The sequence below is a fragment of the Setaria italica genome, chromosome IV, assembly GCF_000263155.2.
Source record: "Setaria italica strain Yugu1 chromosome IV, Setaria_italica_v2.0, whole genome shotgun sequence".
Taxonomy (NCBI): Eukaryota; Viridiplantae; Streptophyta; class Magnoliopsida; order Poales; family Poaceae; genus Setaria; species Setaria italica.
The window spans coordinates 18,333,380-18,405,038 of NC_028453.1; the positions used below are offsets into that span (position 1 = coordinate 18,333,380).

At 45.1% G+C, this 71,659-nt stretch overlaps 3 protein-coding genes across 3 annotated transcripts; 2 read left to right on the top strand and 1 right to left on the bottom strand.

The window, feature by feature from the left end:
- Positions 1-34,759: 34,759 nt before the first annotated feature.
- Positions 34,760-38,732, bottom strand: LOC101767583 (formate dehydrogenase 1, mitochondrial). Its single transcript, XM_004965326.4, has 6 exons — positions 38,566-38,732; positions 38,013-38,184; positions 36,500-37,040; positions 36,294-36,418; positions 35,787-35,899; positions 34,760-35,160 (listed from the first exon to the last, which is right to left on the bottom strand). Exons 1-6 carry the CDS (start codon positions 38,629-38,631, stop codon positions 35,047-35,049), a joined length of 1,131 nt encoding a protein of 376 aa, XP_004965383.1. The 5' UTR covers positions 38,632-38,732; the 3' UTR covers positions 34,760-35,046.
- A 2,998-nt stretch (positions 38,733-41,730) lies between these two features.
- Positions 41,731-53,673, top strand: LOC101767987 (serine/threonine-protein kinase BLUS1). The gene is made up of 21 exons (XM_004965327.4): positions 41,731-42,133; positions 42,800-43,260; positions 44,481-44,735; positions 47,139-47,263; positions 47,379-47,423; positions 47,530-47,611; positions 47,693-47,761; positions 47,841-48,011; positions 48,095-48,160; positions 48,642-48,710; positions 48,823-48,960; positions 49,059-49,135; positions 49,927-50,187; positions 51,123-51,214; positions 51,436-51,518; positions 52,155-52,280; positions 52,363-52,405; positions 52,493-52,527; positions 52,694-52,755; positions 52,825-52,876; positions 53,191-53,673. The coding sequence occupies exons 2-21, from the start codon at positions 43,090-43,092 to the stop codon at positions 53,257-53,259; spliced, it is 2,091 nt and encodes a 696-aa protein (XP_004965384.1). The 5' UTR covers positions 41,731-42,133; positions 42,800-43,089; the 3' UTR covers positions 53,260-53,673.
- A 960-nt stretch (positions 53,674-54,633) lies between these two features.
- On the top strand, positions 54,634-59,722 carry LOC101774601 (proline-rich receptor-like protein kinase PERK12). Its single transcript, XM_014805032.2, has 8 exons — positions 54,634-55,731; positions 55,854-56,327; positions 58,055-58,141; positions 58,260-58,330; positions 58,424-58,500; positions 58,625-58,772; positions 58,871-59,032; positions 59,148-59,722. Exons 1-8 carry the CDS (start codon positions 54,762-54,764, stop codon positions 59,364-59,366), a joined length of 2,208 nt encoding a protein of 735 aa, XP_014660518.1. The 5' UTR covers positions 54,634-54,761; the 3' UTR covers positions 59,367-59,722.
- The last annotated feature ends 11,937 nt before the right edge of the window (positions 59,723-71,659 follow it).

Genomic DNA, 71,659 nt, shown 5'->3' on the forward strand with positions numbered 1-71,659 from the left:
TCCGGGAGTATCGTAGTATTGGCGGTGACGGAAGCGCCGTCTTGCCGTCCTCGGCAGCATCACGGTATCGCCCTTGCTGCCGGAGGATGATCTCATCGTACCGTCTCATCTTTCTCAAAATGTCGTTCAAACCCTAACAGCCTGCGGCATTGTCGTTGTCTTGGTGTCGTTCTCGTATTCCGACAGCCTCATGACGCTGTCGTTATCAAATACATTTGCGCACACCTTCTGCATACACTTCCTTTATTCTGTTTATCTCTTCTTCTATAGGATTTTATCGACCAAAATCCAGTATCAACACAGCCCCTTAGTTCGGAGTATGAACGATCATGCTTCGAACTTTGTAAGTCCAACGTCTCAATATTTTGACCGATACAATCTGTTTGATCGCTCTTTCATAACTGATGTTTCCCTTCAAGCTTCCTCTCAATTTTCAAGCCGATGTGCTTTGGGCAAAAACGAATCATCACTACAATCATGCCCCTCCTTCTTCAGATCCCTTAATTGCTCAAATAGCTTGGGTTTTTGAAGAATTTTTAAATCAAAACATAACATTGCTCCTCAAATGATTCTCTCATATCACTCAATATGCATGGTTCCGTACCAAGGAATTGGGTCGCCTCTTTTCTCCCTATTTCTAATAAGGCTTTTTTTTGAAGTTCAGTGTAAGGGATGAAAAAGGAAGCCTACTTTGTTGCATATTTTGCAATGTTAAAAATCGGATCCAAGGAAAAAACAAGTCATACAATCAGATCAAGATGTGCATATGTGTGTGGAATTTCTGGATGGAATTTATTTGAACTCCTTTTTTGCATAACTCTATCTTTTATTTCTTTTTTCGAATATGGGGTACCTTCCTTCCTTTTTTTATGCTTTTGCGCATGGATTTTTTTTTTGCCATAGCCCCGTGACCTTTGCATAATAAATATAAAGAATCATGTTAAAGGGATGTAATATTTTGCGTGGATGGAAGACTTATTTTTGAGTAACTTCCATTGTAGAAGTCAGCATGAGTATATGAGGAGTGTACGTGATCTTAATCATGAAAGCATGAAATGAACCTCACAAGGGTCATAAACAGTTTGACAAAGCTCAATGCAAAAACAAGTAGCATGTGTATAAGATTTTTCAAAAATATCAACATGTGGCTTTGGTAGGAATTTATCATATCATTGAGGAGCTAAGCTATTTTTATTTTTGCAAGATAATATTTCCAAGTATTTTGCGGTAAGAAGTAAGGTTTCTTTCATCATACCATATCTCCTGATAGATCAGCTGACGCCATGTACTATCCATCAAACCTCATCTGACGAACCATCTATCTCTTTGCCTTTATCGGCTTGCTTGATGCGCCACTTCTAGTTTTGCTCCTAATAAGCGCAAATGCTGAACTCTCCTCTTCTGAGTCTTAGTTAAGTCTGGCATCGTTCCATCATTCCAGCAACCTTACGGCGGCATCGGCAGCAGTAGCGCTGCCTTGTGATCCTAAATCCTTGCTGCTCAATAATAACCATCGGTTGCACCGTAACTGGACCATTGGCTGATCATCGGCTGCACCTAATAGAACCATCGGCTTCTTGTATTCCCATAAGCCGACGCCTGAACCTGGACCTTTTTCCTTTTCTAACTCAGATGCACAACCGACAATCGAACTTGCAGCTACCACCATCTGTTCATTTGTATCCATCATACGTGTTTGTCTTCTCGAGTGGTCCCCATCGATCTTAGTCACGTACAATATGATGGTCAATCGACCGGGCGACAGTTGTTGCACTACGGGACACAGGAAAATTGCCGAGTGCTAGGGACACTCGGCGAAGGGTAAAAAACACTCGGCGAACTGCTTGCCGAGTGTAACACTTGGCAAACGGCACACGGCAAAAATTCACTCGGCAAACACTGATTTGCCGAGTGTGTTGTGTCGGGCACTCGGCAAAGTCTTTGACGAGTGCCCAGAAAACACTCGGCATCCAATTTTTGAAAAAAAAAATATCCTGCTCCGCCGCCGCCACCACCACCGCCAGCACCACCTCCCATGCCGCCACCACCACCGACCACCACCAGCACACCCCCACAGCGCCACGCCGCCGCCGTGGATCTGGAGAGGGCCCCGACACCGCCAGATCCGGTGAGGGGAGGGCCGGCACCGTCGGATCCGCCGGAGAGGGGGAGAGGGGCACGGGTGCACCGCCGCCAGGCCCCCTCCCCTCGATCCGTGGCCGTCGCCCAGATCTGGCCGCCTCCGGAGCCCCCTCCCCTCGAGCTGCTTGGATCTGGCTAGCGGCAGAGGGAGGGAGGGAGGAGGCCACCCCGGCCGCCAGATCTCACCGGTGGGGAGCGGGCCGGGAGGGGGCGCCGCTCGCCGGAGAGGGAGGGGAAGGGGGCGCCGCCCGCTGGAGAGGGAGGGGAGGGGGTGCCGCCCGCCGGAGAGGAAGGGGAAGGGGCGCCGCCCGTTGAGAGAGAGAGGGGAAGGGGCGCCACGTGGGTGCGGGCGGGGTACGGCGCGTGGGTGCGGGTGGGGTGGGGGGTGCCGGGGGTGTTATGGCCGGGCGGGCTGTGTGCGTGAGTTAGGGTGTGGAATTTGCCGAGTGTAAAAAGGAAAACACTCGGCAAACTACTTCTTTGCCGAGTGTCCTAGATTTGGGAACTCGGCAAAGATTTTTTTCAATTTTTTTTCATTTTTCCTTCTTTTTCATAACAATTTCTAATGATATTATTTGATTATATTATGCGAGATAGGTCAAATTCACTCAACAATATATATTTGATTATTCTACTCATATTATTCTATTATTTGATGCGGTTATAATTCAAATCAAATTTATATCCATTAAAATTCTATAATTGCACTTAATGCATTAAAATTATCTAACGGTTCCAAAAAAATTACAAAAATTTCACATGAAACAATATATGTTCTCTATTGCCTATACAAAAAGTTGGTAGTCAAAACAAAACTCGACCGTCACTCTAACTCTAATTCTTATCGAATCTTTCTCAACGCTACTATTCTTCTTCTGAGATGTTTCAGTTTGTAAACATCTTACGTGATGACATGTGCGAAATCTTCTCAATTTTTTACCGCAGCCTCCACGTATGATATCATCACATCATGACAAATCTCATAATTTTCAGACTTCGTATGCTTTTTTTACAATTAAAAAAATTATTTGACCATACATTCATGGTCGTGTTTCCTGAACAAAATGTTCAGAATTTCTTTTAATTTCACGGGTAAGGCCTCAAACTTGGCTAAATAACATGAATATCATTTTTCTACTTTTATTCTATAGTTTGAATCACTTGCATTTCAAATTTGACATATACAAAAATTTTCCTTGAAATTCAATTAATTAATTAAATATAGCAAACAAATCCAAAAATGTACCATATTTTAGCATGGAGTACCACATATTGTATGTGGGGAGTAGAAAAATTTTCAAGGTGAAAAGAGAAATTTTTTTTATTGATTTGCCGAGTGTCAAAAAAACACTAGGCAAACCCCCCTCTTTGCCGAGTGTTTTTTTTTCACACTTGGCAAAGCTCCTTTTTGCCGAGTGTTTTTTTTGACACTCGGCAAAGCCCTTGTTTGCCAAGTGTTTTTTTTCCGAGTGTTTTTAGCTCGGCACTCGACAAAGAGCTTGTTTACCGAGTGTTCGAAAAAAACATTCGGCAAAGAAAAACACTCGGTAAATTTGAGATTTCCGTAGTGTTGGTCTAGCATGTGATCCCATCGGCTTGCCCCGGTCGGTCGGCCAAAGTAAGCAACCAGCCATAACGCCTTAGGTAGTAGTACTACGTGGCTTGCTTGCATTGGGCTCCGCTCTTGTAACTGTGCCAGTGAACGCTTTTGGCAATCAGTATGATAAGGGCGTGCATCATCGTTGCGCCGCCTCGTCGTCATCGCAAGCGTCATCTTGTCGGCCACGCGGCCTCGTCGTCATCTCGGCGCCAGTTTGTCGGCTCCGTTGGCCACGCGGTCTCGTCGTCGTCTTGGCGCCGGTCTTCCGTGCTTGGCAGCCTTAGGATCTCGTCGTCGTCGTCAGCAGCGCCATTTTATCCTTCAGCTCCGGTAGCTCCGCGTCATCACCGTCTTGGTCGTCCTGGTGCCGCTCCTTCGTCATCACGGCAGTACCTCCGGCATCAGTAGCGACGTCGATGATACCCGGGACCTCCGGTAGTCTCGCGTCGGCGGCAGCCAGGCCGTGATGGGCTGATGGCGCAGCTACTCCACGGTCGACGTGGATGAAGTGATCTGCAGAGTTGCGGAGGGGCCACGTCCTTCAGGGCTCCTTGCTAGCCTCCTGGTCATCTCTAATTAGTCCACATGCACGTACGTGCATGGCCTCTTGAGACTTCTCTCGTGAGACTTCTCTCGTGAGACTTCTTGCTTGTATGCATGCTGGAGTTTCTCGGTCTTCTTGCCTGCGTGTTGAGCGCTTCTGGTCGTCGGCGTGTGTGGGTCGCACGACGGCATGGCACCATCGCAGCTGCATCAAGTCGCCTCCGGCCGGTCAGCATGGCATATCGTCATCGTCTTCGGTAATTACCCGCGGTGTAGATCTCATGGGCGCCATCTCCAGAGTGTCCAGTGGTTTCGTGTGGCATCATGATTCGGCTCCTCCGGGACTTGCCGATGTGGATCGTCGAGGGCAGAGCTTGCCGATGTAGATCGCTGAGGGCACCGCCGGGCTGAACGGGAGCCACTGCCCGAGGTGGAGCTGGACCCACCACCTGCCTTTGAGCTGCATCTGCATGAGGCCGCCGCTTACCGTGGTGTCCTCCATACGTCGGCGTCCCCCGGCCTTGGTGGCGTCGGGTAGTAGTTGTCGATGTAGAGGCATTAGATGTGCGGTCGGTGTAGCTGGACCGGTAGGCGACATCCCAACAGCTTGGTCGTCGAGGTTGAGGTGGTCGTCGAGTCGTTGCCGTCCTAGATGCGGGAAGGGCTTCACGGTCTACACCTTGTAGTAGCGACGCGTCTGTACATAGATGCAAGCCTCCATAATCCCGGTGGCTTGTTACGTACTGTATGCATGGTTATTCTTGCAAAAATATCACTAGTAGAGAATTGGCTTTCCATCCGACCCCTTTTATCCCGATTTAAAGTTGGCCCGGGACAAAAGGGGGTGCGCCGGGGTGGGAAAAATTGGAGGGGAGCATTACTCCCGGTTGGTAATTGCAACCGAGACTAAAGGCCCCCCTTTAGTCCCGGTTGCAACGGCTAGCTGGGGGCGTCGGTGGCGGGACCCTTTTATCCCGGCTGGATCCTCCAACCGGGATAAAAGGTGAACCCTTTTATCCCGGTTGGAGGCACCAACCGGGATAAAAAGGTTAGTCCCACCCTTTTATCCCGGTTGGAGGATCCAACCGGGACTAAACTTCCAACCGGGACAAAAGGTGTTTCCTTTTGTCTCGGTTGGAGTTTTTAACCGGGATAAAAACTCATCCCCCACTATATCCCGAGACAGAGACTTTCTTCTTCCTCCAGCCCGAGCCAGTCCAGCATATTGATAGAGAGCTGAGCTTCACCTACTCTCCGGTGGTGCCAAAGCAAGGGAGGTGCTGCCCGAAGTTTTTTCCCTCATTTTCGTGGGAATTTGACTCAGCCAACACAAGTGTTGCGAAGGTTTGCTACTTCATCCTCGTGTTATGCTTTGATTTATGCTTTGGAGATGGAAAGATTATTTGCTACAATGTGATGATGAAGTAGAAAAATGGAGAGGTATTTTGAGCTAGAATGTGAGGGAGATTGATGTGTCATATATAGTATGCATTATTTCAGTGGTTTAAAAATGATGCTACCTTGTCTAGACGGTTTATCTTATCAAATTCAATATGGTTTTTTAAATCCATATACTTGTTGAACTTGCATACCGTGTTCATTTCGGCGAGAATGTTCTCCGCCGAGCAGCAACGTATGTCAAGAAGGAGGTTCGATTCTACGAGAAAGAGTGGATACGGACATCGTGACCATGTCCCCTTTTCCGTAGCATCTAACCTCTTTCATGATGAAGTGCGGTGCCGCCCAGCTGAGGACATCCTCGCGAAATGAACACAGTCTTCAAGTTCAACAACTTCTGTAGTGGTAAGGAAAGAATTTTTGTACATAGATGACTTCTGCTACTTGTTGAACTTGCATACCGTGTTCATCTCGCCGAGGATGTTCTCCGCCGAGCAGCAACGTATGTCAAGAAGGAGGTTCGATTCTACGAGAAAGAGTGGATACGGACATCGTGACTGTGTCCCCTTTTCCGTAGCATCTAACCTCTTTCATGATGAAGTGCGGTGCCGCCCAGTTGAGGACATCCTCGCGAGATGATCACGGTCTTCAAGTTGAACAACTTATGCAATGTTAAGATAATAATTTTTGTACATAGATGGCTTCTGCTACTGGAGGAAGTGGCGATGGTGGGGGCGATCGTGGTTCCTATTATGGCAAGGTTCCAATCATAGTTGGCCCTCAGCATAAGCCGAAGAAAAAGAGCGCGCTGGAAAAAGCAATGCTTCGTTATTTGCAGCAACGTCATGAAGAAGCTGTTGCCGCGGGTCAGGAACCTCCTTTTGGTGGTCGTTATGCTCCACCCTCAGTCCCGGGTGTTTCACGTCCACTTAGTACTACCATTTCAGGCGGCACAAATAAACCTAAGGATGAGGTTGGGTCAGCGGAACCTTCGTCTTCACCGTCCAAGGATGCTTAAAGTCCTCCGTGATAATAACCAGTGGATGGCTTGTTGTATTGTATCATGTTGTTTGGGACTTTAATTTAAATATGTGTATTTGGATCTTCATGTTGTTGTATTGTACCATGTTGTTTGGATCTTTAATCGATTTTCACGCGTAATCCATTGTCAAGTGTAATCCATTTTCATGCGTAATACGATACAGATGGACCGGCAATGGATGTATAATGCAGACAGGCGGAGCAAGGCGTTTATTGATGGCTTGCATTATTTTCTCGAAGTGGCAAAAGCGAACAAGCCAGAGAATGGGTTCGTATGTTGTCCATGCTTCCAATGCAATAACAGGAAGGAGTATTCAAAGGATTCCTAGGGGACTATTCACAGCCACTTGTTTAAATACGGTTTCATGCCTAACTATTTGGTTTGGACCAAGCACGGTGAACTAGGGGTTGTAATGGAAGATGGCGAGGAGGAGGAGGAAGATGACACCATTCCGGACTGGGTTGCAGGCCAAGCTTTTGCAGGTACTACAATGGGCGAGGCTGATGAAGATGAGTTTGCAGAAAATGACCCTACTGATGACCTTGGTCAGGTGATACGAGATGCATACAGAGATTGCGAAACTGAGAAGGAAGCAACAAAGTTGCAGCGCATGATAGATGATCACCAAAAATTGTTGTACCCAGGTTGCCAGCAGGGCCATAAAAAACTAGGTACGACACTAGAATTTGTGCAATGGAAGGCAAAAAATGGTGTGTCCGATAAGGCATTTCAGGGGATGTTGAACATTGTCAAGAAGATTCTCCCCGAGAATAATGAATTACCGTCCACAACATATGAAGCTAAACAGATTATTTGCCCTCTCGGATTGGATGTTCAGAAGATACACGCATGCCCTAATGACTGTATCCTCTATCGTGGTGATGAATACGAGAAATTGGATGCTTGTCCCGTCTGCAAAGCCCTGCGGTATAAGATCAGGCGAGATGATCCTGGTGATGTCGAGGGGTAGTCTCCCAAGAAGAGAGTTCCCGCGAAGGTGATGTGGTATTTCCCTATAATACCACGCTTGAAGCGCTTGTTCAGGAACAAGGCAAATGCTAAGTTGATGCGATGGCACAAAGAAGACCGTAAGGAAGATGAGATGCTGAGACACCCCGCAGATGGGGCACAGTGGAGATCAATTGATAGAACATTCCCAGACTTTGAAAGTGAAGCAAGGAACATAAGGTTTGGTTTAAGCACTGATGGATTCAATCCATTCGGTGAGTTGAGTAGTGGTCATAGTACTTGGTCTGTGACCCTTTGTATGTTCAACCTTCCTCCTTGGCTGTGCATGAAGCGGAAGTTCATTATGATGCCGGCGCTTATCCAAGGCCCAAAACAACCCGGCAACGACATTGACGTGTACCTAAGGCCGTTGGTTGATGACCTTTTACAGCTCTGGAAGGAAGAAGGTGTACGTGTGTGGGATGAGGATAGACAAGAGATCTTTAATCTACGAGCACTGTTGTTCGTAACCATCAACGATTGGCCTGCATTGAGTAACCTTTCAGGACAGACAAATAAGGGATATCGGGCATGCACCCACTGTTTAGACGACACAGACAGCATGTACTTGAAGCACTGTAAGAAGGTCGTCTATATGGGTCATCGTCGATTTCTCCCTGCTCACCACCAGCTGAGAAATAGCGGGATGCATTTCAAAGGGACGCCAGACCATCGTAAAAAACCTGCACACCGTAATGGAAAGCGTGTGTTCGAGATGATGAAGGATGTATATGTAGTCTTCGGAAAGGGACTTGGTAGCCAACCTGTTCCGAACGACGATAACGGACATGCACCCATGTGGAAGAAAAAGTCAATATTTTGGGAGCTACCTTATTGGGAAATCCTAGAGGTTCGCAACGCAATAGACGTGATGCACCTGACGAAGAATCTTTGCGTGAACGTGCTAGGCTTCATGGGTGTTTATGGAACCTCAAAAGATACATTGGAAGCACGACAGGACCTGAAAGCCATGGGGCAACGAGATGACCTACATCCGGAAAAGAGAGATAATGGACAGCACTACTTACGTCCTGCCAGTTACACTCTCAGCAAGGAAGAGAAGGATAGCATGTTTGAATGCTTGAATAGTATGAAGGTCCCGTCTGGGTACTCCTCGAATATAAAGGGAATAATAAATATGAAACAAAAGAAGTTTACAAATCTCAAGGCTCATGACTGCCACATGTTGATGACCCAGTTGCTTTCGGTTGCACTAAGGGGTGTTCTACCAGAAAATGTCCGGTTGCCGCTCGTAAAGCTATGCGCGTTTCTCAATGCGATTTCGCAGAAGGCAATCGATCCATCCAAGCTATCAAAGCTACAGAACGATGTGGTGCAATGTCTTGTCAGTTTTGAGTTGTTATTTCCACCATCCTTCTTCAATATTATGACGCACTTACTGGTTCACCTAGTAAAAGAGATTGGTATTCTCGGACCTGTATACCTGCACAATATGTAGCCTTTCGAGAGGTTCATGGCAGTCCTAAAAAACTATGTTCTTAATCGTGTCCGTCCAGAAGGAAGCATCGCCAAGGGATAGGGAACAGAGGAGGTGATCGAGTTTTGTGTTGATTTTATTGATTCAATTGACTCGATTGGGGTTCCAACTTCACGCCATGAGGGGAGGTTCCGAGGAATGGGCACCCTTGGAAGGAAATCAAGTTTGAGCAATGATACTGATTTGTTCGACAAGGCACACTACACTGTTCTACAACAGTCATCCTTTGTGTCTCTGTATATCGAGCAGCACAGGCAGATGGTAGCTTCCAAAACCCGACCAAATCCGATGCTTGGCTTACCCGTCATCACATGGAAACTTTTCCCTCCTGGTTGCGCCAACAACTTATGGGTAACTCTGAGATTCACCCACAGCTTGCCTGGTTAGCCAGGGGACCTGCTACCACAATCGTCAAATTCCAAGGCTATGAGATAAATGATTACACATTTTACACGAGAGCCCAGGACCAGAAAAGCACGAACCAGAATAGTGGTGTCCGCATAAATGCCATGGACAGAAATAATAGCAAGGAGTCATATTATGGTTTCATACAGGAGATATGGGAACTCGAATACGGACCGCTGTACATCCCTATATTTCTTTGCAATTGGGTGAAGCTAACTGCCATAACCAAAGATCAGTAAGGAATGACAATAGTAGATCTGAGCAAGATTGGATACAGTGATGAACCATTCGTACTTGCCAATGATGTGCATCAGGTGTTCTATGTGAAGGACATGTGTAGCAAATCCAAGAGAAATTTAGAAGAGACATGGGAGCCAAAGTGCCACATAGTTCTTCCAGGTAAAAGAAAAATCGTGAGAGTCGAGGATAAAACAGACCAATCAGATGATTATGATCAGTTTGATGGCATGCCTCCATTCGCCGTTGAAGTTGATCCAAGCATCCTACTATCCAAAGAAGAGGCTCCGTACTTACGCCGCGATCATGATCAAGGAACTTTCGTGAAGAAGAAATTTTACAACGTTGTATTGTAATGCGTTAAATGTACATGACATTTGTGTATTAATTGATACAATTTGTAATTTACCCTATGTATGATTTCATGTGTTATTAAATTTGTTAGGTGAAGATTTTTTTTATATAAACATGAACATTGTTAACCACATACTAACATGGATTTTTCTGCGCATTCAAATAATTTAATTGAATAATTTCTTGATCACAGCAATGCAGTAAAATAAATATTTTACAGGCTAAATGAGTTGGTATAGAATTAATGATTAATTCATACTTATTGTCAATTTACTCGTTAATTAAATATATTTTTGCATGTACAAAATCTGTGAAGGTTTTGTTTTTCATCCTGAAATGCAGTGAAAAGGTAAAATAAAATCCATTTCCAAAAAACAGGCGGGAGAAGAAAAATAGGAAAAAAGACCTTTTGTCTCGGGTGCTAACAGCAACCGGGACAAAAGGCCCCCCTTTTATCCTGGTTGCAAACGGCAACCGGGATAAAAGGGCACGCTTCGTCTCCCGCCCGAACGTACCCTTTTGTCCCGGGTCCCGTCACTAACCGGGATAAAAGCCCCCCCTTTTATCCCGGTTGGTGACGGGACCCGGGATAAAAGGGTGCGCTCCTAGCCCCACCTGGCGGGGCACCCTTTTATCCCGGGTCCCGTAACCAACCGTGATCGCCGCCGTGATCTTCGCCAAGTCCCGCCGCCCATCACAACCTAGTAGGCACCGCCCGTGGTTCCGGTGAACCGTCCCCGCCTCCGCCGTACCGCCGCCCTGACCGCCGCCGTCCCGCCTCCGCCGCCCTGATCGCCGCCGTCACAACCTAGGCACCGCACGTGGATATTGTTACAAATTCGTAGAAATTCGTCAAAATTTGTAGAAATTCGTCAAAATTCGTAGAAATTCGTAGAAATTCGTAGAAATTTGTAGAAATTCATAGAAATTCGTAGAAATTCATACAAATTCGTAGCAATTTGTAGAAATTCAAAGAAATTCATACAAATTCGTAGAAATTCATACAAATTCGTAGAAATTCGTCAAAATTCGTAGACATTCGTAGAAATTTGTAGAAATTCATAGAAATTTGTAGAAATTTGTAGAAATTCATGGAAATTCGTAGAAATTCATACAAATTCGTAGAAATTCGTAGAAATTCGTAGAAATTCATAGAAATTCGTAGAAATTCATAGAAATTTGTAGAAATTCGTCAAAATTCATAGAAATTTGTATAAATATTCCGGACTTTGTACGATTCATGTTATTTTATGATTTCATTATATACATGTATGATTCCGGACTTTGTAGGACTTTGTACAAATTTGTAGTAAGACGATTTCTATGACAGTCATGTATGATTCCATGTATGTTTCCATCAATAGTTGAAATGGCAGACGATGAGACCGCAAGGTATATCATGGAGCAGATAATCGCTGGTGATGGTAGTGGCGACAACGTTCCACTATCATACACGGATGAAGAGGGCACCCAGGCGGACATGTTCCTCAACATGTCCACCGATGGGAATGAAGAGCAACAGCCGCAGCAACAACTTGCCGTGGCGGAAGGTTCCGGCGAGGTATATACAACCATTCTTGTATTGTTTCACACCACCGCTACTACTACGTACTAATTAACGAATCTTGAACTGTTAGCCCTCCGGATCGACACAAGGGCAGAAGACCCGAGGTCGTACAAAGGTGATGGAAGGGAGGCTTGTCATCACCGAAGTTACAGAAGAGGGCAGGTCGGTTGCTCCCGAGAAAGTAGCAAAGAAGTACGTGAGTCAAATCGGGGCAATCGTCCGGGACAACGTGCCTATCAGCATCAGAGAATGGAAGGGCAGAAGCGATAATCCGTACGCCCTTCCAGAGACAGAAAAGAATATGCTGTGGGAAGACGTGAAGAGGCATTTCACATTCCCCGAAGATTATAGCGAGAAGGATGTCAAAGCGTGGACACTTAAGAAGATGGCTACTCAATTCCAGACATTCAAGAAGATGCTGGACACCCACTACATCAAGAAGGGCAAAACTCCAGACTTCAACGCGTGGCCAAAGTTGAGGGACCACTGGGATGCATTTGTTGAATACAAGAGGAGTGAAGAAGGTGTGAAAAAGATCACGACCAACACAGCAAATGCTAGTCAGAAGGGCTACCACCATCATTTGGGGCGAGGTGGGTATGGCTCAGCAATTCCCAAGTGGAGGAAGATGGAACAAGATCTGATCGAACGGGGAATCGTACCTGCAACTATTGAATGGCCCGAACGATCAAAGAACTGGTACTACGCTCATGGAGGCTCCCTAAGCCAAGAGGATGGGACGTTGATTTTCAATGACACAATACGTGAGAAGGCCGAACATCTCATGAAGAACATTGAAGATTCCAAGGCTGCGAGGTTGAGGGTGGACCGAGAAAATGATGAGCTCACATTGGCCCTCGGTAATCCAGAGCACCCAGGACGTTGCTGGGGGTTCGGGGTGGTTCCGTGGAAGTTCGCTTTCCGAGGCGACAGCGCCTCTTACAGAAGCCGGAAGCGAAGAAAGGAACAGATCGAGGAGAGCTGGCGGCAGATGCTAGAACAAAGAATGATGGATGAAATCAATCGGCGGGTGGCCGACACAGTTGCGGAGTTGGCCCAATCTAGAGCAATGCCGAATCCTAACACCGCCAGCCCTTCTCAACGCCTCGGGAGCAGTTGTGCTTCTACAGGGGTCCCCGATGCGCAGACGCCCAGGTTACCCGTGGAGGAGCAACGGTTCCCCGTGGATGCCATCACGCAACGGACCTCATGTGAGCTGCATGCACCGGTCGGCAACCTCACTATTAAGGTATACTTATACATAATATTTATGCAATCTTGTCAATTGATCCAGGCCTCGAGATCGGAGTTCAACTTGTTTACTTCTGCTATATGTACAGGTAGCGTACGGGAGTGCGTTAGCAACCCTGGCAGGGCAGAGCAGTCATGGCATGGACATTCCAACAGGCTACGCCAGCGTCTGCGTCGAGCAAATAGTTGACCCCCAGTATGAAGGTCTAGAGCTCGACTTCCCGGGAGGCGACGGGGAAAAGACATTGGCAGATGCGCTTCATGGGATCATTCTATGGAAGAAACGCTACATCATTATTCCCGGCACGGAGCCATCTCCTCAGACCTCAAGACCGCTCCCCGTAGATCCCCAGCAGCGACCTTCTCCTCATAACTCGAGACCGGCATCTCCTGCTCCAGGACCGTCCCTTCATCTATATCAAGGTCTCCATCTCCACCACATCCTGGTGCTGGGAGCGACGACGACAATAACAACACCCCTCCCCGATCACCGTCGCCGGCACCAAGAGCGGCCCCCTTGAAGGAACATGCAGCACCACTAAAGAAGTCACGAGCACCGCCTCCCAAGCAAAGACAGAGAAAGAAGAAAACAAAGGACCCTGAAGTGGCTCGTAAGGAATGCTGGGAGGCAATGTCTCATGAAGAACAGTGGGCAGAAATCCAACGAGAGGCCAGTGAGTGGTTCAAGAAACAAGCCGAATTAAAAAAGGCAAGGGAGATGGAGCCACCGCCAGTAAGTCGGCGAGATTTAAACTTTTTTATCAGGATGGAAGAAGGAGCCAAGAAAAGGATACCAGTCTTGTCAAACTATGAACGGGCTCTAGTAAAGGCTGATGAAAAGGATAAAAGGAAAGGAAAATCATCCTCCAGCGGTCCAGTCCCCGACCTCAGCCATTTATCAAAAAAAGATGCTCAACGGGTAAAAGCAATGCCCTTGGATCAACAAGCAAATGTATTGAAGTTCATGGAAGAAACAGGTCTGGGACTTGATGAATGCATAGGGCAAGTTGAGACGCCAACTGCACCGCCCCCTGAGCCGAAGTGGACTTATGAGCTAGGCAAACCTCTAGTAAAGCCTTCAATGGTACGGAAGCTATCAACAAAGATGTACGAATTCCATCAATGGTACATGATGGCATCCGCCAACTCGAGGGAGATGATCAGCATGAAGGTAAAACCGATAGATTTTCACGGTGAAGGGGAGAAAGTGCTGTGGCTAGACTTCAAGGATATATACGAAGTGTACCATCATGATGCCCTGGACGTCTCTCTGATCAGCGCTTGGATTCTGTAAGTGTCCGTTTATTATCTCTACATGTAAATTTTGGCGTGCGTCACCGTACTAACTTCATCTTCCATTTCATGTAGGATACTAATTCAGACATGCCGCCGAGAGGCGTACCTACATGTAGGCTTCATGGATCCATCTGTAGTTAACCAACAACAGATACAATTAGCGCCGGAAAAAACCTTTGCGGAAATATACAATTTCCTACACAAACAAACATTCAAGGATTTCATACTACTTCCATACAACTTCAAGTAAGTGTGTGTATACCGTCTACTTTCGATGTCTTTTTCCTTATCTCTACATGTTAGTTAGCTCTAATATGCATGAATATTTTACGCACGCAGCTTCCACTGGATCCTTATTATAATTGAGCCTGAAAGAAGCCACGTCACTGTCTTTGATTCGTTAAGGAAAGATCCGGTGGACTACCAAGAATTGCAAGACATGCTAGGCTTGTAATAATTCTGGACCTTTATCTCTATGCAAAAATTTATTTCCTAAATTTTATCCCTGTTACACTATGTCATTCATTATTCTAATCCGCAGCGCATGGAAACAATTCATAAGGACACACAAAGGTCCATTCAAAGAAAATCTTACATGGAACACAGACTTCCCGGTACGTATGCAGTCTGCACATTTATTACATTGTATAACACGAATATTTCATAACTTATTTTTTTCCGCACTGAAGTGCTTAAGACAGGAACCCGGGAATAATCTATGTGGCTACTACATCTGTGAGCACATGCACAGTTTTTTGGGACCCAAGGGACCGAAGATGACGCTGCACAACTTTAAAGTACGTAAAATAAATATATTACTAGTTAATTATTTTCTAGCTCCTTATATGTATTTGTTCATGTAACATTCACAAATTTCCAAATTATAGATGTTAAATATTCAACAAGGACTCTTGAAGGAAGAAAGAGTAGCGGCAATATGTGAAGGTCTCATTGGATTCATAATGGACGAGGTGGTAAATCCAAGAGGAGAATTTTATTACGATGGACGACAATTAGACACTCCGATCAGCAACACCACGACGGGAAGATCGTAGGAAGATACTTTGATTTATTTGTATATATAATACGCGCTAATTATGATCGATTTGTACTAAGCTAGTTGAATTGTGTATATGAATTGTGTATAAGGATTGTGTATATATATAGTAATTGTATAATTACAAATCCCATTCGTTTAAATACTAGTTGATTTCGTTCTAAAAAAATCTCAACTACAAGGTTAACAAATTAAAAGGGCCGCGGTACTACGTATACGTGATGCATGCATGAAAAATTCAGGCGTCACGACAGTGCCATGCAAGCGCCATTTAGTCCCGGTTGGAATCGAGCCGGGACTAAAGGGGACCCCTTTAGTCCCGGTTGGGAAATCCAACTGGGACTAAAGGGCCTGTCCCGCGCCTGGCGTGGCAGGCCCTTTAGTCCCGGTTGGTGACACCAACCGGGACTAAAGGGGGTCCTTTACTCCCGATTAAAAGACCCGGGACTAAAGACCCCCCCTTTTGTCCCGGTTGGTTTATCCCAGATGGATATCCGAGAGATATGCACCCTACCAACCGGGACTAAAGGCCAATTCTCTACCAGTGTGTGTTCCCTTGTTGTTTATTGATGGGCTCTGGTAATCATTGTGACGGGAACGCACCGCCGGCGCCTCCGACCGTTGGAACGCGGGAGCCGTACGATGGAATGGTACCGCGTCATATCTGGCACTAGGTGATGATATCAGTGGTAACAGCGCCATACTGCCGCGTACGGCATCGCCTCCGTCAGCCACGTAGCGTCGTCGTCGTCGTCTCCTTATCTTGGCCGGCGAGACCCATGAGCGAGGCGCCGAGAAGAAAAACGCGGCCGTGACGACGACAGTGAACCAGCAACCGATATTCGGACGTCCATTGGCGGCAGAACCCCAGTCGGCCATGGGAAGGCTGATTGTTGCGTCGGCCCAGGAACGGCCAATTATCCCCATGGTACTGACGTGTCGCACTTGGCCGAGCAACCAAAAACCACTATGTGCACAGCCAATATCCTTTTATTATTTTTTATCGGCTGCCCACGTCACTACCAGAATCTCGAGATTTAGTGAGGGGAACAATTTTTCGTAAGAGTTAAAAGCAAACTCTCATGAAATTAATAATTTCCATGAAGGTGATATAAATGCCGTCACGAAAACTCATTTTCATGAGGGTGATTCACACACCACCCCGAAAATTGTAATTTTCGTGATGGTATTGGATAACCGCCATGAAATATACTCATTAACATGAGAGTTATTGTAAACTCTCATGAAAAGCACGCGCCTCATTTCGGTGGGAAAAATTAACGTTCGCGCTGCAGCCCGCGCTTTCACGCCTAGGAACAAAAAGGCCCGCGCGGTCGTGCTATTTTTTGGACCAACATACAGCCCGAGACAGAGGGGCGCCCCAAAACCCTATCCTCCCGAACCCCCATCCAGTCGCCCGTCTCCCCAGCACCGCTTTAGCCCCGAAAAAAAAAACACGCGCTCTCGCCACCATGGCCGTAGCACCCCCGCCGCCGCCGGCCTAGCCGGAGTCACGCCGTCCGCACCGGCTGCCACTGCCGCCCTAGGCGGGAGCCCCGCTAGTTGTTTCAGGCGCCGCTTCTTCGGAACCCTGCTGCATCTCAAGCCGCCGCCGCCGCTTCTCTGTAGCCCTGCCTCTCAAGCCGCCGCGGCCGCTTCTCCGGAGCCCTGCCGCCTCTCAATCCGCCGGTGCCCTAGATCCAGCTGTCGTCCCTCAGGACGGCCTCCGTCAAAGCTTTGAGGAGGAGAAGGAAGCAGCGACGTGGAGCTAGGCTTGGAGGAGAATGCAGCAGTGACGCCGAGCCGAGCTTGGAGGAGACAGGATCCTCCCTTGCGCCGATCTGCACTTCCTGCTTCCAATCGGAGTGAGGTAATAAAGCTTCATCTTTCCTCCCAAATTTTCTGTGCTGTGGTGTACCCATATGAGGATGCCTGATGCATGTCACACTGTGTTTTGCTTAGTGTTGCACTGAACTTAATCAAGAGTATATAAACTATATTGTCTAGTGTCAATTTTGCAAGATTTGATACTCATGCTATGCTATGCAACATTTGCCTCGTACACAGAAAAAAGAATGACGGAACATGAGTGGATGTACACTGGTTGGTCTCGTACACAGCCCCCTCTAATGACTGGATAAACAACACCAACCATTTTTCGGATCGTGCCTTCTCTATGCCTAATGTAGTTGAAGATGGCACCATTAAGTGTCCTTGCGCAGTATGTCGCAATTGTGTTAGGCACAACAGGTTAACGGTAGAGATGCACTTGTGTAGAGTTGGCTTTAGGAGACTACAGAATATGGACAGAACATGGCGAGGGACTTGATAGTACCTATGTTGAAGGTGGACATGATGAGAATTTTGCTGAAATTGACCACATGGATGAAATGTTAGCTAGCCTAGTTGGTGAACATCCACCACTAATTGATGAGCAGCCACCTGCCTATGCTCAAGCTTTTTATAGGATGGTACACAACGTTGATCAATTAGTACATGAGAATACATCACACTCAACCCTATCTGGTATGGCATGCCTGCTAGCATTGAAAGCACAATATAACATGTCAATTGCACACTTTGAGGCAAACTTAGAATTAATCCATGAACTATTGCCTCCAGAATCTCAGTTGCCCAATGACTTCTATCAGTCAAAGAAGCTATTTGAGGGTCTTGGTATGGCATATGTCAAAATTGATGTTTGTTATAATAACTGCATGCTTTACTACAAAGATAATCAAAGCAAAGACAAGTGTGATGTTTGTGGTTTGTCTTGCTATGAAGAAGGTAATAGCCGAGTTCCATGTAAAGTGTTGCGGTACCTTCCCATCACAGATAGGCTGCAGAGGTTATATTTGCATAAGAATACGGCAAAGCTATTGCGTTCTCACAAGCTTTGCACTTGTGGCAAAATGGTGCACCCTTGTGATGGAGAAGCATGGCAAAAGTTTGACAAAGACTTTCCAGACTTTGCTAGTGACCCTACAATTGTGCGTCTTGCTTTTGCAACAGATGGTTTTACCCCCTTTGGTTTCTTGGCAGCACCTTACTCTTGTTGGCCAGTGTTTGTTACCCCATTGAATTTTCCACCATGCACAATCATGAAATCAAAGTACATATTTCTTTCCCTTGTGATCCCAGGTCCTGAACATCCTAGAAAGAAACTAGGCATTCTAATGCAACATTTAGTTGATGAATTATTGAGTTTGTGGGAAGGGGTAAACACTTGGGATGCTTCACTGAAGAAAACTTTTAAAATGCGAGCAACCTATCTATGGTCAGTCCATGATTTCCCTGCTTATGGCAACTTTGCTAGATGGAGCACAAATGGTAGGCTTGCATGTCCAGTGTGCTTAAGTGATAGTAATGCATTTACACTTCGTCATGGTCGCAAAGCTTGCTGGTTTGATTGCCATAGACGTTTCTTACCTATAGACCATGAATTCAGATTCCAAAATAATGCATTTCGTAAGGACACAGTGGTTCTTGATGAGGCTCCAAAGCTTTTAACAGGGGAGGAAATCTTTGCCCAAATGAGCAAATTCGTAGATGACAAGAAAAACTATGGTACATTGCATAATTGGACCCATGTTTCTGGCCTTTGGCAACTTCCATATTTTCAAAAATTATTGTTGCCACACAACATTGATGTGATGCACAATGAGAGAAATGTAGCTGAAGCTATATGGAATACTTGCTTTAATGTACTAGACAAGACTAAGGATAATGCCAAGGCAAGGAAAAATGTAGCTGATATTTGCAATCGTCCATCACAACATTTGAAGTTGAAGGCAAATGGGAAGTGGGACAAGCCACGAGCCCTATTTTGCATTAGTAAGGATGACAAGCCAAAAATTCTTAAATGGTTTCAAGAACTTAAGTTTCCTGATGGCTACGTGTTGGAGGTATGCCCTAGAGGCAATCATAGAGATGATGATATTCCTTTGTATCCATGTTTTATATTGTGTTCCTTGAATATCCATTAAAGGCTACTTGAATTGATTTGCAAGTATGTGAATTGTGTGTGAAACTCTTTACTTGTATAGTTATTCTAAAAGTTGTCCCTAGTAGGAGTTCATGTGAGGACACACATAAATATTAGACTAGTACATGTATTAGTTGATGACTATATTTCACAAGTCATGGACATGGAGATGTCAAACTAATAATGTAGACGTATATGGAGACATGTGCTAGGACTGACCCAACGCGAGTTACGTAGTTCTATCTTCACACAACGTGTACGCTTTGTCCTTAGACCTGAGACTGTCGTATGTACTCAAGATGTGGATCGACTTACTTAGGGGCTATCAAACGCTACACCGTAACTGAGTAGCCATAAAGGTAGCTTTCGGGTTTGTCAAGAAGCATGCTGTGAGGAATGGTCAGTCAAGATGGAATTTGCCCCTCTCTATTTGAGAGAGATATCTCTGGGCCCCTCGAGTGATCGAATCCGAAAATGCATGGCCATGCTACGTGAGGTTAAGAGTTAACCTAGAAAGGGATTCTGAATCACAGCATCAAGAAAGAGTGGTTGGCTTGGAGCTAGACACAATATCGTGAGGCAAAGGGAATAGCATGTACGTAATGTTGTGATGGTTCGTCTAATATGATCTTCGTGTGCGTATAGGAGTTAGCACATCTTGCTAGAGGCTGCTACTAACTATTGGCTGAGTAGGAATACTCGGGCCATGTCTATATGCATATGAACCTATAGGGTCACACACTTAAAGGGTTGGAAGCCTAATTCGGATATGATCTGAATTGGACTAGGTTTAGGAGTACTAATGGGCCTCGACCTAGAGGCCCGTCATAGACCCTAATAAATAGAGGGGTGGAGGCGCTCTAGGGTTGATCCCTTTTGGCTGAACCACAGCTGCAGCGCCTCTGACGCCCTCGCCTCGTTGCAACTCGCGGACCTAGCAGTCTGGCTTGCGACGCTTCCTCCCTGCACGTGTGAATACCTTGGAGGTGTTGCACCTGCAGCACTTGGACAAGCCGTCGACGAGCCAGGACGAGCCGACGACGAGCCGCGGCACGAGGAGAACCTCGTTGTACGTGGACGAGCTGCTGAGGAGCTGCTCGACGTCGATGTGTTCGACTACGTTGATCGATTTCGCTGCCCCGACACGATTCTACAACTTCCGCATCTGTGCGTCGAGTGGTAATCCCGTGATCCATATACGATAGTTTTCTTAGTTTACGCGGTAAAAAAATTTTGTTTTGCGCTAGCGTAGACTACCTTGTATCCCAACACTACGCAGCCAACATTAGAAGAGGGGTTAACCTATTACAAAAGAAGATCTTTGGCCTAAAGAGCCATGATTACCACATATTCATGGAGCGCTTACTCACTGTTGCATTCCGTGGATTTCTTCTGAATAGGATATGGTTGTGTTTGGCTGAGCTTAGCTTTCTATACAGACAATTGTGTGCCAAAGAGTTGAGCAAGGATACCATATGTTCATTGCTGCAATCCGTGGATTTCTTCCGAATAGCATATGGTTGTGTTTGGCTGAGCTTAGCTTTCTATATAGACAATTGTGTGCCAAAGAGTTGAGCAAGGATACCATATGTTCATTGCGGTAGCAAGTAGTTGTTTTGATTTGCAAATTGGAGAAGATATTTCCTCCTGGTTTCTTCAATCCTATGCAACATCTAATAATCCATCTTCCTCGTGAGGCTCGACTAGGAGGGCCTATGCAATCCCGTTGGAATTATCCATATGAGAGGTAAAAAAAACATAACTTGCTATACTAAGTCTTTAGCAAAAATAACCTTCTCTTAATGCTTTCTTCGGTTCATGTAGGAAAATTCAAAAACTTAAAGCCAAAGTTCAAAATAAGGCATGTGTTGAGGGCTGCATTGTTGAGGCTCAATTAGTTGAGGAGGCAACAAATTTCCTCACTCTCTTGTTTAGGTCCCAAGCTCGGTCAATTAGAAACAAGATTCCTCGCTATGATGATGGTGCTGCTAACTTCAAAAGCTCAAGTGACATTGGACTTTTTCAAGTCCCTGGCCATTGCATGAAGCCTCGGGGTGTTCATGAGCTGCCAAAAGAGAAGTATGAGGCTGCTTTTTTATACATTCTGACAAACATGCCGGAGATGGATGAATTCTTCCAGGACGTGCATGTTCAACCTTGAGTCCTAGTATATTTTGTATCTAGTTTGTTGACTCTAGCTAACTTATTTTTGGCCTCTTAGAAAATTTGATAAGGAGCAATGGAAGAGTAGAAGTAGACCAAGACATGACCAGATCCGCGAGTTATGGTTGAAAGGATGGAAAAACAGTCGTGGGCAGCATGATCCTAACTTCTTTGATTGGTTCAAAGAAGAAGTAATGTTGCTGAATACTAATAATTCACATTAATACCATCTGTATACTCCTAAAACTAACACACTTTTACTACTGTTGACATGCAGTGCTTGCAAAATCCTACTATTGATAGTGCATTGCGTGAAATATCATTTAGTTTTCGTAGAATGGTGACCAGCTATGGGGTTTACGATGTGAATGGGTATAGATTTCGTTCTGAAGAGTATGAGAGAACAAAACCCAGATTTACCACAGTTAATAGTGGAGTTTGTGTGCCCTGTATTGATGAAAATGAAACCGAGTTGGAGTATTATGGTATTATTAAGGATATCGTAAAAATAAAATGGGAAGGGCACTTGCAGCTAGAGATGGTGTTGTTTGATTGTTGCTGGTTTGATCCCACACCAAATGGAACAAGGCGTACTCCAAATTTAGGATTGGTGGAGATCAAGCATTCTTCTAGACTTGAAGTGTTTGAACCATTTGTCATGGCTAGTCAAGTTAAGCTAGTCTATTATTTGCCTTATGCATGCAATGATAAATCTGATCTAATGGATTGGTGGGTTGTATATATTGTGTCTCCACGAAACTATATTCCGGCAAATGACACCAATGATGACTCAAATCCTCCTAATGAGCCAATAGAAGTATCGTTCTATCAAGAGGATGGGCTGCTAGGCTCTCTTGTCATTGATTTAGGGGCTGAACTAGACAACATAGTTCCAATTGTCTCTGATGAGATAACCAATCCAGATGATCTCGTATTTTTGGGCAAATTGAATACTGAAGCTCAAGATGAAGATATGGATGATCTGCAGTCTGATGGAGATGGAGATGGAGATGGAGAAGATGACCAAGATGATCTGCCTGAATATGCACCTAATGACCCAGATGATTTTTAGAATATTGTTTTCATCAAATAAACTTGGTTGTACTACTAGAATATTGTTTTCATCAAATAAACTTGGTTGTACTACTAAGTAATGTACTGCTAGAAATTTTCACTTATTGTATTTGTGTTGTCTCTCATATATATTCTGAAAAAAGAATCTGTAACAAGTGTTCATGATCAACCCCCTCATTTTCCTTTTTGATATGCTAATTGTCAAAAAAAAATCTGATTCCAGTATTCTACTTGCAGGGCTGCTGCTGTGGTTAGTTGAAAAGGGCGACTGCTGCTGTTGATAGTTGAAAAGGTATTTCAATCTGATTAAGTGACGGAGAATAGCATATTTTTGAATGTCACCTCCTGGTATTTCAATCTAATGTATATTTTGTAATAATGCAGGATATGTACAGGCTTCGACACAGAGAGCTTGCAAAAGAGCTTGCAAAAAGAGGCCATGCTCAGCCACCAATGGGAACTCCCAAGGGATCAATGCTGATTGTGGCAATGCCAACTCTCAAAGAGCCACCAATGGAAACTCTCAAGAGACCATTGCTGATGGTGGCACTGTCAACTCTCAAAGAGTCACTGATGATCAGATCGACGCACAAATGAGCACCGGTGGTTGTCTTGACTCCAATGATGGTGCAAGTGGCTCTTTATTGGTTAGGGATGTACCTACAAAAAAGGCAAAAGGGAGAGGGAAAAGAAATTTGACACAATTGAGAGTGCTTCCATCTCATGACAAGGTCACGCTGAAGCCTGTGGGTACCCGGTGCGTATATGTGTTACTCTTTGCTACTGAAACATTTTTGCTACTTTTTCTGCTACCTCCAGTGTGTTACTAGTTGTAGGATGTGCACTGTTGGTTCAATATTTATCATTTTTTTGCTGCTGAAACCCTTTTGTAACTAGTACCTGTAGATGTTTGTGGTACTAGGACATGCACATGATATCTAGATAATATATGTATGCCTATGTCCCTGCTTTTGGTTGTTGCTAATAACATCATACATTACATTGAGCTAACAAGTTTTAATCATGGACAGTTAATCCCTGTGTCCTATTCTTATTTTTTGCTTAAGAAAATAAATGAGGAGCCATGTTCTTTGTAATCTCACTGTTTTGCCAGAGAGAACAAATCTGATACACTGTTTCTTAGAAACATTCTAGAACCAATGTTGGTACATGATGAAAATATATCTTAAACATTCTAGAACCAATGTTGGTACATGATGAAAATATATCTTGTATGCCATCTGGTAGTGTTAGGCTGGTCTGAAATAAAATGACAGGATATAAGCTAGTTGCAGTCAATTCACCTATGTGAACTACAACCCTAGAGACTACAAGTATGGTTCACAAGTTGGAGTTATTATTAGACGGCTATACTCGGGTATGGTCGATATCCGTGATGAGGAAGGCAGACTTGTTGAAAGACGGGCAGCAATGTCATGGCATGATTATTATCTTAAAAAGGATCACGCTGGAGTAACATATGCCAAGCTAGTTAAGTGTCAATTCTGGGTAATGAAAGTAACCATCATGTACCCTTTTTCCTCTCTACTATTTGACTTGAAATACCTGACTTTTCCTCTTTTATGTATGTAGAGAGTTTTCCAGGTAACTCGAGTTGATGTGAGAAAAGCTGGTCGTAAATTGGATGTGTATCTAGTGAAAAGAGTTTCTGATTTGATATATCAAACTCGTTTGGATGCTATTAAGATTTATGAAAATTGCGATGACAATCAAGCACGCACCATACATCTTACAGAAGAAGAACACATAAACAACAGGCTAGAGTGGTGTGCTCAAGATGCTTGGTGCTTTCTGTCAAAGTATTGGGCAAGTAAGAGGTACATGGATAAGCGGAAGGTAGCTCAAGCTTCACGCCTAAAGTCTAAAGATGCTGCTTAGAACAGAGAAGGTCCGAGGCCATTTGGAGAGGCACAATAATTGCTGGTATGAAATCCTTGTTCTTTCGTGGTCTTGTATGAAATCACAATTGTCAAAGATTAAGAAATTCACTTGGTGGTCATGTAGGAATATAAATTTGGCCCTGATAAGGCTGGCACTGTGACCACATATGCTGAAATGAAGTCTAGATTCAAAAAAGTGTACAGCACTGGAATAAGCACGCCCATTCCTAGTCAGAGAGCACAAAAACGTTTGGTATGTATTTCACAAAAGTTCTTTTGGTTTGTTTCTATACTCATGGCTGCACATACACATGGAACTGAAAAATATGGGCGTTTGGTTTGTTCCTATACTCACAGCTAATAAAACTACAGAAAATACATTGTCTGACCCTCATTATAGTTCATTTTAATCATAACAGCCTAAAAGAGAAAGGGAGGCAAGTATCTGCTTTCTTACTACATATAAATGCTCTAGTATTTTGTTTCAGGCTAACTACAGTACAAGAACACAGCTACCTAAGAATTCAAAAGATCTGGATGTACAAGCATTGTATGTCATGGAACATGGAATGGCCCATGGCAGAGTGCCAATAGGTGATGGTTGTGTGGATAAGCAAGCACTTGCAGCAATAGCTAAATCACATCGCTCTTCAGCAAAGCACTGCTACTTATCAAAATATGGTACATGAATATGAGCAGTTGAAGGAGAGGAATGATGCCTTGAAACAAACAAATAAGAAATTGAACGAGAATAATGAGATTCTCATTAAGGAAAATGGTGTTAATCGTGAGCTTATGCTGGTAATAAACATCCCTCACCCATGTAACTACTTATTGATCATATGCATTGATTTCATGTGCTTACACATCCAAATTTTTAGAGAATTTATGAAGATCTTAAGAAGCAACCACCTGCTGATCTAATGAACCATCTAGCAAATCTTGATGCCCGTCATCATCAGGTAAATGTAGTATTTTTCACCAAACCTGAGCCTAGTTTTCCAAAAAAAATAGTTAGTACTCTGAAAAAACCTGAATCCATTGTATACCTCTTTTTACTTGAAGACTAAAACATTTCAAACGTACTTATCTTTTTTAGGTCTCTGCATCATCACATGCTGCCACTCACTCACTTGAAATGCTTAGCAATGCCAATAACATAGTCACTGATGATGATGATGATGACACCAATGAGATGGATGACAGTAACAACTATGATGATGACAATGATATCTGTGATGACTTTGATGAAGATGATGATGGTTGTGATGATTTGAGAGGCAGTGAAGATGACGACATAAGCAGTAGCTATGAAGAAGAGGATGGTTGTGATACCAATGGGGCTAATATCAGTGATAACTGATGCAATGGATATGATTGAAACCTGACCATTGCTAATCTTTTGGCTTATTTTGCTAATCAGCCATCCTTGGTTTAAACACTTGGATGGAGTAAGTATGTGTATATGCTGCAACTTTGTGCTTCTTTTGTTGTTGCAGTAAGTATATAGATGTATGTGCTGAAACTTGTTATATTGGATGACTATGTGCTAGAACTTATCATGTTGAATAAGCTAGTAAGCCTTTTATTGTAATGGTTGGACATTTGGATGGAGTTGGAATATATTGCGATTAGATGCATATATGGATGTATTGGAATTTATTTTATGTGGATTGGCATTTGAAATTTGGTTTTAGATCGTCTTGTTGGGTGATATTCATGACGGTTTCGACTCTCATGAAAATAAAATTTTGTGCTGTTGTCTAATTTTCGTGACGGTTTCAACTCTTAGGAAAACATGTGTTTGTGATGGTCTGAACACCATTTTTGTGGCAGTGTGCTCTCATGAAATAGTATATTTCCTGTGACTTATTGGAACACTCACGAAATATTTTTGTGGCCGTGTGCTCTCACGAAATACTATATTTCCTATGAGCTATTACAACACTCACAAAATTTATTTCATGACGGTGACTCTCACGAAATACAGCAATAAACCGTCATGAAAGTACCAATGCAAACCTGATGGGAGCATCATTTTCGCGAGGGTGGTTCCCGTCATGAAAATAATCCATGGCGGTGAACTCTCACGAAAATGGTATTTTCGTGTGTCTATTATCATGAGAGTGAATGCGTGACGGTCCACCCTCACGCATTATTTTCGTGAGAGTAAAACTATATTTCGTGACATTTTTTCACTCTCGTGAAATATCCGTTTTCTGGTAGTGTGTAATCAACCTCCATCGGCTCTTCCTTTATTATCTCCATCGTGCTCCAGGCTCTGGTGTATGCTCTTGCATGTATCTTAATTTTAGCCAAAGGAAGTAAGTTGTACGGCCCCATTTGGGAGGGCTTCAGCTTCGGCTTCTCCATCGGCTGAAGCTGGAGCCCTACCAAATGATGAGATGGCGAACGGCTTCGGCAGAGAAGCTTCGCGAATCGTGCTGACTGAAGCCATTTGACGGGGAGGGAGCCAAAAAAGTGGCTCCCCGCGGCTTCTCGTCATGTCTTGACATCCATGTCCCTGGAAGAAGAGGTGGGGGAGGGAGACGGAGAGCAACGACAGCTCAGGGAGGTGGCCGGTGGGCGCGCGGTTGCGGGCGATGGCGCAGCACGAGTAGAGGTCTGCGGCAGCGTGGGTGAGGCGGCCGCGGCGGCGTGGGTGACGGTGCCGTGCGAGCAGAGGACCGCGGTGGCGCTAGCGAGGCAGCGGCGCAAGCAGAGGGCCACGGCGGCGCCGGCAAGGCAGCCGTGCAAGCCTTGCTGCAACAGCGTGGGCATAGGGAGGGTGGAGGCGACAGAGAAGTGATAAGGCAGAGAATGGATAAAGGAGAGAGAATGGGCAGTAAAGAGAAAAAAGAATGGGAAGGGAAAATAAAAATAAAAGAAGAAAAAGAGAAAAGAAAAAAGAAAAAAATATTATGGACATTTCACCTTTCTATCCATTTTAAACACCTAGCAGAAGCCGTTTTACCAAACGTTTTTCCAACCTGACCAGCCATAGCCAAAAAAAAAAAAACTATTTCACTAGAGAAGCCACAGCATGAGCCGAAACAGCCACAGTCACAACCCTGCCAAATGAGTCCACATATGCATGCAGCTTTTGTCCACCTGGAGGAATAAAATACTGGCCACTCTTGGTCGGACGGCCATCGGGCATGAAAATTAAACTTCCATCGACCAGTCCTTCTGCAGCTTTGGAGGTGTCGTGTATTGGCTCATAGATAATGCCGACCCTGATCCTGTTGCCATATATTATGTGTAATCCCCATCACTCCTCCATCACCAGAGCTACTGCACCCTGAGCTCTGGAACTACGCCCCGATCGTCGTCAGCCTGGAACAGGATCTCCTCGAATCGGCTGTGCAGCTCCGCACACCGGCAGCCGCGGCGCACCATCGCCGACATGTAGTCATCGAGTGATGATCCGTCGAGGTGTTGGACCGACAGTTCTTGAAGGAGGGAGCCCTTGGCATCGGCGCATCCATGACACCGTCAGTGGCGCTGTCACCATCGTTGTCATCCATGTCGGGGTCCGGCCTCCAATGCGGTAACAGCACGCTGACCTCGCCGTCAATCATCTTGGTGATGTGAGTCACCTTGTGGTCCGTGATGCCCAGCTCTGTCACCAACTCCGTGGCCAGGTGCCGTGTCCGCATCGTTGTCGAAGGAGAAGTATACGGATCAGCAACTAAGTAGTCGTGGGAACCTGGAATGAGTACTAGTGGCCGATGTATGATTCATGTCTTTCAATCGGCCCAACTCCAGCACTAATGACCAATCAGTTGATGAGTTGATAGTTTGTAGTGCGAGCTAGCACTCATCAAAGGTCACCACTCCTTTAGGTCCAACAGCGTGTAGAGCACCCCAAATAGAATCTTATCAATTAAGTTGAGCTAAACAACAATTATGTCTAGTTGAAGCTTGTAATAATAAATCTGCAACACCCGACCAATCCAGAGAGGTTGCAAAGCTAGGCTCCAGTTGATGAAGTCCTGAAGAGTCTACTCGTTTCAAGAGGCTAACTATCCAGACACTCGAGTACTTGCTCTCCACAGAAAGGGGTTGCATCCCAGAAGTACTCTACACTGTGTATCTGAAGAGCCTCACAAGAGTAGCCTTGTGCGCAGACAATCACAACTACCGCACGAGCAAATATTAGGGTAGTTCGGGAGGTGCACTAAAACAAACAAGTCGATAAGCAATGCCAAATTGCGACAAGACTTCAAATAATTTATATTTTATTTCATGACATATTTATTTTACAAGGATTTCATGTTTTTACTAACAATTACTCAAAGTCTATCTGACCGGCTACCTCCTTAGCAATAGAAGCCACCTCTTGCAGGTACTGTTGGAACTTCTCATCAGAGCAGTCTTCGGCAATCCCTTCCGCAATAGGAGCCAAGTCAGCTTGTAGGTAGAAAGACTTCACCATGGCCAATAGCTACTTCGAGACGGGCTCTGCCATCTTCTAGATATAGCCGGTGATCCTCTCAAGCACATCCTTGAGTACCTCCGCCAAGGGGTGGGGCTCCACGCCTTCTGCCAGGGGTTCCACCATATCGGCGATGAGCTGAGCGGTTTCAGTTAGCTCCTTCAGAGCAAGTTTTGTTGCCACCAACTCAGCCTCATGCTCTCGGAGGATCATCATGATATTCACTAGGTCAACTTCTCCATCAGTGCGCAACTTTCGCTCTTTCTCCAGCTTGTGCTCCGGAGTCTCGTACAGAGTGGACAACTTATCATATTGATCCATCACTCTGTAATACGAGTTCTGCTAGTTTGTGACGCGGCCCTAGAGATCTTCTTTCTCTTTGGTGAGCGCTACAACAACAACACAAAGAGCAAGTCAGATTCATCAAAGTACAAATTGGTACTCGAAGACCAGCGAGGGGTGACAACTTACCTTCCAATCAATTCTTCAATGCCTTGTTGCACTTTCGTAGGTGGTCCTTCCCTTCCGTGGCTTTCTGAACAAGATTCTAGTACTCAGTAGCCTAGCCATCGTACTTCATGAGTAGCCAAGAAGATTACTGTTTCTCTTTGGCTAGCTCCTATTCAAGCGCTTGAGCCCGCATGATGGTGTCTCCATAGCCTTGGATCATCTCTGATTTTCGGTGGGAGCGCTCGATCAGTTTCTGCAGAAATAGAGCAAGTACTCATATAAGTAAAGAGTACTGATTTTAAGATGAAGACAATCACAGAAGAGAAACTTACCACTGTGGACCCGCCTACACGGCGGTGTATCTCCATGACCATGGCCTCCATCTCCACGGTGGTCAGAGGGTCAGCAAGCAGCTGGATCTTCTCTAGGTCCACACCTTCAGCTATCCACGGTTCCTCGTGCTCTTCGACGGTTGGCGCACCTAGAGGAACCAATGCTCGACTTATTGAGGGACCAGCTTCTGAACATGAGAAGGTGGCCACACCACTGCTAGTAGACGGCCCCACCTCAGACGGCGGACTAACGGCCAGCACTAGGGATGGCAACAGGGCGGGTTGGGGTCGGGTGGAGCAATCGTGGACCCGTCTCAAAACCCGAGAATAAAACCCTCCCCGAACCCGAACCTCATTTCAGGTGATAACTTGCACCCGCCCCCGAAACCCGAGCAACAGTGACAGAACTCGAGCCGACGCGGGGCGCGAGCGGTGGGGCGCTCTCGAGCGAGGGGGCGACGGGCGTGGGTGGCCGGTGGTGGGGCGAGGGGGCCGAAATGTACACTTTGAGGCCTCGTGGGTCACCTGTGGGAGGAAGTATAAACCCGCCCCTGCCCCGCTCAATTTCAGGTCCCCGAACCCGCAAACCCACGGGGGAAAACAGACCCGCCCCCAACCCCATCGGGTTTAAAACCCGTGGGTTTCGGGTCCAAACCCGCCCGACTGCCATTCCTAGCCAGCACTTGCAGAGCCCCGGCAACTTCAACTTCAACTTCTGGCTTGGGGGCTACAAGCGTAGCCTCAACTCCAGCAGTAGTCGCCACCTCTGCCTCGGTCTCCACCTCCGACTCGAGGGCTACCAACGTCGCTACCACTGAAGAAGTAGTCGCCGCAACGGGCTCGGCCACTGGCAGCTCGAGGGCTGGTACTACAACAACATTAAGTGATGCAATAACATCGTGCATGAGTGCAGCGACAAGGGATACAACACCTGGAGTGACTTCAGGTGTAGACTGCTCCTCTAGCGGTGGAATTGCAAGCTCCAGGATGAGATCTTGGGCTGAGCGGCTGCTACCATCAGCCCCAGATTTCGAGCTTGGGCCCCCAATGTCCACGCTGGCATATTTTCTAAAAAAGACAAGTGTCAAAGCACGTTGCACGGCAAAATCAAGTCACAATCAGTACTCGGGTACTTACTTTGTGGATCGCCTTATCTTCAAGGAGGACTCTGCCCCCAGACGCAGGGACTTGATTGTGAGCAACGGCTTCTTTGGCGCGGCTTGTTGGATTGCAGCTTGATCCTCGCTAGCCTTGGCTGCCGTCTCCACCCCTTGAGTAGTCTACGCCGTGAAGGGGTTGACCCTAGCTACAGGAGGCTTCTCGTAATCCTCCAGCTTGATGACTTCCTTAATTGTCGGCAGCTCCTATTGCACGCCTTCCGTAGTCGTCTTTTTCGCATCTGTCTCCTCCTCGACTACCTGCAATTCATCCATGTCAGAATCAAGGTAGGCATGGCAGTAAGGAAAACAACTTACGAGTACTCGATCCTTAGGATCTTGTCCTTCTTCGAATGGGATTACCAGAGCGGGGACTTCATCAGCAGTAGGCAGTTTCTTCACTGCTCTCTTGACAGTGACAGTGTGCTTCCTATTCAGGGGTGGCGCCAATCTAGCCTCCATGTCATCTTCGGCTTCATGCTTCCAAGTCTTGGAGGAAGATCCTGCCTTGTCTGACGAACGAGGCTTGACAACTAACTTCTCAGCAGCCTCTAAATTAGAGCTGCTGAAGGAGGAAAAACACTTCGATTCCTCTTCCTCCTCTTCAATCGCCTTCTGTAGATCCGCAGTGGTATGTACACGCGGAGCGACGTCTGAGCCATCCGATCCGGGTGGAGGAGAAGCGGAGCAAAACAAGTGAAGTTCTTCCTGCAACAGAAGACAAGTCAGCAAATTGACAAGTGCAAAAATTAGTACTCGGGGTTGCAGGCCATGGGTACTTACACTATTTGGCGGGTTGGCGGTGTAGTGTTCTCGCACGATCATCGGGATCACCCTGGCATGCTTGAAGAGGCACCTCAATCGCACCATCACCTCATCCACGGACAAGTCTTCAAACGTCATCCAAGATGGGTCATTGGGACTTGAGTAATCGTATCCCCAGGTACAGGCAACTGCAATGGTTGGATCCGCCTCCTCATGAAGCTGAAGGCTACGCCGATGACGGTCAACCCTTCCTTCTTGAGTACCGCGATCTTCTCTAGAAGTTCGGGTAGTTGAAAGCTATCTGCATGGCTTGGCTCGTCCAACCAGCAATTATTCTAGACTGGGCAGTGGCCGGTCACCTTGGGAAGTCGAGGCTGGTGATTTTCAACATAGAACCACCTCCCTTTCCAGCTAGAGTGGGAGTCTATCAGCTCATAATCCAAGTATAAGCCCTTAACTTGCTCCCGCAGTTGGATTTCTACCCCCTCCCCCAACTACTTCTGTGTGGTTCATCCTGGGTTAGGGCTTCACTCTAAAGAACTTGCGGAACAATTGGAAGTGTGGCTGAATCCCAAGGAAAGCCTCGTGCAAGTGCACAAAGATGGCTACATGCAGAATTGAGTTGGGGTTGAGGTGGACTAACTCCAACCTATAGTAATTCAGCAATCCGTGGAAGAAATCAGATGTGGTCAGAGCCAAAGCTCGCTCGATGAAGTGCGAGAAGATCAATGTCTCGTAGGTGCAGTTCTCCATCGGCCAGGGGTTGCCAACGGCGGCCCTCCAGTTGATGAAGTCTTGCTCCTGGAGAAGGTTGGCATCCACTGATGCCTGGATGTCTGCCTCTTTCATCACGGACTTCTTCCAGGCACACGCTTGATTCGGTGGCGCTGAGTGGTCAGTCTTTCCATACTTCGGCGCTGGCAATTGGATCTCCTTTCCTTCTTCGTAGCCTTCCGCTTCTTGCTCTCTGCCCCTTACTGGAGGTCACCTTCTTCCCCATTCGTGTTGCCACAAGGGTCTTCTTGCGCATACGCTCGGGGGCTAAGCGGTGGGGGAGGGTGGCGCTCGAGCTCAAGGATCGCAAGCGGCAGTGCTAGGGCTATAGTGTGGAAAATGAATGGGCAAATGGCTCAGGTGAAACAGAAGGGTTGAATTCCTCCGTTATTTATAACCGTAGCACAGTTAAAATAGAGGCAAAATTAAAGGGAATATTCCTTTTTAAATGCCCAAAGTTATCGCTGGATAGTTTCCAATTTTTTGGAAGAGATAAGGATACTATTGGCGAATAGTCACGTTGACCGGTGGTTGACCCTTATACCCAAATTAGTCGTATCATCGACTAAAAAGTTTTTTCTTTGGGTTTTAAGAAAAAAGAGATATAAAATTACAAGATTGACCATCAGCCAGATTCTTCGATTCAACCTAAGGCTCGAGGGCTACTCCATATGGAGTGCGATTTCCATCGCACTTCCATATAAGATTCAAGACCAAGTTAAGTGAGGCTTGAGCACATTCTAGCTGCATGGCAGTACTCGAGTATGTTTGAAGCCTCAATTCGATGGAATACTCAAAGAGCACCACAAACTAGTCGGAGACGTCTACAGAAGTACTTAGGACTGCTGTATTTGACTAAAAAGTACTCGGAGGTTTGTCTTCCATACATCTATGGGCCCAACAGAAGGTTTGGACAGTCCTAAATATGGGGATGTACACCGAGCGTGTCATATATGGAGACTACGGTGCAGGGCGGCGTGGTCTACGTGGAGGACAAGAACTAGTCGAGGATTAGGAAACTACTCGTAACCACTAGAGTAGGACTATTTAGTCGAATTCGACTAGTATTCTTGTAAATAAACGATATGTAACCCTACCGCCGGCAATATAAGACGGGCAGAGATCTCCTCCTAACAAGTTCAATCCAATACAATACAACCAACACATAGGACGTATGGTATTACACGACATAAGTAGCCCAAATCTATCTAAATCGTGTGTTGAAGCTCACTTTCGAGTTCCTAATCTCGGCGAGCCCCACGTATAAAACACTACCAAGCGGTACCCCCTCGATAGGTTGCCGGGTCTAAACACCGATACTTTCTCCATTGCCATGCTAATTGATAACACAAACAAGCATATAAGATGTGTGCTACGACAATTGATCGAACACATATTTAATGATTTCAAATTTTCGATGAATCCCTTATTTGTAACCCATGCTAATTGGAGCAAATTAACAATTATTTGTTTTAGTGCTAAAAAAGTATCTCTATGTTTACTTATATTGTATTGGATTGTACAAATATTCATATGTTGTTATGTAATTTTCTTCTAAGACCATTGTCTACATAAAAATGTTCCTCTGGACCGTTAGTGCGCAAGTCAAATTTTGAGCCATAGCGCTCAACATTTAATCGGCAATTGGATAAGCTCAAACACGATGAAGTTTGTATGTGGGATTCCACCCTAGGTGGGTTAGTAAACTAACGCCTAAATCGACTGCTAGAGTAACACTACTACTTGACCCCCTTATGCTGAAATCCTAGCTACACCCCTGAGTGCTTGTCTCCCCCGTTCCCGATCATCTTCATGCATAGCTGCTGTTCGGGTGCTCGCCTTCCGTTCGAGCGGAGCGAAGTCAAAGCCGTAGCAAGCAGCGCCAACGCTTTATGAGAGAGCCGAAGCCAGCTGCAGGATCAGCATGTTGGAGGCGCACAAATCGTGAGAGAACGACAGGGCGCCGTGGCGGCGAGACCGGAGTCACCGGACGTGGGCGTGCTTCGGGGCTCGGGGGACACGCGACGGCGACTGGGCGAGGAAAAAGACTTTGGTACCAGCCGGAGCTCTGCCTGCGGCGCCAGCGCGCGAGCAACCCCGGCGAGCAAAAGGCGAAGCGATGATAGATGGATTGTTGTTAGTACAGTGGTAAATTCCAGATAGCTGACGTTTAGGCAACATTAGATGAAACTTTGGCTACCAATAAAATTGAAAGTATATATTTAGGATGGATACTTTCGTAGACAGAATCGGATAATTTTAAAAACGTCGACTATTTGACCGAGGGAGTATTTTAAAAGGATTTAAACACAAACATTCACTGGAACTCAAAACATATATGCCTTTCCGGTGAAAAAAATGCTTTATAAACAGAAGGGATAGCACCAAACCAACACAGATGTTCCAGCCGAGACTAACCACAGAACGTCTGGTACGATGACAGGAAATAAAGCTATAGCTCACCCGAGTGATTTAAGTCTCTGAGAACATTACAGCAAAGGCATCCCTTATTTATTTCCGATGGCCGACAGATCTCTGAGAACATTACTACTCATACAGCAACGGAACAACGGTTTCTTCCTTGCAATCTCTTCAGGAAAAGAGAAATATCACTGATATTGGCTGGCGAGCTGGCCTTCCTTGACGATGTAGTTCTGCACGGGGAAGTCTTCGCCCTTGAAGTACCTGTCCAGCATGTCCTTCACACCCTCTGCGTATCGCAGCTGCACCAATTGTTTCTTCAGTGTTAATCATTCCAGATATGGCCAGAAAGCATGTGTGACAGTAGATAGAAAACAGAGTGGTGCATAACTGCATATAGTCTATGGTTCTATATGGTGCGCGTGCACTGAACTTGTCATCAACGTGAACGTAGGTAGCCAGAATATTAAACCTGAATCTTACAATCTTATGGCCTCAACTTGTCACCAGCAGAAATGGTCAGATGCATGTGTGGCAACTCTGCTTTAGTTAGATATATCATAATTTAACTCGAGTTCTCAGTATGATTTATTCTAGTAATCCTTAACATGATTGCCATTCTAACAAGAAAATTTGGCACCAGTACTCATGAATTCTGAGTGCTGGCTGCCTTGCTTTCGGTGACAATGTGCATTGTTTTTAACGTATCACAATGAAATATGAGCAACAGGGGAGTTATTTGCCCGCTCAAATGGCTAAACGAATGACATACAAATTAGTTATAGCTTATGGTAGGACATGATCACATCACACCATGAGAAGTTGCAATGGTGCTACCTTACTAAGCTAATGCAAGAGAAACTGATACCAAGTTCCTACGAGGTATTAGAGTTTAGATTCAGGTAGTAAAGAAAACTCGGAAGCTGACCTGAGCATCAATTGTAGTCCCAGAGATGTGAGGGGTCATGGCATGGTTCGGCATGTAGCGCCAGGGGTGATCCTTTGGTGCCGGCTGGGGGAACCACACATCACCACCGTACCCTGATAAATGGGAATGAGATGCTCCATGTTAGAGTACATACTGGTCAATACAGGAATATAGGTTACACTGTTTCCCTATTCGTCAAATAAAATGCAGTAATGGTATGTCAAGAGTAATGACTCTGATTTGTATCCAACAAAACAATGTCACAGAAAGAATACTCAAATAGGAGCAGAGTGCTTATGGTAGTACCTCGGTAAATTTTTAAAATTAAATATAAAAAATCACACCATTGCCTCAGATTAGTTTTAATACTGAATTCACAAAATGTGAAGCATGACAAGCTTAATGAAAATTATATACTTCATGGACCCCATCAGTAGAATCAGGCCAACTTATGAAAGAACACTGGTATGTAAAAAGCTAAAGAAATAAATGAATGGACGTAAGTACCAGCAATGTGACCACTGGAACAAGCGTCTGCAACTGCCTGAGTATCCATGATTGCACCTCGAGCATTATTCACTATTATTACACCTTTCTTCACCTTTGCAATCCTCTCTTTGTTAAACATGCCTCTGAACGAACGAGCAACCAAAATTCAGGAAAGTCATATGTATAAAGATTTTGGAAAGGACAAGTACATGATGAACACAAACCTTGTTTTCTCGGTGAGAGGTGTGTTGATCACAATAACATCACACTTTGGAAGCATAGCATCCAGGTCCTCTTCAAACTTGGCCCCAATTTCTTTCTCAAGCTCTGGGTCGATCTTTAGTCTGTCATGGTAAAGCAGGTTGCAGTTGAAGGGCTTAAGACGCTGAAGCAAGAGCCTGCCGATACGACCGGCCCCGACAGTTCCAACAGTTTTTCCTTCAAGATCATAAGCTCTGTGGGCAATGCCTGCGACGTTCCACTCACCCTGAACCACCTGTTGATACCCAGGCAAGAAGTTCCTGAGCAGAATGAGAATGCGCAAGAGCTCATCTTCTGCCACAGAGACGGTGTTACTTCCAGTAACCTCTGCCACAGTTAAGCCTGCAGCAGCGGCTGCTGGCAAATCAATATGATCAGAGCCGATTCCAGCCGTGAGAAGAAGCTCAAGGTTCTTTGCCTTCTTAATCCTCTCTGCAGTAACATAAGCTGGGTGGAACGGGGTGGTAATCAGGACATGCATGTCTTCAATGTGCTTCTCCAGTTCTGGAACAAGAACAATAAACATTTAGTGAAAATAAGCACGAGTCCCACGAAAACAGCACTTTTATAATACAAAAATAATGTATAGTAGTTTTGTCATTGATTAGAGGAGGTAATTCTAGGACTCGAAGCCCCAAACCATGGGGGGGTGGGTAGGTTATAAATAACCTGTGCAAGGGCCCACCACCAAGCCACTGGTGGCTGGCCTGTGTCCCTCAGGGCAGCCACGATGTAGAGAAAAAGTGGTCTTTATAAGCCTACATGGCCTGGCTCACCATTGTGCAAGTACCTTATATGTAGCCATTATCATATAGCCCAACCATAAGAATAAAATAACATAATATCTCTCTCCTCTTCCCTTTCTCTATGTGGCTGATTGGCTGGATAAATTTTTTATGTGCTAATGGACCCTGCTTACAACCCATCCATGGCTCACCATTACATAACAACAGTCAGAACTACAAATCTATGTAAAAAATAGTTGTATACCATCATCTTAGTAAACTAAAGCATACAAAAGTGTTCAGGTTAAATATGCAGGTGTAAGCCAGTATGACAAGCTTAAAGCTAATTCCAGCGTAATTCCTGAATTGCGTGAAAAGTTGGATAAGCTAGAGGTTACTGCTACTTATCAGCCATCAATCATTTAATCAAACAAATGGCTGAACCAAATAAAGAAAACAATTTCTCCCTCTGCCATGAGCCATGGAAATTGGAACAGATGAAAGATCGCTGCTCTATAAATATTAAAAAAGAAGAGCAGTCATCGTTGGCATCATATTGCATATATGCATTGGGTAACGACCTAAACAGTAGTGATTTTCATGTAAAGAAGGCACCATACATGGACTATGAATGCTTCTATGACACTATATCAGGATTTTACGAGTCAAGAAGTACTGTAGACTTGAGAACAAAAGAAGGAAACAACAATAACAACAACAACAGTAGCACCGATCCTTGGAGGCTACTGACCACAGTTGGGGCCCTCCTTGTCATCGGTGACAATGTAGTGATGGCCCTGCGATTCGAGCCAGTTGCGGATGCCGAGTGCTCCCTCCACGCATCCGACGAAGTTGGGGTTCTTGTCGGCGTACTCGCCGGCCTTGTAGAACACCCCCACGATCTTCTTGCTGCCTGCAGATGTCTGCGGAACAGAGGGAGAAGCCAATAAGTGGACAGTCTCTAGAGTTTGTCTCATAGATAGATCGGATTGCTTCAGCATCCAAAATTCACGGCAGAAAAAAAATCCGATGGGAACGACTCTCTGTTAAATTTCACATAGGAGGATGAACAAAGAATTTCACTGAAGGCGTGAAAATCGACGGTTTTTGGAATTCTCCCACCCAGATAATCACACACACCGAGCTAAAGCAGAAGAATCGCAAGCGAAATTTTCTGAAAGGCTCGGCTAGGGAACCACGATGGATCAACAGCCAAGCGAGGATTCCGCAGCGAGAAAAGCGGGGCACAGAAACGAACGCAACGATAGAGGGGAAGGGGAGGGTGGAAGGATTGGAATCATTACGTGCGCGGCCCTTGAGCCGATCGCCCGGTCGACCAGCTGCCTCGCGGCCGCCCTCCACATCGCCATGGATCCGCGGAAGGAGAGGGGGAGGAACCACGCGGCGGAGCGGTGGGGAGGAGAGTGTCGACGGCTGATAGACGAGGAAGAAGAGCAGGGGAGTATCGAGTGGACTGCGCGTACGGGTGGAGATAAAGGCCAGCCCGGGCGGGCGACGGCTAGTGGGCCCCGCCAGCCAGCCGTCACGGGAAAGGTGGCCCGCCCTGCGGCGGTCCACGTGTGCGGCGGGTGGGCGAGGGTGACTGCACACCGGAGCGATGGTCCCGGCCGGAAACGTGGACGGGGACGGAGGTCTCCGTTATTTTCTGTATGACAGCCGGGTCCAGTATCCAAGTGGGTCTACTCATCTGTGACCGTACGCGGAGATAGTCAATTTAGGTTCGGTACGTGTTTCTCGGGTTCTGGCTTCAGGATAATCATTAGACCAGCTTACTGGTTACCAATTTTGGCGAGTCTATCGTCACAAAAGAGGAGCAGCGTGAAACGGCGCCGCCACCTGGGTGCAGGGAAGGTAGCGAATGCACGAAGCACGCCGTCCATGGACAGGTAGTTGGCTAAGGGCGTCGTGAAGACTGACAATCCGGAAACTTTCGTATAATCGTATTACTACAAGTACAACTGAGGTGCAGCCATCAAAATCTCCATATACTTACCAAAAAAAACTCTAAACACGATTCGGTCCTCGTCCCTGAGACCATCTATTTGCTCCTCCCCACGTCGACTTGTGGGTGTTTTTTCCCGCTCCGTGCGAGCCGTGCATCCCGCGCAACACGCTACAACATAGCATACTCGTTCAATCTTGAAAAAAATATGAAATTATATACATGTCATGACTGTTAGCCGTAAGCAACTTCTTTTATGTTACCAATTCTCCATCTTTTACCACAAATACAACTTGGAAAGCAAACCATCATTGTCTTTGACATGCATAATCTGATCAAGTCGGCAGGACACACATGTTTAGTTAGACATATATATATATATATATATATATATATATATATATATATATATGAACCTCCCAAAAAGGTATAATTTTTGAAATTCTATTGCATGTACATTAGTGAAGAAAAAAGAGAAGATAATGTACCACAGCAGCAGCCGATATTTGCGTAGGAAGAGGATCCGGCCATGGGCCGCTTGCACACAATTTTGACATCCCTGGGCTTGTCATCGTGCACGGGCCACGCGCCCATCGCCATTGATGCACGTCGTTGTCTTGGCACAATAACCGCATGATATGACCCATCCAGCCATCTCTTGACGTCTATGACTACTAGCATCCTCACCTATCTCTCATCACCCCACCACCTCACCGGCCACCATCGCCACCACCAGTCGTGCATGTTCCTGCATCCCTTCCTTTTTAAGCTTCCGATTGTGGATCCTCACTAAGCAACCCTTCCTCCTTTCATAGTTGCATTGCAACATCATCCACACAATCCCTCATCAAATCGGACAATGTCTAGAAGTGGCGAATGTGGGTTTGTTATCATGGTGGTGATTGGAGATGTCTAGATCTAGTGGAATCCTTTAGTTGGTTAGAGTGTGTGGTACTGCATCGACACTACAGTGATGGGTCCCATATCGCGACGACCTTCTTGAAACAGTGCGGTTTACTTCCCCTCTTGGCTTCTAATGACGTCGAGCCACAACTAACTTCCTAGTAATTACATATGCACAGCCTAAGGACCATGACGACATGTTTCAATGAAACTCTATGCTAAATAATTCAAGCTCCCTTTCATAACGAGAGCCCCACAAGTTCATTTTAGGTCCTAAAATTCAATGAGTATGAAAACAAGGACAACAACCCTAGTTTTGCTTTTGATTTTCACATAAAAAATCATGATTTATAATGTTTTGGGTTGAGCCTATTTTTTAGCCACGTAGCAATGACAGGCTAGATGACATTAGATGCAACACTCATATGTATTTAGGGTGTGATTGGTTTCTACAAGTGGCTCAACCAGGTCCATGAGATATAGGGGGATACTAGTTTGATTGCCTGGTCCAGCCATCGTGGTAGGTTGTTGACGTGCAAAAGCGCCCCTTCAGTCAGGTCCCGAGAAAATGTGAGAATAAGTCATTTTCATATGGTCAGGCTTGCGTAGTTCACTGACGACTGCATAGGGTGAGTGTGCGAGAGAAAAAATAGATTTGTGTAGGCAACCAAACGACGTCCTCATCTGGTATGGCTGGGTGCAAACATCATTAACCAAATGAAAATCCTAGCCATCACGGGCCTGCATGCGAGCGAGATTGCAGTCAAAACTAATCACACCCTTAGACTTCAGTATCGATAAACTCACGTACAACCCTAAACGATAGAGCGGTAGTACAAGATAGATAATAATCATATTCGAGCGCACATATTTACATATTCGGCTCTATATTTGGTAGTACTCCTTCCGTTCAAAATTACTATTTGTTTTGCTTTTTTAGATATATAGCTTTTGCTACTTGCATATTAAAAAGCTAGAAAGCTAAAAACCAAGAGTAATTTAGGACCTTTTGTTTGAGCGGTAGCTTTTAGAGTTTTTTTGAAAAATTGAGCGGCAGCTTTTAGAGTTTTTTGAAAAAATGTTGCTATTTTTTTTAAAAGACAACACTAACTTTTAGAAGATGTATTTAGCTTTCTTAGCTCAGAAAGATAAAAAAGCTTATAAAACCGAGCTTTTCAGCTTTTTACGTAAACTAAGCTTTTATGAACTTCCAAGCTGTACAAGAACTTTATTGTTGTTTGAGCTTCTAACTTTTCACGCGGAAAAGCTATCACGAAGCTGAAACAAACGAGCGCTTAGAGGGAGTGTATGTTTGTTCCAAGGAGGAAGAAAATAGAAAACACTGGGATCATTCGATCACGATCTAATGGTCGGAAGTGTTCGCCTGATCTTTGTGTAATTTTCAGGCGCGTGCAATGTGGCATCACCCTTGTTATTTGTATGGTGCATTATTTCACGGAGAATCTTTAAACAACACCGACGTTGGGGGACCTCAAGGAAAAGAAAAACGAATCTATTTTCCTACATAAAGAAAACCTGAAATTGCCGCGGCCGAGTCGGATGCAGGCACGCAGAGTTGCAGTCTTGCAGACGACGCAGCGAGGCAGCGACGCCCCGTCACGCGGCGGCCACAGAAAATCAGCGGGCCCGAAAAGGAAGACAGACCTCCACTCCACCTTCTCCTCTTCTCCGCTTCGTCTTCCCCCAGCCCGTTACGCTGCCGCTGCCGCTTCCGCTGCTCGGCTTCGTCGTCCTCTTCCGGTCTCCCCGGCCACCGCTTCCAATCGCCGGCGTCTTCCTCAGCTGTCGCGTCCTCACCTCTACCGGTCTACGTCATCCTGCTCCTCCGTCGAGATCCGCGTGGCCACCGCCCCCGCCTCGTTGCCCCTCAGATCCGCAGGTGCTCCTCCCCCGCAGCGGCCTTGATCCTCCACCGTCGCGCCGGCTCAACCGCTGTTCGCTGGTGGCGATCCGTCTCCTGGAGCGCCTCGTCGCACCGTCTCTAGGTAACGCTGCTCCCCGGGAGATCGCGCGCCGTGGTATCAGGGCAGTGGGGAAGCTTCTGAATACCGCGATCTTAGGCTTAGGATGGTTTGTGCGACGCGATCGTGGGTTTAGCTTGGGGACGAAGTGATTGCTTAACTACTGCGAGACGGCTGGACCTCTAGCTTGCGTAAGTATGAACCGAGCTTAGAGCTCAATGATGCTGTATGGGGGACACCTCCTAAGAGCAAGTCGTTCACGGACCCAAGCTTGCTTAGTTGAGCTCTGCGCTCCACGGTTTGGAGATTGGATGCTAAGCTATGCTATTGATTGATGTATTTGTTGAGATTGGGGTTTTTACTTGGAGTTTTGTTTAGTTGTAACTATAAGCAGTACCGTTTAGCATTAGAAGATCAACTCATGCTTTTGTATTTTTTTTCACTTTTCGAGAATTGTTGAGCTTATTCGATAGCTTGCTAGGCATCTCTATCACATGCTAATGCGAGATGTAGATTGCATTGTCGAATTATTCAGTTTCTTATCTTCCATAGGGAATTTTAGCAAATGTTAGTTACATCTGGATATGTTGCTATGCTGTTTGCGACATGGGTGCTTTTTAATGCAGCTATGTCCTTTCCCTATCCTAGGTGCTCCACCTTGTTGATGCTTGCATATTCCTTGCTTTGCAGCATATAATATTCTGCTACAGTACTATTGGTGAAGGAAGGTTGGGTAGCTTTCTGGTGTCTACGTCATTCTTGTGTCTGTCAATATAAGACACTGGAGCAAAGGATGCCTGAAAACCCAATGAAATAAATGCTCCCATATTGGTCCAAACATTCACCTATCAAATTTCACAATGCTGGAGGCTATTCTCAGGCACACCTATATGGTGTTCTTGTCATTTACTGCTGTGCTTCTTTGCAATGGGAATTTTAAGAGCGCTGATGTTACTTGTAGTGCTCTCTAAATTTGGACCATGGAGCATACATTGCTTAGTAGAAGGTTTCCAACTAATCCAGATGAGTATAAGCTATATGAGGAAATTGGAGAGGGTGTTAGTGCCAGTGTATACCGAGCTCTTTGTGTCCCACTTGACATTATGGTTGCCATCAAAGTTCTTGACCTTGAGAAATGCAACAATGACCTGGTAAGTTATGTTCTGTGCCAAATTTCATTTAATTCACTTATGCTAATTGATATTTCCTTGTCAAAAACTTTGGGAGAAATAAATGTGAATTCCTTTTCTTGTAACATAAGTTGACGATCATTACCACAAAAAATAAAACGTAGGCAAACCACAATGGCAATTATGTCATCGTAAGGCTCTTTTAGTTCTTGCAGAGCATCGACGATTTGTTTGTTCATGTGGGTAGGCTTAGACCTAAGGCTTTTGGATGCTGGTTCTTCGGAATGAGATTCTAGAATTTGTAATAGTTTATAAGACCTACAATGCAATTTTCAAATAGATTATAGATGTTGTACAAGAAACTTGATTTTTTTATCCAAGAGATGTTCTTTAAGGGTTTCAAGGTGGTGTGGTTGCTAAAGATCCCATATATTGCAAAGCGGTGTTTGCATTGAATGAGTATGATGATCAAGTGGCACTAATTGAATGTGGGAGCAATAAGAGGAGTCAGATATGCATTGTGTGGAAGTATTGATTGCCATCTTGTTCTGTGTTAGGCGTATAAAAGAACATCTTTTTTTACAATGGAGGGAGTATTAGTGTTTGTCCATGCATTTCACTACATGCATCTTATACCGCATGTAAACCACCAGGCACTTAAAGCATTCATATTTAATGGAGCACACTGTTGAGACTTGACATCTAGTTTTATGCAATCCTTTATACCTGACTAATTTTAGCATAAACTTCTTGGTAGTTGGATAACTACATTATGAGTGGCTGACATGCGGGATCCTCACTTTAAATGCTATTTCCTAATTTTAAACATGTTCAGTATGAGTGAGATAATATGACCTCAGGGTAAGATATTGTTTGCATGCAAAGTGCAAATGCCACCTTGCAATTTTATTATTTTTTAAGTTTTTGCGGGGGTGGGGTGTGTTTGGGTGGAGAGGGGGGGCAGGACTTGGCTTCATTCGGTAATTTGCTGATCAGAACAATCAAAACTGCCATCGTAACTTTATGTGACCCAATCCTTTGCAATATTGGTGCAAAGCAACTTCATTTGGATATGCTGCCTCACTTTGTATTTGATAACTTTTAAGCTACATCCATCTTTTATCCTTTTAAGACAGCTACTTCTTATTTTCTCTGTGAGCATGATAATATCAAACTAATGTTGATCTATTCATTACTTTGGGACTTGTGTTTCTAATCCTTTTGGGATTACCATTCTTTAGGATGGGATAAGACGGGAAGTGCAAACGATGAGTTTGATTGACCACCCAAACCTTCTTCGTGCATATTGCTCATTTACAAATGGGCATCAGCTTTGGGTTGTCATGCCTTACATGGCTGCTGGATCTGCTCTGCACATTATGAAAACTTCTTTTCCAGAAGGGTTTGATGAGCCGGTCATTGCTACTCTGCTGCGGGAAGTGCTCAAAGCTCTCGTCTACCTACATTCTCAAGGACATATTCACAGAGATGTAAAGGTAATATATTTCCGCAGTTCTTCAAATCTCCAGTTATGTATTAGAGCAGAAACATTGCATCCAGAATTTGGATTGACTTGTGCATGGCATCTACCTCTGCTTTAAAGAAACCACTCAAGAAATTCCTTTACAGCTGTATGCCTTTCCAGAGTGTTATCATTAATTACACACCATTTAGATTCCTTTTTAATTATTCTATGTATTTGTATTTTAAATAGTACAGTACCCTTAGGCTCAAGCCATGCACCAGTCAATTCATCAGAGGGCTTGTCTGATGGACCATATCAAAGCCTCTTATTCTGTCCTTTCTAGAGATGACTGCATATCCTGATTCCAGGTGTTCCAATTTTGCATGCAAGATTTCGACTGAGGCCACAAGCATCTCTGGGTTTATAATATAATAGAGCAAAATCGTAGGATGTGTGCGGAGATTAGATATGGTAGCATAATGAAGATAGAGCTCATTTTAGTGAGCTCTAATATGGCTGTTGCCAAGGGATCTGCCCCCTCTCCCAAAAGAAAAAAAAAGAAAGAAACTTAAGGGGGGGGGGGGGGGGTCGGGGGAAGATATAACTGTTTGTTAGCCTCACCAGCTCCCAGGATCACACCCCCACCCACACAATGTTTGGCACACTACAGGAAGGCACTTACTGATGAGGAGCGCACACACACTTCTCTTGCACTGCGCACCAGCACCTCTTTTGTTGTAATTCACCACACTTCAACACGATGGTTACATAGATTTACATAGCACAAACACGCACGCTCTAAGCTGCGACTCAGCTGCACAACCTGGCCAAGAACACTCACATAGCTAGCTCCACTAACACAGGTTGCACAAGCTCCACATAGCACTCAGGCACTCGCTGCACGCACAAGCTCCAATCAGCACACAGCCACTACTTCTGTAAACTAATCATGCTTAACTATGCACACACTCCATGCTTCACTCACACACTGATCAACTTGCTTCACTCACACACTGATCAACTTGCTTCACTCACACACTGATCAGCTCTACTCACCACCACTCTCCACTCACTATGTTGCTCCCCCCTAACAGGTTTTCTGCAAAATGAAATATAACTGGTTGGCAGTGTTTGGATAAGTCCCTATCTTTCCAGTGGTTTCTCTATAGTCACCAGCTTGCTAGGGAGCTGTGGTGCCAGTTCTTGCAAAATAAATTGAGAAGGGTGAAGTTGTTCAAATTTTGGGGGTGGAAAAAAATCTGATAACACAGTGGGTGAAGTGTAAGGGATGTTAAGTCCTTGGGAAAAATAATCTGAATGTTGACACAATTTCGGTTAGTTGATGCAGGGGACATTTAGCTAATGCAGCTAATTTTATCATGGCGTTAAACTGAACCAGATTTTTTTGATTATGTTTTCTCCAGTGCTTCTAAAACTTACATACAGAAAAAGGTTCCCCTCGTCAGATGATATTTTTTTTCTCCAATGTGTGATGTGTTAGACGCTTCTGCCACAAGTATAGCTATCATACTGCTGTGGAATGGCAAGGCATGGATGAAGGGATGAAGCCAGGAAGAACGTCCTTAGGCTTTTAGTGGAGGGAGGGAGGGAGGAGATACGAGTTCTGGTCTTTGGAGATGTTTAGTAGAGGGGTTGCTAATGGCTTACACATCTCATGATAGCTGGTGCTTGTATGGTGCATTTTGTTGCTGTCATGTTGGATATTTCCTCTTGTAAGTTGTAGCAGGGCATGATACTTGAGATTTTTGTGGTAGTTAGTATCTATACTGCACTCCTCTCAGTCACATAAAGTGACATTTAATGTTTTGTAGGAGTGCAGTTAGCAAATTTGAAGTTCAATGATGCCCATAATATCTTCATATGCATCTAGAATTGTAAATTGAAAATGGAACACATAGATTCATTTTAAAAATACTTTAGTAATATGACAATTTTATTTTGTTTTGAGCATATTATTGAAGGCGTGTTTAGGGTACCTTACCTTTGTTGACTGGAGATAGTACTCAATAACTTAAAATATTTCGAAAATCATCTATATTTGATGAGCTCAAGAACCCCTTCTCCCCAGCTTGCTGATTTGGATGCCAACAGACCGAACACTCATGTCAGATTCCAACACTTGCTCAAATTCTGGAGTACAAATCTATCATCTGAAGCAGAAACTTAGTGGCATGCTGCTAAACTTTTAACACAAGAACATACTGAGGGAATGCTGCACAAAGAAAGACACAAAGGGGAAGACAGAAAACTTAGGATACTAGTCATCTCATGCCTTAAGTATCTGGTCTCACTAACACCATTGCTGGATATTCTGATGCGGCTAGATCATGATATATGATTCAGTTCTCTGTTTTCATTGATCATCATTGGGTGCATGTTCTAAATTATGTTCCACATTACTAATCTATTTCAGGCTGGAAACATCTTAATAGATTCAAATGGAGCTGTGAAGCTAGCAGACTTCGGAGTGTCAGCCTGCATGTTCGATACTGGAAATAGGCAAAGAGCAAGAAATACATTCGTAGGGACGCCTTGCTGGTGAATATTTTGTACCTATTGATTTGTATATCATTATGTTTAGTGTGTAATGTCATTTTAATTCTTTGCTTAAATGAACCTACTGTTGATCTTACATAATCCCTTGCATCTTCAGGATGGCTCCTGAAGTCATGCAACAATTGCATGGTTATGATTACAAGTAAGTACATGACTAGCACCTGTAAATCTGGATAATGTCCTTGCTGGTTATTCTATTGTTTATACATGTTTCCCCTTTCTTTTAATTTTTTTCTTATCATTTATAGAGCTGACATATGGTCCTTTGGGATAACGGCGTTAGAACTAGCACATGGTCATGCTCCATTTTCAAAGTATCCTCCAATGAAGGTCAGCACTGAACTACATTTATTTTGCATCAGTAATTTCTCCCAAAGTACAGAATGAAAGTGATATCTTTTCTCTTTGTAGGTGTTGCTTATGACCTTGCAAAATGCACCACCAGGTCTAGACTATGAGAGGGACAAGCGGTTTTCAAAGGTTTGTTCTATTACTGAGTTCCTTTTGTGTAATGTACAGACTCTATAAGTCTATATTAATACATTCTTTTTATTTGTAGTCTTTCAAAGATTTGGTTGCGACATGCTTAGTCAAGGATCCACGCAAGCGTCCTCCTTCAGAAAAGCTCTTGAAGCATTCTTTCTTTAAGCATGCTCGATCAGCTGAATATCTATCACGGAGTATTCTTGATGGCCTCCCTCCACTGGGTGAACGCTTTAGGGAACTGAAGGTGCAAATAAGGGCAAATAAGTGTTTAAGATGTGGCATGGTATTGCTGTAACCTGCATGACCTTTGTTTTACTTGCATTGTAGAGCAAAGAGGCTGAGTTGCTTCTCAATAACAAGCTTGGTCAAGAGAGCAAGGAGCAGCTATCACAGGTTAGAGTTTGCTCTTTTGTTCTGCGATATCTTACATCACATTTACTAGAAATTAGTATTTGTCCTCTCGTCTGGAATTTCCCATGGTCCTATGTTTGAGTTAAAATAGTAAGATGGGATCTTTGTTTACTTGATGACAGCCTCCTTGAAATAAACACATTTTTTCTTTATAGTTGTGGGCCCTCTACTTATTCCGAAGGAAATTAAACAAATTTTCCATCGTGCATGTGGCAAATAATTGAAATAAAGCTTTTGTGAAGTTTTGAAAGATGAATTTACCTAACTTTTCGAAAGCTGCAGCAAAATGTTATTTGTCCAATTGTTTGTTCAACTGTGATGTTAGCAACCGCCCGCTTATGTTTGTCAGATTTCATTATCTTTTGGAATACAAACTATTTGAACTTTTTTTGTTTGAGAGTTGACCTATGCATGCGGATGTTGTCTTTGTTACTACTGACAGATGCAATTATTTTCCTTTCAGAAAGAGTACATACGAGGCATCAGTGGTTGGAACTTCAATCTAGAGGATTTGAAGAATGCAGCTGCCCTTGTAAGACTTCAATTTTTCTGGATTCTACTAGCTGTTGAGGCATAAATCAGCCAAAAGAACAACTGGTTGCCAAAAATCTGTGTTTTCTAATTGATGCTGTATTCTTTGGCAGATAGACAGTTCGAATGGCACTTGTCACTTAGAAGTCAGGGATAACAAAGTTAGGGATGACTCACATGATGCTTACAATGACCCAGAACTTATTTACCAGGAAAGGGTCAACCATGGTGCTTCTGGAAGGCCTGAAGAGGTACTGGGTTTTCATCATCATAGTTATCCGATTGAGACCCCATGCATAAACTAACTTTATACTTGTACACTAATTGCCTCGTGGTTCCAACTTATCAGGATGAGATACAAGAAGTTGAAGATTTGAATGATGCTCTCTCCTCTTCTTTTCCAAGCCGCCCCCTTGAGGCACTAAAGTGAGCTCTTCATACTGCAACTTTCCCGTCATGTTGAACATATCCTTATTCTCAGTATGATTTGGTCAATTATCTGTTTTGTAAAATTTCTTTGTTTGCGTAGTCTGTGAATGCAACTTGCTACTGTTTGGACATTTGATTAAATCATGCTTACCAACTTGGAGGTTAGGGGGGTAATAATTGTTGGAAATCACTTCCTCACTTTCCAGGTGTTTGTCATAAACACATACTAGTTTTCCTCTACGGTGGTCTCACACACAAGCACAAGACAGCACAAGTAGTATCTGCATATTATTATCTTTTAAATAGAAGCTGAAATCTAGCTAGCACTAATAGCAATGAACCTAGACCCTAGGTGAACCTGGACACAACTCACTAGTAACAAGATTAATGCTAACAATAATTTTTTTTGACGCTGTGAATCTCCTATAAAGTAAGGGATGATCTGTGAATTACCTGCATTACTGTTTGTGTTGTCTGTATATGCAATCGGTTCGAGTGCTTAATCTAGTAAAGATAGAAATCATGTATCTTTACTAGATACATAGTTTGGATTATTTTGTTTGGAGTGCATATATATTGGTTTCTCAAGTTATCATACATGATCTGATGATGCTGAACAGTGAATCTCAAGATTAAATCCTTGTTGAACTGAATTTAGAATCTTGACCATTATCTTTGCTTTTTCTTTATTTCCTCTATCACTATTATGCTATCTTTACTATGTTTTGAGCTTTGAATTTCAAAAATAGTAGTGAACTATGAAGGATCTTCGCTAACTAGTGATACAGATCTTGCTTTGATGTTTGTGGTGCTGATGATCCCGACCGTACTGCTGCTCATTCGAGAGTGCAACCAAATGTCGGACCTGTACCTGTCCTGCAGTTCCCAAAAATTGAGCATTGCAAAAGTGCCAACTGCAATGGTGAAAGTTTGGAAAGAAGTGTTTCTGTACCCATGAATCTGGGCACTAGTGGATGCCACAAGCATTCAAGTGGTTCTCTTATACCCGAGCAAGTTCTTTCTCCTTACATGACTGCTGATTTGGAAAGGTAGCTTTTTTCTCAAGTCTATCTTATTCATTGTCAAGTATTTTTCTTTTCCTAGTCTGCTGCAATAGGCTTTAGGGGTGGATTCTATTCACTCGTGCTTAAAAGAAATCCAACTCTGTATTATATTATGTTCGGAAAGTGCTACTGTGCTCAGCATTAGGTGGGAGGGTAAATAGTTTCACTCTGTTTTCTGTATTTTCCATGTTGACTTGTATTTTTCCTAGCAATACTCTTGTCTGATACGCAGTATAATGGGTGTATTGGTTTATTATATATTTATATTCACTTGGCCATAAAAGGTAGTCTATGTATTATATCACTTCCGAAAGCACTACTGAGCAACATCTAGGTATACCAGGTGACTTTTAGAGAAATAGTTGCTAGTCATACATGCTTTTGTGTGGTGGTAGCAAAACAAAATAAAGAATAAAAAATAGTAACAAAAAGGTGTTGCTAATACTAGAAGATAGTCTTAGGCTAGTCAGAGTGCCTGTCTAACTCTTGAAACACCACATTTTACGTGCATATCAGTTCTACATCTTCTTGGTGTGAGCCATGATTTATGGACATGTGCATTGAAGATAATGATGTGGGTACATATCTTCAGTTTTTGTGTAATGATCTTCTTAGCCTCAAGTCTTTCTGCATAGCTTCCTTAAAGCTATGAACTGCTGTCCTAGTCCAATGACCCATTTGAACTTCCCTTTGATATTGCAAAATGAAATTCTTCATTAGTTGTTTTGGCAACTAAGTTGGTAGAGCATAGTCGACGGGGGTATTATAGAGGATCTGGAAATTAGAACATAATAAAGAAGCATGATCCATACATCTTTTGGCAGCAGTGTTCCTTATTCTGTGTATTGTTTTCCACACACATTTCTGCCTTTCAAAATGGCTATTCTACGCTGGTAACACTTGCACTTTTGTCATGAAAGGGATGAATATTGTCAGAGAAATCCAAGCATCAGGAACCGTAGTGGACCTTTATTGTTCCGCCAAATGAAGGATTCACGCACACATCTATCTGGTAAGATGACTATGACTTACACAACCCCTTGCTGTCTCCGTTTGTCTCTATGTTTGCTTTCATAGCTTTGTCTGTTTCAATCTAGCATGCATGATCTGGCAACTAATCGGTTCCGCAGTTGTTAATTTTAGAATTAACTGAAAGCTTGCATATAATCTCGCTTTTACTTGTTAGCTATGCTTGACGCTTAATTTGGCTTATCGCACCCATTTTTGGTGCAGTTGCACCTGAGGAGCCGTCAGAAGGAAAAATTATCCGTCGAAGGGGGCGTTTCCAGGTTACATCAGATAGTATTTCTCAAAAGGTAATGAATTATTTAATTGAAAATTCACAGTTTACCAGCATAGTAAATGTTTTATTGTATTTCCTTTTTCTTCTTTATCCACTGGTTCTAGTGAACATAACATAGCGTTTACAGTCTAGATCTTGGGCAGCTTGGGGTGTTCGATTAATTCTGACTAATTCGAATTCTAATCGCTCAAGTTCTGAAAATAAATGCGTTAAATAATTAGTACTTAACATCCCTCTATTGTACTTGTACTGTGGTATTTCCCAATTTTTGGAAGATTCTTTATATTCTGAATGTGTTGTTCCGAACAATAGTTTTTCTACCTTGCCAAAGCACATACATACATCTGCTTGTCCTTTACCATAAGTAACAATTCTGAAACCATGAGGAATGTTTTTTCTCCTGATTTTTACTATGCTAATATTGTTTTAAAATGCTCCTACTGCATTTGATACAATTCTCGTGTGCGTGCCATTTAATTTGTAGTTGTATTGTACTTTATACTGCTTGACATGAGGATCAACAGGCATGGGCAGCCAGTGAAAAACTAACCACCCAAATGTGCTTTTGTAATGCCACCCTAGACTCTAGGCTTTAATAAGTAGGTTGCAAGTAGTTTTAACACTGGTTTGTTGATTGTACTTTTCTTAGGTAGCTACATCAGGCTGCAGCAGCAGCAGGACAAATCTACCAATTGGAGCAACACGCTCAAATCTCAAGTCATCTGCAATTCTTCCAACATTGCAATTCTTGATGCAGCAAAATACTATGCAAAAGGTATTGGATTACTATGTTTATGATTCAATTTTAAATGGGAAGAATTTTCAGCATTTTAACAATTTTTTTGTTGTTTTGGCAGGAAGTATTAAGTAGGCTGATTTCTTCAATTGAGGAAACATCTGGTATGTATGAATACATTAGTTTATTTTGAGCTTCAGTGAAAAAGTTTGATCCTTTCTAATATTATGCCTGGGGCTATTGTTTAACAGATGATTCTGAAGCAAGTACAAGTGGTTCATATCAGGTATGTAACATTGACTCTGGCTTGTAATCTCCTTCTGTTTTCATGTTTTGCCTGACATGTGAACTTTAGAAAGAGCTGAGCAGTCATCGATCAATCTAATTCTTGTGTTTGAAGTTGTCTTGTATAGCAGAATAAGTGGCATACTAAGTGTTTGATATATCTGCAGTCTTCTGGAGGGCCTGTTAGAGAAAAGGAATTGCAGTCGTATGTTGTCCAATTGCAGCAAAGGTATGAAAATTTTTTTATAATGGTTCAGCATATTTGCAGACACTTGACACATTATGTGAAAATTTCCAGCATCACCGAACTTTCTGACGAAGTGCAAAGATTAAAGCTCCGAAACAATCAGGTAACAAAACTATCTGGAAATAGATTTTGAGTAGTTGAATTTTGTTGATAAGTTTGCAAAAAAGTTAACGAAGTGAGTTTTCTGATATTTGAAAATGTAAGGTGTTTGAGCTTTGACTTTCCATATTAAATCCTTATTTGCAAACATATATGTGTATTTTTTTTCCGAAAAATCCAAGTGAGTTTCTCTGAGTACTTAAAAATGTGTCAAGTACTAAAGGTGTTTGAGCTTTGACTTTAGATATTAAATACTTAATTACAAACATATATGTGGAAAAAATTTCTAAAAGATTGCATGGATTCTCTGCATGACAGCTTGAGCAGCAGATCATTGCATTGTCGAAAAAAGATGAAAGGTTGCAAACAGATGATAACCAACAATGATGATATGCCCCTTCTACTCCCCGCTGTATAATTCAGTTCCCCAATTTTGCGCTTGGTTATAAATTTTTTTTGTATTCTGCTCTGCAGTCAGGGTCGTCGTATCATTGTAAGTTGTAAGTATTTAGCAAAGGTGAAATTGTAGTAATTTTGATTTGTACAGCTTTATTTGGTTTACCCAGAAGGAATAGTTTTCTTTCTTTTAAGGTCATGTGCTGATAATTTTTAGTGCATAATATGTGAAAGTTCATTTGAGAGCGTCGGGCATTATGTTGCATGGAGTTGGTTGGAGTATAGTAGTTGCGCTGGAACTGGTGTTGGGTCCGAGCACAGCCATAGGGAAAATAACAGGAACTGGAACTATTCTCGCTAATTTTGTTCCCTATTTATTTTGTGATGAAAGTCGACCTTTGTTCCTTTCGGATTGTCAGATATGCAGCAGTGGAGATGTAATGTTCATGTGATATTTCTCCAGTTTATTAGGATTAGTTCGAGTTTATCATAACACCAAGAATGTTGTGGCACTCGTGTGATATTTTAGTGCCATTATGCTGTCTATACAATCTTGTAAGTAGCGTCAATTGGCGTTGTGGTTGCTGATTTGTAAAACTTCGTAGTTGCAATAAACAAGGGTAACAGTAATACTTCATACGTGAAAGCCTTGCTGTCGACCTCATCCGTAGGTGGCGATGTGAAAGCCTTTGTACTTCATACGTGCAGTTACATCAACGTTTGTCTGTTAACGGCTATTAACATGAGGCTTGAGCAATATATAGCAGAGGTCAATACATCTATCAAGTACATAGATGTGGATGTGAGTGGCATTTTGCTGGATGAATTTATTTTGCGGCGGCATCTTCGCACAGGTATCACTTTGACGAAGCATAGGTGTAGCATTGGTCAAATTGGCTCATGTACTCTTCATCACATGAGGAGGCCAGGGAGGCACGCGGAAAACGAGCTCGTAAGCCACATATAGCAAGGAGCTATTTTTCCATCCTGCTTTCGAGCCATCCCATTTTGTCCCTTCGTGGTGAAGAACAAGAATGCCTAAATAACACTGTTCTTTAATTAGGTTGGGCCTTTTTGCTGCTCTAGACTCATGGATCTTCCTATTCTTAGGTATTGGATGACAAGAACCCATCTTCCCGGACCCCTTGATGAGAGTTACAATTTTTTTCTTTCATTTTTTAGTTCAATAGCAAAATCTCTTCTCTAGACTTTCTAGGCTACCGATTGAAATCGAGTTTATGTTGGTCCATTGTTAAGCTTATAGCAAATCTCCCTATAGATGTGAAGACATTCAGGAAGATGTTAGATGCCGAGCTGTATTAACATAGAATGGGGAGAAAGGAGTTTGTGGATTGCAGTTCATATCCAAGCGCAAAGGAATCAAAGGAAGGGGACCAGTTCATCAGGAGAAGCTGCTTGATGTTTTTCGCAACCGAGGTACATAATATCAACTTCGATCAACTAGTAAAGGAGACGCGTCTGAGAAAGAAAGCATGTCGGATATAGCACCATCGCCGAGTTCTTCATCGTCAAGTGAAGAAAATGGAAGTGCCGATGACAACAACAATAATGACAACAACAACGATTCCAGCAAGGCTCCACCACCCCGCGGTTCAATTTCAAGTTCAAGTTCAGGCTCAGGCAATTCAAAGGGCTGGTCTAGTCCCCCTCCATCTCCAAGCTCAGGAGGAGGCTCAAGATCAACGCCACCCTCAGATTCACAAGATTCATCGTCCTCTAGCCCTCCTCCACCGTCACATTTATCGCCTCCGAAATCGTCAGAACCATCACCAAGCCCACCACCTTCTCCATCTTCTTGGAGCGGTGGCAATTCGAAGTCTTCACCACCACCAACTCCACCTTCCGAATCTTCTCGGAACAGCGGCGGAGGCAATTCCAACTCTTCACCACCTCCAGGCAGGTCATCGTCATCATCGCCTCCGCAGCGGTCAGAAGGCTCCTCGGCTTCGCCTCCGCCGCCTCCATCTCCGTCCTCCAATCAGGCCCCTCCAAACCCATCAGGTGGATCGCCGTCCAAAGAATCTCCTACTCACTCTTCTCCGTCACCGCCACAGGAGAGCAACGATGATCAAGCAAGTTCCCAACCTTCTTCCGCATCGCCTTCACCACCGACGAACCAATCGATTGTCTTCGTTCCTGTCCCTGTCTCATCAAAGAATAGTCCTCCGGGGGCACCGTCACCGCCCGGGCTAGTGTCCATTGCGCCTGGTGCCGCCGTTGGCACCCTGACGTCTAACAACTTGTCTTCATCACAAGAAACCAATGCTAGCACTGCCGGCAATTCATCCCATTCATCTGTAGGGTCATCAGGAGTAGGCACTAGCCATGTAGCTGCGGCCATTGCCGGTGCATCGATCACCGGTTTGATGTTTGCTATGCTCGCCGTTTTCTTCATTGCCAGGAGGAGGAAGAAGAAGACGGACGGACTAGTTTATCACAACGGTAACCTTATTAGCTCATGCATCACATCATATCGTATGCTTCAGTTCACGTATAAGTAGTACTTGACGCGAGATTACTACATATTATCTCCCACTAAAAGTTATGCACATGCGACACCGCAGACGGCAACAACAACTTGCCGTCGGGTCAGTTCGGCGGCTCCAACCCGTCGGGCGCAGTCTATCCGGGAACATTACCAGGCTTCTCGTACGGCCCTCCGCCGCCGTCGGGCCCGGACAGCGGCGGGGGAGGGTACTACGAGTCAGGCAGCATGGAGCCGCTGGGTTCGAAGTCATCCTTCAGCTACGAGGAGCTGACGAGCATCACGAGCAACTTCTCCCGGGACAACGTGATCGGCGAGGGCGGGTTCGGGTGCGTGTACAAGGGGTGGCTGGGCGACGGCAAGTGCGTGGCTGTGAAGCAGCTCAAGGCCGGCAGCGGTCAGGGCGAGCGCGAGTTCCAGGCGGAGGTGGAGATCATCAGCCGCGTGCACCACCGCCACCTCGTCTCCCTCGTCGGCTACTGCATCGCCGCGCACCACCGGATGCTCATCTACGAGTTCGTCCCCAACGGCACCCTGGAACAACATCTCCACGGTATAGTAAATAAACAGTACCAACTCTTCTAATTTCCTCCCAATAGCGCACATCAACCCCAGCTCTCGCATGGGATAATAATTTTAAGAGCAAGTTTATTAGAAAGTTATTTAAAATTAGACCCGGAGCTAATAATCAAAATTATTTAACCTACAACTCTCTCATTTATTTAATATTCTAACATGATACTTATATAAATATGTGCTTATCTCTATACAGTTGATTGACTTTTAGTTAGTAATTAGTTTATATATTTTTTTTTACATTTTTCACTTTGCATTGCACCTCCATCATTGTGTTTAACATGAAAAATCGATATTTTCGTCGTTACCTCCCATACATGTATAAATGTTCTTCATGATGATACTAATCATACGTATATACCTTAATTTTATATTTTTATATTAATAATGACAAAGATATGTAATTTAAATCATGCTTTTGGATATTTCTGTATAATAAACATGCAGATAATTAAATTAAGATTTATGCATTTACTTTAAGTTATTTTAATAATAATATATGCCGGTAATTTAGTTACAAATTTATGAGGATATTTTAAGTTTTTTTATAATGACAGTTAAGTTAGATGAGTATTATGGTGTTACTTTAGATTATTTTTTATAATCATAGAGATGGGTAATTTAGATATAAAGTTTAGAAGTTTACATTAGAATATTTTTAGAATATTTTCATAATAAATGTGATGAGTAATTTTTTAAAAACATAATAGATTAGTGGTTATAATTATTAGAATCTTAGGATTGATGTGTAGATGTTTCTGATTTTTGTGAGAATTTTTTAGAATCTATCATTTTTTCCTAGCGCGTCTCATGAGAATTAATGTGGAGTCTCCAATTAAGAAAATGAGGGCACATAGCTAGCAATCAAAACTCTTAGCTTGAACTCTCTCTCATTGGTTAAATGTTCTTACAAAATGATTATGAAGATATATATATTTATTATCTTGATTCGACTTTAGTCACTCTATAACGTTCCATATTTATAATTTTTTTCACTTTGCTTTGTAGGTATACGCTTGAATTTGTATAATGGTCTCTAAGTTTGAGATATATTTTTGACATGGAAATTTATATTCTCACCACTTCCATTATATTTATAAATGGTGACACACATCATGCATATATACGCTAATTATTATTTTCTATACCGATATTGTAAGAAATAGACAATTTAAAATTAATATTGGTGTACCTTAGGGTATATTTTTAATGAAAATGATTTGGATTCAAATTTAGAGTCACATCATGTTATTTTTAATAATGGCATATATGGGTAATTTAGATGCAAATTTATGGGGTTACTTTAAGTTATTCTTATAATGTTAGCGGTGGACAATTTAGATGCAAATTTAGAATTTTTAATTATTTTATAGTGGCATAATTGGGTATCTAGAGGGTTACATTACTTTATTTTATATAATGGTATAGGTGGGTAATTTAGGTATAGGTTTTAGGGGTTACTTTAGGCTATTTTCATAATGGTAGAGGTGGGTAATTTTTAGAAACCATAATAATCCAATGGCTATGCTGATTTGAGTCTACTGAATTGATGGATAGGTGTTTTGCTTTTTTGAAAGAATTTTTAGAATTTCTCTCTTTTTATAGAGTATCCAATTTTAGGTGACTTTACGTGGAGGCCTAAAGGAACATCCAATTAATAATGGTAAGATTGATGAATAGTGAATCTTTTGCTTTGTGGTGTAGGTCGTGGCATGCGGGTGATGGACTGGCCAACAAGGCTCAAGATCGCCATCGGCGCGGCAAAGGGATTGGCATACCTGCACGAAGATTGTATGTTTTTCCAAAAATAGAGTTAACATCCCCAGAGTGTGTTCATGTTTAAATTTTGCAGAGATATATATCAAGAACGCTCATGTTTTGCTTTCTGATATGATGCTACTTTCCATAGGTCACCCCAGGATCATCCACAGAGACATCAAGTCCGCGAATATTCTGCTCGATTATTCGTTTGAAGCACAGGCATGACTGACGAGCTAGGATTCAGCTTGTGATCATGTTAAAATTAATGATGGCAGTTGCTGCCTCACGATCTGACGGTGCCATGCCATGCAGGTTGCAGATTTCGGGCTGGCCAAGCTCTCCAACGACACGCACACGCATGTCTCCACTCGCATCATGGGGACGTTTGGGTGCGTCCACCTCCAAGTTTGTCCATTATTTTTCTCTCCCACATATATCTGGAAACTGGCCGGGCTGCTCCGATTCCGATTGAGCTCTAATCTTCTCTGATCACAGCTAGTAAATGCGATGCAGGTACCTTGCTCCGGAGTATGCGTCGAGCGGGAAGCTGACGGACCGGTCGGACGTGTTCTCCTTCGGCGTCGTGCTGCTCGAGCTCATCACCGGGCGGAAGCCCGTCGACCAGACGCGCCCACCGGGACAGGAGAGCCTCGTCGAATGGGTACGACGTCCCTTCACCATCAGTGCTCTTGCTTGCAACTTCAGCTCTGGAGCTTGTGGCCAAATTCACTTGACTCTTTCTTGTCGTCCTTGCGCCAGGCACGGCCGGTCCTCGTCGACGCCGTCGAGACGGGCGACCTCGACGCGGTGGTCGACCCCCGGCTCGACGGCGCCTATAACATGGGCGAGATGATCGTGATGGTGGAGGCCGCGGCCGCGTGCGTCCGCCACTCGGCTCCCAAGCGACCGCGGATGGTGCAGGTAATTAAACCTGTACGACTGTCGGACGACAGTGAGACAAATCTTTGCAATGTGAAGACGAACATTTCCTCGACCCCGCATGAAAGTAATGGTGTGGTGTGATGGTCGTCATCAGGTGATGAGGGCGCTTGACGACGAAGGGAGCATGTCGGACCTGAGCAACGGGGTGAAGGTGGGGCAGAGCCGGAACTACAACGACTCCGGGCAGCAGGCGGCCGCCATCCAGCAGCTCCGCCTCACCGCCTTCGCCTCCGAGGAGTACACCGGGGAGTTTGAGCAGTCAGGGGAGTACCGCGGTGCCTACTCTGAGACGCAACCGATCAACCGGAGATGACCCGACTACTGTCCGGACAGGTTAAGTGATGGTTCCATAGTGGTATAGGGGGATACATACATACGGCTATATCTCCAGCAGAGACATTTTTAGAAGGAATAGCAGCGCTGTAGGTCATCGCAGTAAGGAGTAATCAAGACAGAATTGGAAAGGAGCGGGCTGATGACGATTTCGATTGTTTTTTGGGCTTTGGACTCTTGAAGATCCGGTTCTACAACTTGGTTTTTTTGGAAAGGAGCTCAACGACGAGTTTCTAACTTGTTCGCGGTACATATTTAGACGTCTGAACTTGTTAATTATGTCACTTGAGATTCCAATACTATTAATTAGCATATACTTGCCTGTGTGCATTGTTACTGTGGCCATATCTCTCCACCCTTCCTGACCATCTTAGAGCTCAATATCTTGAACCTGGTTAGTGGTTCCTATACCCGAAGAAATTGAGAAGTTCACATCTTAAGGTGGACTCTACGCCTACCGGTCGTATTTTGTCTGATCTCCTCTAGCGATTCATCCATCGTTCGGAACTTCTCCAATCAACGCTTGAAGCAGAGAGGTCATTGAAGTTGGAGCAAGATGGATGGGCAATCAAGTAGCACAAGGATGCCGGAATCATTCTGAGATTCCTGCCGACCCATTTGGGAAAGAGATGGAGGGTGCACCTACAGCCAGTCACCACGTCCTTGTCAAGGAGCTCACCCCAATGTTAGCGCCTCACCTGAACGCACCGGCCAGATTCTCATCGATGTTTAGAGATTTCGAATTCCTACTCTGAGGAAACTCGGATTTGGATTGAGGTACTTGTGCAGGTTCTCAGTTGGTTTCACGACAAGTGTTACTCGTGTTAGGCCAAGATAGCGAGGGGAGAACATGCTCTTGGGAGCGTGAGGGTGTTTAGGACCAATAACATGTACTGGATGAGAAAGCTCGCTTTTTTCATTAAGAAGAAGAGAATTGTGCAGTTACATATTGGCTGAGAGGGCTGAAAAAAAAAACAAAAAAAAGATACACCAGCCAACTAACAGGACTTAGGGGGTATTTGGATACGAGGTGTTAAACTTTAACAGTGTCACGTCGGATGTTCGGATGCTAATTAGGAGAACTAAACATGAGCTAATTATAAAACTAATTGCAGAACCCTGTGCTAATTCGCGAGACGAATCTATTAAGCCTAATTAATCCATCATTAGCAAATGGTTACTGTAGCACCACATTGTCAAATCATGGACTAATTAGGCTTAATAGATTCGTCTCACGAATTACACTTCATTTGTGCAATTAGTTTTGTAATTAGCCTATGTTTAATACTCCTAATTAGCATCCAAACATCTGATGTGACGGGTGTTAAATTTTAACACCTTGTTGCCAAACAGGCCCTTAAATGAAGAAGAAGAGAAGAGAAAAAACCAAAACTAAATCCTAAGCCGCAATAGAGAGCGAAGCCTAACAAACCCAGCGCGATCCCAACATCGTGCCTCCTCCAGCACCAAAGGTGCCAAAGCCACCGGTTGAAGCGCCGCCCTCTCGTGAACTCGACGATTCCATTCATTCCAAAGCGACTGAGGGATATGGGTACCCCACGGGTCCCTACTGACCAGGATACTGGTCGGATCTAATAAGTGAGCCCGCTCGACCAGGGCGTAGGGGCCAAGGACATGAAGTTACTTGGAGTACAAGATGAGGCAACTGGATAGTTCAAATCAGCTCGGATATTGTGGGATATGTATTGTAGTCCGACTCAGATTACCTTCCATGTAACTACCAAGTAGGTTAGATTCAAACCGACTTGTAACTTTAGGTCGTCAACCTATATAAGGCGGCCAAGGGAGCCTCCCGAGGGCAACCCAACAAATTCAATCGTATACCAGCAATACAATCCAACATACAAGACGTAGGATATTACTCTCCGAAGGCCCGAACCTATCTAAAACCCTCGTGTCCCTTTTGTTCTAGTGATCACCTTCGAGTTTTTGGTTTCACAATCACCTCCACCTACAAATCAACCACTTGGGTAACCCCTTGGTGGACTGTCGGGCTTATAAATCCGACAGCAACCAAGTGACCAGCCAAATAAGAGAGTCAAAGCCTTTCCGTTGCACCTTAGCTACCCTTTTCCTTACTTGCATCCACCACTCGAGACCTAAGGTGTCAACCATTGTACACCAAGGTATCGTAAAATACGAAACTAAGTCTCACGGCTATGTACACATCCTGTGAGCAAATGGTCTATCGTCTTGACCTCTTGAGCACAAAGCGCACACTCGTCCCTATCATGCAAACCATACCGGCGTTGGCGGTTAGAAGTCCAACAACGACCATTCAATACTAGCCAACCAAAGAAACGTCATTTCTCTGGTGCCTGCACCTTCCACAAGCGATCGGCACCATACAATTGAGAGCGACCAAGAAAGAGGGTGCGGTATGCTGTAGCCGAAGAGAAATCGCCGGAAGGTGACCATTTCCAAATGAACCTATCTGGGTCCGAACTCAACTGCTGAAGGCACATTAAATCCCAAACCCGGAGATTTTGGACCACGACTTGCACTTTCCGCGCACGTGAGATGTCACGGACCCAACGTTGACCAAACAGGCCTTCCTGCATGGTACGAGTGTTTCTGATATGGGCTGGAACACCATGCCAAAGGTCGGGGGCCAAAGTTTTGATAGAACAGCCGTTGATCCACCGATCCATCCAAAAGAGAGCTCTTCTACCATCACTGTTACCGAGGCATCAAAGAATGCCTTGGCCAACCCCTCCTCTTTGAACTTGTAGCCTGACCAGGTTTTGTCTCCATCCGTTCTTGCTAGCCAAGGCCAGTGCATCTGTAAGGCGAAGCCCATAAGTTAGAGGTTTGGGATCCCTAGTCCTCCCAATTTTGTAGGGCAACAGACATTTACCCAAGCAACATCGCACTTACCCCCTGCAGCTACTTCCGTGCCGCACCAGAGAAACCCTTTGATGAACTTTTCGATAGCTTGGATAGCCCACGGTGCGACCTTCATCGCCAAAGAGATGTGGATGGGAATTGTGCATAGGGTTGACTTAACTAGGATTAAACGACCACTTCTGTTGAGCATCCTCCCGTTCCAAGTTGGGAGGTGCTTAGCAACCTTGTCGACCAGCAGCATAGTAAATTTAGGCAGTCTATGGGTGGACAAGGGCACCCCCAAATCTGTGCAAGGAAAAGCCGAGACCTGGCAGCTCAACGTGTCAATGATGACTCGAATGTGGTCCTCCGAGCAGTGTATGGGGAAGATCTTGCTTTTAGTGTAATTAGCTCTAGGCTAGAAGCTTTGTGGAACAAGGACATGTTCTCTCTTATTAGTACGAGATCCTGTGTGACCGGTGAGAAAAAAACGACCGCATCATCCACGTCAAGAGAAGTTCTCTGCTTAATCGTGGCCGGCCTAAGGGGCTCAAGCAGGCCCCTATTCTCGGCTAACTTAATCATGGCACTGAAACATTCCATGACAAGAACAAACAACATAGGGGAGAGCGGACCCCCTTGCCTAAGCCCACGAGTATGACAGATTCACCTACCCGGAACACCATTAAGTAGCACCTTCATGCTAGTAGTGGAAAGTAGAGTCAAAATCCAATTAGTCCAAGTTCTTGGGTAGCCGATTGTAGATAGCAGCTCAAGAAGGAAAATCCATTTCACCGAGTCAAAAGCTTTGGTGAGATCAATCTTGAACATGATTTGCGGTATCCTCTTGGCCGCTAATGCTTTTGCAGTGCCCAAGACATAGTGGAAGTTATCTTGGATTTGGTAGCCTTTGATGAAAGCATTCTAGTTAGGTGAGATTAGGCTATGTAGATGAGGAGCGAGACGGTTTGCAAGAGCCTTTGAAAAGATTTTCCCGAAGCTGTGAATGAGACTAATTGGATGGTAGTCCCCTACTCAATAGGTTCCTCAATTTTAGGAAGGAGAGTAAGCAACACCTCATTAAGGTGATAGAAATTTCTATAGTCCATCGATGACAGGGCCTCAAATGCCCCAAGTATGTTGCCTTTAATGATCAACCACACCGACCTATAAAAGCGACCTATGAATTCGCTTGGGCCGAGAGGCTTGTCTAGAGGGAGGTCCTTAATGACCTCCCAGATCTCATGCTCAGTGAAAGGGTGACCCAGTGTTGAAAGATCAAGCAGTGGTAGGCCTAGTGCTCTGAAGTCAACTGCCGCTGTTTTGTTGTGACAAGTGCCTAGGCTTGCCTCGTAGTAGTTAAATGCTACTGCTGCCTTGTCCTCCTCATTTAGCACTGTGACTCCATTGACCTGTAGTGATGCCATGTGATTCTTCCTCCGTCATTGGTTTGCGTGCAAGTGGAAGAACTTAGTGTTCACATCCCCCTCATGGAGCCACCCCTCATGGAGCCACCGCATGCTGGATCGCTGCCTCGCAATAGTGCGCTCCAGGGATGTAAGTCCAAGGTATCGCATCTTTAGAAAGCGCCATAACGCCTGCTCCGCCCTTGAGATCGACCGGTGCTCCTGTGCGGCCTCTAGCCAAAAATGACCTCTTTGGCAACCTGAATCTGTGTGCGGATGCTGCCGACCGCCTTGGCACTCCACCGTTTCAGCCCCTTTGCTATTTCGCGCAACAAGTGGTCAATTGTGCGCAGCAGATCCGCCACCGGGTGCAACCCTATCCAAGCTACTTCCACCACTTCTAGGTAGCCATCAAACTGAGTCTGGAAAGCTTGGAAACGGAAGCGACGCTTGGGGTGGAAACCGTCGTCAAATTAGAGAAGCAGAGGGGCGTGATTAGAGGTCCTGGTAGCAAGCGCCTGCAGGTAGGAGTGCGGGAAATACACCTTCCACTCGTTAGAAATGAACATTTTATCAATACGCTCTAACATTGGGTGTGTGCACTCATTACTCCAAGTGAAGAGACGACCGTTTAGATGGAGTTCCGATAACTCGAGATCATTAAGAAACCTTCTAAAGCAACCCATCATACGCCTAGAAAGGTGACCATTATTTTTGTCTGAGGCTTGGTAGATTAGGTTGAAATCACCACAAAGAGCCCATGGGCCAGTTAGAGATGGGCGGAGTGATCGTAGCTCTTGGAGGAACTCGACCTTGTGGGCACCACCCTGAGGGCTATATATTGTAGTTAGCCACCAAGAAGAGGTTGGTGAACCTCGCGGCGCAACCTTGATGGATAGCGAGTGGGATCCTATAATAGGTGAAGAAAGTGATCAGATATTAACATTCCAAGCAACCAAGATTCCACCACGTGTATCAATAGTGGGGAGAGCAAAGTAATCGAAATCCAAACCTAACATAAGTTTGTTACATACAACATCAAGCTTAGTTTCTTAAAGATATAGCAAAGATACTTTCTCCGACCTCTCGAGTTCCCGAACCGCCGTTCATCGTGCACGGTGCTTTAGGCCCCGCACATTCCAAATTGCTGATCATTCATTCATTACAACCATTTTAACGTGACCTAGCGACTACGAGCACAGCTCAAGATAGCTGCGTCCCATCAACCCACTGTTCCTCTACGAAAAGCTCCTTCGATGCCGCCACGAGATCATCATCCTCCAAAATGCAGCACTGCATCGCCGCATCAAACTTCCCACCAAACATCTCCTCTATGGCTAGGCAGTGGTCCTCAAACGACCCTGCGACGAAGAGGCAAAGGTACTCCTAGAAAGTGGTCGAGTCCGGAGCCTCGTCATGCCTGACCAAACCCAATTGGCGCATGATGACATTCTGCCCCCTTGTGATCGGCATTGTGCCCCCACCCTTAGACAATGCAGCGATGCAACCACTTCGACGTAGGGTTGAAGGATGTGGTGCGGGAGCCTTGGCACATCAACCTCTGGGCTTCACATGGATCACATGCTGCTGCCATTCCTTCCGTAAAGAGGAACAAAAAGCTGCAGTAAGATCCCCAAGCCCCTTCATGGAAGACCCTTGAGCAGGGCTAGCGACTGGGGTAGGCAAATCGGGCTCCACCGCTTGGGCGGACCCCCTAGTAGCAGCTAGTGTGCACGCCTGGGTGGGCATTGCGGCAGGTGGCGTCGCGACCATAGAATCCACCTCGCAACTTAGCTCCTTCCCTACTGGCGCGTCGACCTCTGGGAAGGAGACCGTCTTGAGGGCAGCAGTCGACAGCCATGGCTATGGACCCACAGCCCCACCAAGCAGAGATGCTAAAATCCTATTGAAGGCCGCGCACACGAGGACAGTCCTCACGACCGGGCGTCCTCCCATGCGTCCGCAGCTAGGAGGGATGGATGCTTCCCAGCACATAGGGTCATCTGCCTCTCGCTCATCGACCCAACGATCTTTCTTGAACATATAGAGTTTGATCAAGGAGGGCCTATATGTCTCGTGAAGATAAGGGGAGGGGTGGGGCTAGGGTGCCCGCGAGATAGTGGCGTCACTGAACGGAGGAGTTGGCCCTAAAGAAGACTTGCAGGGAATGATCGTGGTCTTGCAAGCGGTGGTGGGGTGGTAACCGACGCGCCGAAGGTAGTTGCGCCAGTAGTAGCGACCTGGGTGACCTGGGGCCTCATGTGGTGGCCGCCTCCCTCAGGTGCGACACCGATCCCACCATAACCCATGCGAGGAGGAATCGAGGGCCCAAGCGCACCCCTGCAAGTGTTTCTCGGCCCATTAGAGTGGCCCCGGCAGAGCTGCGGGCGCCACTGCCTTCACCAGAGCCGGCTGGCCTGAACGAAACATCCCCTCCATCGCCCATAGCAGGCCCGTGCTCAGAGGGTGAGCACAAGTCCGTAACCTCTAGAATGTTTATAACAGCCTTATACCAGAGGCATGGCTGCTGGTCCGGGTGGTCGAATGGGATAGGAGCGACCATGACTTTCTCAACTGGTAGCAGGCCAGGATGGATGCAACCGACCGTAATGAAGAATTGTTTGAGTGTGGCCTTCGATTCTATCTCTGGGGCCATCGCAATAATGCTGCAGGAGGAGCCTAGTATCTCCTGCGCAGTACTGCGAAGCCACAAGTGTGCAGGGACACCGACTAGATCGATCTTTAGGTGAAAATCCATGTTAGCAGCGCTAGCCAGTTCTCCTGGCACCATAGCCTGAAAATGATCCTAAGCACGCCCTCCAGCACCTGGGCATGCATCACTTGCATCATTGCATTGGCATCTCTGAACATCACTAGAAAATCCTCTAGGTAGTGAGGGTGAACCATGAAAGATCTTAGCTCGACCCCAAAGTGACCCATCAAGTATGCATGAACGTCTGCGGATGACGTTTCAGGCCGCGACCCAATGACCACTGTGACCAAGGCGCACTCCAATGCGATCTCATTGGCAACCACCTCGACCATGCGTGGGATGACACAAAGCTCCATCCTTGGCCTCCTACATGGTGCTCCAATTGGAGGAGGGGAGGCAGCGGCAGTAGGCACCAGCCTTGCCGGAGCACCAGCTTGAATCGGGGAGGAGTCTGACATGGACGGCGTGGAGTTTGCAGAGGAACCTGCTGCCGTTGAATTAGAAGTAGAGCCGATGCTGGTGGGTGGCGATTGACGACGCGGTGGTGGAGGTCCATGCTGTAGCTCAGTCATCCGAGGTAGGGAGGACAACAGCGGTGGTGGGTGACCAGTCCCTCTCCGATCGGCAGGCGGCGCGACCCAGCGATGATCAGCGACCATACGACCATCTGGTGACGATGGAGGTGGTGGATGTGGAACCACCCGCGGTTGGCTGGCTCCCCTCCGACCATCGACTGGCATGACCCGGCGACCTGCAGTGATCATGCGACCACCCGGCGCTAGCCTCGGTACCCTCAGCCGCCGACAGTCCTCGCCCTAGTGGTTGACGACGTGACACCGGAAGCACCTAGGCGTAGTGGGGCATGGGCAATGACGTGGTTGTCAATGAAACAATTGAAGCAGAGGCCGACGAGATCCGCTGGAACCTGCCGGCGCGGGCGGGGAGGGGACCGTGATGGCCGCCGCTTGCGAGGGCCCGCCACCTCCCAGCCCTCCTCCTCGTTGAGGGCCGCCTCATCCCGAGGGGGTGCCTGGCATCTGGTGTCTACCATGAAGCCTTGAGGAGGCAGAGGCGGGGGCGGATCTACTACATCATGGACGGAGAGGTGGGGAACCAGGCGAAAAGTAGAGAGCATGGCTCCAGTCCGCCCATTCACCGGTAGGCGCGCCGGTCTGCCCAGCAGGGATGAGGACGGATTGGGTAGTGGTGGTGGGGATCGAGCGCCCCGCATCGGTGAGTAGGCGGACCTGGTGGATGTCCTCTAGTGGCAAGGTGGCAGCTTGGTGGGCGCCGCACTTGCAGGAGGCGACACCACCGCCGCGACCTGTCGCCGAAGGAGCGCTGGCGAGGGCGACGACGTCCGTTCCGGGATGGAAACCCTAGAGCCATGCAGCACCTCGCTGAACATCGGAGATGGAGACCTCCTGGCCGACAAGGTGGGCGAGATGAATGCCGAGGAGCCTGAGGCCGTGTAGGCCCAGATTCCCCCACTAAGGGGATGGATGGCCCCGCCTCGGAGGAGCCCGGCTTTGGTGTTCGCATTTTGTTGGAGGCAGACATCGCGCAGGGAGGAGGGGTGGCTGAAGAGCTTTCTGGATCTAGATCTAAGATTGGCATGGTGGACGAGGGGGAAGGGGAAGAGGGTAGCGGGTAAGAGGAGCAGGGAGGGTGTTGTGGGTTGGTGGCCAACAGCACCGGGATGGCCGCTGCCGGGAGGCTGTGGACGCCGAGACCGGAGTGGTCACCAGTGGTGGGGGTGGGGAGCGGCGTGCGGGACTGAGCACGAGAGCACCTATCAGCCACAGGAGAAAGCTCCCTGAAAGATTGAGGTTGACCTTCAGCAACAGGAGCAGATGCCAGTGATCATGATTGCAATTGTAGCCTGCTATCAGCATGCTGCAGGCTCCTCCTACATGTCTCACCCTCCGCAAGGTCAGGTGATTGGTGTTTCTTTGTCGGTGTGTATGTGGGTGTGGGTGGGTGGTTGGGGGGGGGGGCGTCATTGGATTTAACAATTAAAATAACTAGTTAGATTACCGTGCTATGCACACTTTGCATCAAGCGCTTAACCGAAAGTAAAAATAGAAAAGTGTATGTGTTTAAGTCATCACGCATCAATGTATCACATCAAATAAAAAATTAATCAAAATGGAACCCAAAATTGAATTGATGACATTTAAACCCCAAATCAACTACTGCTTGTGCCGTATAATAACTTCCTTGTTTAAGAATTCGTCGATCCTTAGACGTTTAGTACATGCTATGCGCATGGCTCATATAAAAATGAAAGATAAAGTTAGTAAAAAATAGTTTTCAAAAAATATTAATAAATTATTCAGGTGGATCTTGTGAACTTATCATAATTTGAAGAAACTTGCGAAGAAATGAAGTAAAGAAATTAGCAAGTATATATCACACTTGAAAGTAGCATGTGCAGTGTCACAAAGCCGTAAAAGACTAACACTACGGGAAACAGGAAAGATGCCGAGTGCCAGGGGCACTCGGCGAAGCCCCAAAAACACTCGGCAAAGCGTTTGCCGAGTGTAACACTCGGCAAACGACACACGGCAAAAATCTTGACGGCAAACACTGGTTCGCCGAGTGTTTTGTGTCGGGCACTCGGCAAAGACTTTGCCGAGTGCCCAGAAAACACTCGGCGAACAATTATTGAAAAAAATAAAAAAAAATCATGTTCCAAACCAGCACATCCTGCTCCGCCGCCGCCGCCGCCACCTGCTCCGCCGCCACCATCCACACCGCCGCCAGCCACCGCCACTGCTTCCCGCCGCCACGCCATGAAGCAGATCCGGTGGAGGGGCCGGGCGGGCGGCGGATCCGGGGCTGGGGGCGCCAGGCGGCGGCGGATCCAGGGCCGAGGGCGCCGGGCGGCGGGGGGCGCCGGGCGGCGCTAGGCGGCGGGGCCGGGGGCGTCGGGTGCCGGGCGGCGCTGGCGGCGGGGTCGGGGGAAGGTGTGGCGGCCGGCCACCGCCGGATCCGGCCCCGAGGGGCCACCACACCCCCCGCCCACCATGGCCTCCGCCGGATCCGGCCTCGAGGGGCGGCGCGGTGGAGGGGAGGGAGGGGAGGGGCCCGCCGGAGGAGAGGAGAAGGGAGGTGGCCCGCCGGATCCGGCCTTGAGGTGCGCGTGTGGCGGCGGCGGCGGCAGGAGGCGTGCGGCGGCGGCGGCGGCGGCAGGAGGCAGGAGGCGTGCGGCGTGCGGGGAAGAGAGGAGAGTGGGGGGAGGGGGCCGGGGGGGGGGGGGGTTTTGTTTTGTGGTGGGCCGTCTGTTTGCCGAGTGTCATATGTGGACACTCGGTAAACGGTTTATTTGCCGAGTGTCCACCATAGGACACTCGGCAAATTTTTTTTGAAAAAAATTTAAAAAATATCCAACAGTTTCAAAAAAATACCAAATTTTCACACGAATCAATATATGTTCTCTATTGACTATACAAAAAGTTTTGTAGTCAAATCAAACTCGACCGTCACTTCGACTCTAAATCTTATCGAATCTTCTCAAAATTAATATTCTTCTTCTGAGATGCTTCGGTTTGTAATCATTGTACATGATGAAATGTGCAAAACCTTCTCAATTTTTTTCCATAGCCTCCACGTATTATATCATCACATCATGACAAATCTCATGATTTTCAGACTTTGCTTGTTTTTTTTACAATTTAAAAATACTACTGCCACACGTTCATGGTCGTGTTTCTTGAACAAGATGTTCGAAATTTTCTTTTCATTTCATGGGTCAGGTCTCAAATTGGGTCAAATAACATGAATATCATTTTTCTACTCATTTTGTTCCATAATTTGAATCACTTGCAGTTCAAATTTGACTTATACCAAAAATTTCCTTGAAATGCAATTAATTAAATAAATATAGCAAATAAATCCAAAAATATACCAAAATTTAACATGGAGTACCACATGTTGTATGTGGGGAGTAGAAAAAATTTCGTGGTGAAAAGAGGGAAAAAAATTATTTTTTTGCTGAGTGTCAAAAAAAACACTAGGCAAACCCTCCTCTTTGCCGAGTGTCTTTTTTGACACTCGGCAAACTCCCCTTTTTGCCGAGTGTTTTTTTTGACACTCGGCAAAGAGGGTGGTTTGCCGAGTGTTTTTTATTTGACACTCGGCAAAGCCCCGATTTGCCGAGTGTTTTTTATTTGCCGAGTGTTTTTGGCTTGACACTCGGCGAAGAGCTTGTTTGCCGAGTGCTCGAGAAAAAATACTCGGCAAAAAAAAATACACTCGGCGATTTCTAGCTTTCCCGTAGTGTAAGGACATTGTATAGTGCTACACTCGATGGACAGTGCCGCGGCGGACATTAGCAAAAGAAAACCGAGCACCTTTAGCTTCTACCTTTTCCTAAAATAACACGAACATCATATGGGAAACCATATTGTGAACAGTAAAAGCACGATCCTTCAGGGTTATCTTGCTTAAGAAAGAAACGTTTTACTCATACAGAACAATAAAATACCACATTGTGCATGTGTCCTTCCCTGCTGCTTGCTAGTCTTCGGTGCATGAAATTTGTTCAGTCGCGCATGAAAGAAGCTTTGCAGAGCTCGGCACATCATTTTCTACTACAGTAAATCGCTACATTTTCTGCAGAGCTCGGCACACCATTTGCTGCTAGGTAGGAAGGTGTGAAGATATTTGCACTATTCTTTTTTTTTGCTTTTTAGTTGTAACCTATAATGTTTTGATTTTTAGAGGAGCGATGGGAGAGCTAAAATGTGGTTGTATACTTCTTTGCTATGCTTATGATTTTCCGCAGAAGCTCATAAACTTTTTAAATCCTTATACAATTACTTTGCAAATAATTATGCTGTTATTTTCTATATATTCATATGTGCCAGGCAAATTTTGTGCCATGAGAATTTTGTACTGCCTTTATTGTCAATTGGTACATTGGAATATTCATTACCTTTGCATATTAATGTTTTGAAATAACAAACTTGAATGAGTTTGTCAAAATGTGAATTTTAATGTTAATAGAAAACGTAAATCATATTCAATTTTTTTGGGGTTTTACTTAAGGAAGTGAACAATCTCATGTTAATGTGTGCTCTTGTTTTGTTCCTTTTCTATGTGTGTACATACTCACTATTACGCATGTGCCTAACACTATAAAGTAGAAATCACTGCATGGTAATGTGCTTTTGTGTCTAAAGCACACATCGAGAACAGTAGTAGGTTACCACGTCTATGTGACTGAGGAGAACACACCATGACGGGAGAGAGCAAGATCACTAAATTACATGAAAAACACGAATATAATAGTGTGACAGATAA

What these genes read in the sequence shown, in the direction of transcription:
- LOC101767583 (XM_004965326.4), bottom strand. Translation starts at nt 38,631, where the DNA reads ATGGCGATGTGGAGGGCGGCCGCGAGGCAGCTGGTCGACCGGGCGATC. An exon ending in CAAGGAGGGCCCCAACTGTG is followed by an intron (nt 37,041 to 38,012) that starts GTCAGTAGCCTC and finishes TTCTTGTTCCAG; the next exon opens with AACTGGAGAAGCACATTGAA. An exon ending in GGACTACAATTGATGCTCAG is followed by an intron (nt 35,161 to 35,786) that starts GTCAGCTTCCGA and finishes CAATTGGTGCAG; the next exon opens with CTGCGATACGCAGAGGGTGT.
- LOC101767987 (XM_004965327.4), top strand. Translation starts at nt 43,090, where the DNA reads ATGGAGCATACATTGCTTAGTAGAAGGTTTCCAACTAATCCAGATGAG. An exon ending in AGCAAAATACTATGCAAAAG is followed by an intron (nt 52,281 to 52,362) that starts GTATTGGATTAC and finishes TTGTTTTGGCAG; the next exon opens with GAAGTATTAAGTAGGCTGAT. An exon ending in GTTGTCCAATTGCAGCAAAG is followed by an intron (nt 52,756 to 52,824) that starts GTATGAAAATTT and finishes GAAAATTTCCAG; the next exon opens with CATCACCGAACTTTCTGACG.
- LOC101774601 (XM_014805032.2), top strand. Translation starts at nt 54,762, where the DNA reads ATGTCGGATATAGCACCATCGCCGAGTTCTTCATCGTCAAGTGAAGAA. An exon ending in CCTGGAACAACATCTCCACG is followed by an intron (nt 56,328 to 58,054) that starts GTATAGTAAATA and finishes TTTGTGGTGTAG; the next exon opens with GTCGTGGCATGCGGGTGATG. An exon ending in GGCATACCTGCACGAAGATT is followed by an intron (nt 58,142 to 58,259) that starts GTATGTTTTTCC and finishes TACTTTCCATAG; the next exon opens with GTCACCCCAGGATCATCCAC.